We start from the raw sequence: 72,089 nt of genomic DNA on the forward strand, positions 1-72,089 counted from the left end.
CAAAACTTCCAAGGAATACGGGACTATGTAAAAAGACCAAAACTGTCATTGATTGGAGTATCTGAAAGAGATGGAGAGAATGGAACCAAGTTGAAAAACACACTTCAGGATATTATCTAGGAAAACTTTCCCAACCTAGCAAGACAGGCCAACATTCAAATTCAAGAAATGCAGAGAACACCACTAAGATACTCCATGAGAAGATCAACCCAAAAACACATAATCCTCAGATTCTCCAAGGCCAAAATGAAGGAAAAAATGTGTGTGTGTGTGTGTGTGTGTGTGTGTGTGTGTGTGTGTGTTTATTATACTTTAAGTTCTAGGGTACATGTACACAACATGCAGGTATGTTACATATGTATACATGTGCCATGTTGGTGTGCTGCACCCATTAACTCATCATTTACATTAGGTATATCTCCTAATGCTATCCCTCCCCCCTCCCCCTACCCCACTACAGGCCCTGGTGTGTGATGTTCCCCTTCCTGTGTCCAAGTGTTCTCATTGTTCAATTTCCACCTATGAGCGAGAACATGCAGTGTTTGTTTTTTTGTCCTTGTGATAGTTTGCTGAGAATGATGGTTTCCAGCTTCATCCATGTCCCTACAAAGGACATGAACTCATCCTTTTTTATGGCTGCATAGTATTCCATGGTGTATATGTGCCACATTTTCTTAATCCAGTCTATCATTGTTGGACATTTAGGTTGGTTCCAAGTCTTTGCTATTGTGAATAGTGCCACAATAAACATACATGTGCATGTGTCTTTATAGCAGCATGATTTATAATCCTTTGGGTGTATTCCCAGTAATGGGATGGCTGGGTCAAATGGTATTTCTAGTTCTAGATCCTTGAGGAATTGCCACACTGTCTTCCACAATGGTTGAACCAGTTTACAGTCCCACCAACAGTGTGAAAGTGTTCCTATTTCTCCACATCCTCTCCAGCACCTGTTGTTTCCTGACGTTTTAATGATCGCCATTCTAACTGGTGTGAGATGATATCTCATTATGGTTTTGATTTGCATTTCTCTGATGGCCAGTGATGATGAGCATTTTTTCATGTGTCTGTTGGCTGCATAAATGTCTTCTTTTGAGAAGTGTCTGTTCATATCCTTTGCCCACTTCTTGATGGGGTTGTTTGTTTTTTTCTTGTAAATTTGTTTGAGTTCTTTGTAGATTCTGGATATTAGCCCTTTGTCAGATGAGTAGATTGCAAAAATTTTCTTCCATTCTGTAGGCACTCTGATGGTAGTTTCTTTTGCTGTGCAGAAAATGTTAACAGCAGCCAGAGAGAAAGGTCAGGTCACCTACAAAGGAAAGCCCATCAGACTAATAGCCAATCTCTCAGCAGAAACCCTACAAACCAGAAGACACTGGGAGCCAATATTCAACATTCTTAAAGAAAAGAATTTTCAACCCAGAATTGCATATACAGCCAAACTAAGCTTCATAAGCAAAGGAGAAATAAAATCCTTTGCATTCAAGCAAACGCTAAGGGATTTTTGTCACCACCAGGCCTGCCTTGCAAGAGCTCCTGAAGGAAGAACTAAATATGGAAAGGAAAATCCAGTACCAGCCACTCCAAAAACACACCAAAATATAAAGACCAATGACACTATGAAGAAACCACATCAACTAGTGTGCAAAATAACAAGCTAACATCATGATGACAGGATTAAATTTACACATAACAATATTAACTTTAGATGTAAATGGGCTAAATGCCCCAATTAAAAGACACAGACTGGCAAATTGGATAAAGAGTCAAGACTCATTGGTGTGCTGTATTCAGGAGACCTATCTCATGTGCAAAGACACACATTGGCTCAAAATAAAGTGATAGAGGAAAATTTACAAATCAAATGGAAAGCAAAAAAAAAAAAAAAAAAAAGCAGGGGTTGCAATCCTAGTCTCTGTTAAAACAGACTTTAAACCAACAAAGATCAAAAAAAAAAAAAAAAAAAAAAGAAGGGCATTACATAATGGTAAAGGGATCAATGCAGTAAGAAAAGCTAACTATCCTAAATATATGTGCATCCAATACAGGAGCATTCAGATTAAGAAAATAAGTTTTTAGAGACCTACAATGAGACTTACATGCCCACACAATAATAGTGAGAAACTTTAACACCCCAATGTCAATATTAGATCAATGAGGCAGAAAATTAACAAGGATATTGAGGATTTGAACCCAGCTCTTCACCAAGTGGACCTAATAGACATCTACAGAACTCCCCACCCCAAATCAACAGAACATGCATCTTCTCAGTACCACACAGCATTTATTCTAAAATTGACCACATAACTGGAAGTAAAACACTCCTCAGCAAATGCAAAAGAACTGAAATCACAACAGTCTTTCAGACCACAGTGCAATCAAATTAGAACTCAGGATTAAGAAACTCACTCAAAACCACGTAACTACATGGAACTTGAACAACCTGCTCCTGAATGACTCCTGGGCAAATAACAAAATTAAGGCAGCAATAAATAAGTTCTTTGAAACCAATGAGAACAAAGAGACAATGTACCAGAATCTCTGGGGCACAGCTAAAGCAGTGTTAAGAGGGAAATTTATAGCACTAAATGCCCACATCAGAAAGTTGGAAGGATCTCAAATTGACACCCTAACATCACAATTAAAAGAACTAGGGAAGCAAGAGCAAACAAATCCAAAAGGTAGCATAAGACAAGAAATAACTAAGGACAGAGCAAAACTGAAGTAGACAGAGATACAAATAACCCTTCAAAAAAGCAATGAATACAGAAGCTGTGTTTCTGAAAAAGTTGACAAAATAGATTGACCGCTAGCTAGACTAATAAAGAAGAAAATGGAGAAGAATCAAATAGACACAATAAGAAATAATAAAGGGATATCACCACTGACCCTACAGAAATACAAACTACCATCAGAGAATATTATAAACACCTCTATGTGAATAAACTAGAAAATCTAGAAGAAATGGATAAATTCCTGGACACATACACCCTCCAAAGACTAAACCAGGAAGAAGTTGAATTACTGAATAGACCAATAACAAGTTCTGAATTTAAGGTGGTAATAAATAGCCTACCAATCAAAAAAAGCCCAGGACCAGATGAATTCACAGTGGAATTTTACTAGATGTACAAAGAGGATCTGGTACCAGTCCTTCTGAAACTATTCCAAACAATTGAAAAGAAGGGGCTCCTCCTTAACTTATTTTATGAGGCCAATATCATCCTGATACCAAAACTTGGCAGCAACACAACCAAAAAGGAAAATTTCAGGCCAATATCCCTGATGAACATCGATGTGAAAATCCTCAATGAAATACTGGCAAGCCAAATCCAGCAACACATCAAAAAGCTTACCCACCATGATCAAGTCTGCTTCATCCCTGGGATGCAAGGCTTGTTCATCATATGCAAATCAATAAACACAATCGATCACATAAACAGAACTAAGGAGAAAAACCACATGATTATCACAATAGATCCAGATAAGGCCTTCGATAAAATTCCACATCGCTTCATGTTATGTTGATGAAACATCTCAAAATAATAAGAGCTATTTATGACAAACTCATAGCCAATATCATGCTGAATGGGCAAAAGCTGGAAGCATTCCCTTTGAAAACCAGCAAAAGACAAGGATGCCCTCCCTTGCCACTCCTATTCAACATAGTATTGGAAGTTCTGGCTAGGACAGTTAGGCAAGAGAAAGAAATAAAGGGTATTCGGTTAGGAAAAGAGGAAGTCAAATTGTTCCTGTTTGCAGATGACATGATTATATATTTAGAAAATCCCCTCATCTCAGCCCAAAAACTCCTTTAGCTGATAAGCAACTTCAGAAAAGTCTCAGGATACAAAATCAATGTGCAAAAATCACAAGCATTCTTATAGACCAACTATAGACAAGCAGAGAGCCAAATCATGAATTAACTCCCATTCACAATTGCTACAAAGAGAATTTAATGCTTAGGAATACAGCTTACAAGGGACGTGAAGGACATCTTCAAGGAGAACTAGAAACCACTGCTTAAGGAAATGAGAGGACACAAACAAATGGAAAAACATTCCATCCTCATGGATACGAAAAATCAATATCGTGAAAATGGCCATACTGCCCAAAGTAATTTACAGATTCAATGCTATTACCATCAAACTACCATTGACATTCTTCACAGGATTAGAAAAAAACTATTTTAAATTTCATATGGAACCAGAAAAGATTCCGTATAGCCAAGACAATCCTAAGCAAAGAGAACAAAGCTGAAGGCATCATACTACCTGACTTCAAACTATACTGCAAGCCTACAGTAACAAAAACAGCAAGGTACTGGCACCAAAACAGATACCGATTTTCATTATGTTGATTTAGTATCCTGCAACTTTGCTGAATTTAAAAAAATTTGTTCTAACAGCTTTGACTTTTTAGGGTTTTTCACCTATTTTATCAGGTCATCTACAAACAGATATAATTTTACTTTTTCCTTTCTGATATGAATGTCTCATTTTTTTTTCTCTTGTCTAATTTCTCTCTCTGGAGCTTACTGTACTATGTTGAACAAAAGTGTGAGAGTGGGCATCTTTCATTGTACCAGATAGTAAAATAAAAGCTTCCATAATAATCACATTGATTTTTGTGTTAGCTGTGGGCTTTTCACATATGACCTTTATTGTGATAAGTTCCTTCTATACCTATTTTATTTAGAGTTTTTATGTGAATGAGTGTTAAATTTTTGTTAAGTGCTTTTTTTGAGTATATTGTGATGATCTTATACTTTTTATCTTTCATTCTGTTAATGTGGTATATTACATTGTTTGATTTTCATACGTTGAACTATTCCTGCATCCCAAAGATAAATCCCACATGGTCATGTTGTGTAATCCCTTTAATATGATGTTTAATGTGCTCCAGGTTTGGGGGATGGACACTCAAGGGGTTACCCGGGGTGAGACTGGTGGGGTACCTTAGCAGCTAGGCTATAAGCATTCTCCTGCTCTTCTTTTCCCCTGGGGACTGAGAAGTCACAGCTATGAAGATTTCTGTTTGTCCTGAGTTGTGACATCTTGGTGGATGAGGTGATACAGGTAATGCTTCTTATGTTTTTTGTGTGGCTACCTTCAGTTTTTATGCTCCACAGGGTTGCTGCAGTTTCTTAATTGTACTCCAGAGCTCCCCTAGTGCTGTTTTTGACCTTGAGTAGTTGTTACATCATTGATTTTGTGGAGATACTAGGGCTGATCTGGATCACGTCACTCTGGTTCAGATACTTGTGATGGGGTGGCAGAGGAGAAGGCATCTGTGAAGAGGCAATTTTCATGCTAAACTCTGAAGAGTGAGGCAGGTCTGGTGAGAGTGATAGTGAGAGTAAAGATAAGCAAAAGTGATAAAAGCCCTTAGTGGGATTATATAAAAGAGGACATTGAAATGAAAATGAGCCCTTATAAAGGTAATACAGGTAAATAAAATTTTGTAGTTCTGTATAGTAATGGATTCCATGTTTTAAAATTATTTTACATCATGTGAGAGTTGCATTAAAAAAACTTTAACAATAGGTCAGCATTGAACTTTTTCAAAAAATATTTTGTAGGTGGCTCTCATTTGTTTCTTTACTAAATTATGAGATTCGTTATATTAGAATTTTCTATGAAAGAGGTCTCCCCAACGTTTGAAAAGTCATTGAAATGAGTAAAAACTTTTGAGAATAATGTATTTTATAGCACCTTCTTTAAAAAATGTTAAAATATTGCTAATTGTTAATTTTAATATTTTGAGGTTGATGTGAGTGCTTTGATCAAGTTTTTCTTTGTAGTTAATTCCAATTATCCTACATATTGAGTAGAAATACAGCAATATGGCTTATGTTATCAATGAGTTTATATTTGAGAGATCCTAAATGATGGGTAGGATTTGGATGATTGCAGCATATAGAAAATGCTAAAATTATCAGAAAATTTTACACTTTTATAAAACAATTTTAACTTCAATGTGCAATAATAGTAATTAACAACTTTCAATTTTTAATCTTTACCATGTGCCAGCAATGTACTAAATACATCAAATATGTAACATTATTTAACCCTGATAATAATCTTTTAAACCAGGTATTATTACCTCCATTTTGCATATTTACAAAGAGGCAGGGATGTTAAGTAGCTCACCTGAAGTTACAAATAGTAAATGGAAGAGCTAGAATTCAGAGCCCTGTCTAACTGCAGGTCTCAAGTGTTGTTGTCCATCCCCTTTGCGTGTATCTAATATTACGAGAACAATGACCAAAATCAGGATATACATGACCAAAAAACATGAGTACATGTTACACTTGGGAGCATAGAACTGTATTTCTTGCTGAAAAATATTTTATTTAAATTGAATGAGGTTTGAAACATTGTTTGTATGGTAAGAGAATACTGCAGAGGAACTGGTATCAGATCTTATTTTGGTTGATTACATAATAATCATACCACTCATCTTATGTAACTGTATAGTCCAAGAAAAAATAATTTAATAACGGTAGAAGAAACAACATGTTTTTTAATTCTCAATCATATTCTTATTCGATTGTTAAAATAAAGAATATACTTTTTGCTTGCATAGAACGTGACTCCAATGTAAATGCAACAAAATATAAATTAGTGTGAATTACGGTTTTTTACAGAGCATAAAATTTAGACTGTAATGTCTGATGTCACTTACCTGGTGTATTAATTTTAGAAGAGAGTCACTAATGACTTGGGACTCCAGAATGCATTCACCACTGCACCAGAGCAAAGAGAAGTACAACTAACATCAGCAGAAGTGTCAGGGATATTAATGTGGCTTTTTAAAACCACTATAGTTGCTGACCTAGTTTTAATTGATGGTCTATGATGTTAAGAAGACAGGATTTGAGGCCTAGATAGTAGAAAATATTCTCTACAAAACTGTAAAGACAGAATCACTTACATCCAATGTTTCATTTTTGACTTGCTATGTAAGATAATAAAAAATATGAGTAAAGTGTAATGAAAAGCAATTTTGTATTGACCTTGTATAGTGTTCAGCACAGCAATATGTAGTAGGTACTACATATTCTTTTGGATGACTGCTTTTGTATGGAAATGCTTTTCCACATCTTTGTATATGCCTAAGGTCTTCTCAACTTTAGAAATTAGCCTAAACATTACTTAAGAAAGGCATTTCTCTGCCCTCTTATCTAAAGTCAGTAAGTCAATTCCTGTAATTCTTTCGAATGACTCCATATTGTTGGTCACCTAGTATTTCTCAAGTTTTTGTTTTAACTTGTTTCTTGTATTTTCCACTAGAATATCAGTTCTATTGCTAGTGTATAGGCATGCAATACATATTTGTCAAATAAGTGCTATTGGATAATTATTTACTTACAATATATATAGGGCACATGTGCCCTCAGACCCTCAGTGTCTCATGAATGAGGACAAACAAACTCTCTAATGTGAAGTCACAATTTTAAAGGGAGATTTTTCATTTGTTGTCTCTGATATAAATCTGGCATTTATAGATGGTTCTAGAAGATGCTAATATATGCTTCTTAATCACGCGAACAGTGAGTCATGTAAGCACAGTCGCCATGGGACTGTTTCCTAACAAAAGTTTGATTGATTGATTTTATTAATGAGCTCACTCATATTTCCGCTGTATTAACTGTCTCAATAAACACATTTAAAATTGATGTTCCAAGAATGTATCTTACAATATTAATAAATACTAAGGATACTAGAGGAAACTAAAATTCCCAGTAAAATCCACAGAGGACAAGAAAGAGTTCCACTTGGTTAAGATACTCCATAATCATTGTTAGTTTAGCATAAAACTACCAAACTTCAGTAATCTTAATTAAAAATATTTTCTCGATATTAATGTCAGGGTACATAGGTGAAATAGATTTTACCTATGACTCTTTTCTTTATGATCTTTGATACACAAATATGTGGATAAAAGATTTTACTTTTTTTTTGGAAGAGTGATTTTTTGGAAAAGTGATTTGTTTTGCCACGTTTGTCTTAAAAATAGTTGATTTACTTTGTTGCTCTTTACTGGAAAGAGCATTTTGTTACAGAATATTTTTGGTAGGAAAATGTGATGAATGCACTATTTGGCTTGTGCAGGCTTCTTCTCAATTATTTGGTGAAGTATTTCCTTTTCCAACCTTTCCTGCAAAGTTGTTGAGAAAGCTTCTCTAAGTACTTTTCTCTACTTTTGTATTTTCTTAAAAAGATTGCCAGGTATTTGAAGAATCATCTATGTATACAAGCTTAATTGCATTTACTGTTTTTAAATGCTAGAGCGTCCAAACCATTTACCAGCATTCTCCGATGTGATAGTAATACCAGTGCCATAGAAATTGCAAAATGAAAAAGAATGCTAAGTAAAGTGGCTTTACTATGCTATTACTTTGACTCAAGAGATTCTTAAATCAAATGTAATTTGTCCAAGCATCTTTTAATTATTTGAAAGGATTTATTTGAAAGTAGGCAGTTGAAGAAGTGCTTTTAGACAGAAAAAATAAAGTGCACAAACTCAAAAGATTAATACTTTTCAACCTTTCATAGAATTAATGGAATCTTCCAATTTTAAAATAATAACTGTCTTTAACTATTAGACCACTAGGAAAGTGAAGTGTTATGTTGTTGTACTTAAAAACATACTGGATAGAATTGAAATAACAAGGTTGTCAATTTATTATAGGTTCAATTGAAGACGTCTGATTTTCATTGCATAGTTCAAATGGAAAATTTACAGTTTTAAAAGTATAGTAATTCTAATGATTCTAAAAAGATTCATCAGCTTTTAAATAGTGTTTGTTAATTTTTTTTAATTGACTGGAACTGTAGCTCTTTTGTGTTCAATATAGTTATAAGCATTGTCTGAGGGACATACATTGAAATTATGCTGCAAAAAAATCTAGATTATTTAGGCAAAACCTCATTCAGGAATATAAATGAATTTTCTCTTCATTTGGGAACATAGGATGGCACTGTTGGAAAATATCCAATTTTCATCTTCTGATATCTTACAACACAATAGGCATCAGAAAAATCCAAAATGCGGCCTTAAAAAATACATTAGCTTTGATTGTCTAGATTGCTAATAAATATGAATCTAGAGAACACATTTGTGATTACTTTTTATCTGATTAGACAATTTTCAGGAAATAAACTGAAAGGCTCCAAGGAGGGAAGTGATAATAAATATCTTGAAGTAGATTTATATAGAATGGTAGTCTGCAGACAATTTTAAATCATTGGTCAATTCTTGTGCCTTCATTTTCTTTGCTTGTCAACACAATCTAATACATCTCCTTGAATGCCAGTGTGGCTATAGGGAAGACTGACAGAGAGGCTTTAATGTTCCTTTAAAGGAAGTATATATATCATTTGTTCATAAGCCTGTTCCTGGAAACTTAAAATGTACATCAGTTGTTATCAACTTGAATTCAGAGCATTTATGAACATTATGGACTCATCTGCCAAATAGTCCGATAAGAGTAAGAAGTTTTTCTGGGGAAAGAATCGATATTGTTATCAGATCCAAAAATGGCATCCATGATTCTCCAAAAAGAGTTGAGAAATGCTGGGAACTATGAATAAACGATTTTAAAAATGGGAAAAAGACACATTTGTTTCATGAATTTAAAAACAACTTGTGTTTACATTCTTGCATTCTTAAAGTTTCCTTTTTCAAAGAATCACGGAGAATCATGAATCTGGTAGACATCAAGAAAAATTTTCAATAAAATATTCCCAAAAGTGAATTATAGATTTTCCCTTCAAGCTCTGGAAATTAAATTTAATCATCTCTCTTTGTAAATTCCTCCAGTATCTCTTGGAATCTCGGAATTTTCCTTTCCAGTGACAGGCATACAGAATTTGTCATTTATTTTGAATAAAATTTAGCTCACATTTTCTGTGGCAGAGACTCATTTTTTTCTACTGGTAAAGAATCATTTATTCCCTGTAGAAAGTAAATGTATGTATTTTACCATTCTTTATAACAGTTTCAACTTACTTTTAATGATCCATATTGCACTCCTTTGGCAGTCGTTAAAGTACGAGATACTCTGGGTATTAGGTTCATTTATTGAAAAGTAGTTTCTGTACTCACTGCCAATTTTTAAAAAAGGCGAATTTATTTTTAACTTTTTAATAATAAATAACTTCAAATAATAATATATTAATAAAGATATACTTTAAATATTTCTTTGAAGGACCACAAAAATATACATTCACATTTCATATTCTAGAACTAAAATTATACAAAAGCATTTATGGTATTTTTATCTTAACTGGTCTCATCCTTACCTTTTTGCTGACGGGATCCATTTTGTCTCATGCTTTACGAATCCTTTTACTTAGCCAACTACCATCAGTTGCCTCCTTTTATAGTTCTGCTTAGTTCTGCCTTCTAGCCATCCCGAATTTATTATATCTCTAAGTTTCTTCTTTTGCTAATTGCAGCACGTCTAAATTTTATCATAATTGAATTCCTCAAAATCCATCTTTCATCATTTTAAATATAATGATCCATTATTCTATCAATTTTTATCCATTATGTTGTCCCAGACTCTTTGTACGTAGAATCACTAAATCTACAATGGCATGGTCACATCAGGCTGGTAGTATTTGCCAGCTAAAATACAGTTACATTAAGTTATCAGACAATATGGGTAGAGTGTTATTTGGGCATGTTGGCCTAAAAGTGGATAGAGCTTGAGATCTAGACTTGATGGTAACAACATATTTAATTTTAAAAGGTAAATGATTAACTATTTATTATATTTCCTATCTAAAAGGAATAATCATCTTACAAAATGATGTCTTTAATATATGATAGAACTTTCATGGAAAATAAATTGAGTATTATTAACAGGTTGTTTAAACAAAAATTTTCCTGATGGTCAGTCACATGTATATCAGCATAGCTGTAGAATCTATAATTTTATTTTAGCACACATAGAATAATGTATTTTTAAAATTCTTTCCTCCCTAATTTTCTTCTTTGTATTGCACTGCCACAGAGATACAGTACTGGAAATAGCCAGTTCATCCTTACTGTAGACCTGTCATTAAAAGTATAACTTGGTATTCCCAGCACTTTGGGAGGCCGAGGCGGGCAGATCACGAGGTCAGGAGATTAGACCATCCTGGCTAACATGGTGAAATCCCGTCTCTACTAAAAATACAAAAAATTAGCCAGGCGTGGTGGTGGGTGCCTGCAGTCCCAGCTACTCGGGAGGCTGAGGCAGGAGAATGGCATGAACCCGGGAGGCGGAACTTGCAGTGAGCCGAGATCGTGCCACGGCACTCCAGCCTGGGCGACAGAGCGAGACTCCGTCTCAAAAAAAAAAGTGGAACTTACTTTGGAAGGATTGATTATAATGGTCATTGAAAACTTTGCTAAAGACATACACTGAAAAATATGTAACTACCACAGACCCCAAATAAATAGATTATAATGAGTAGCACTAACACGAAGGAGTTTTATTAATTTGCAGGAGGTTTATTTGCATTTGATAATAGTCATGCAAATAAAATATTTTTCATTTAGTTTAAAATAAAATGTAAAGGGACATATGCAAACAAAAAAAGTTCATGAAATGGAATTATTATTAAAAATATCAAAGATGGTCATGAAAGCCATAAAATTCCTTTTATAGAAAGTGGGTTTTCCATTATCTCTGGCTTCACTGATCACTATACAGGTGAGGTTATTGCTTTTTCAGTTTTATTAATAAACCTATTAGTACACAAATAGCCTTCTAGCCCTTCCTAAACAAATGGAAAATGAAATAGTTTCATTACCCCCAGGGTTTCATGCACATCTGATAATAGAACTATCCCTGAAGAAATGGCTCTGTATACAGGAAAAAGTTTATCTTGAAGACTTTTCAAATTAAATTCTATTTTTTGTATTCTTTAGATTTTATAACCAGAAATGAAATATTATTTGAAGGCTGTTCTACTTTATGAAAAAATCTTTAAAAATATTACAATTCAAAAAAGGATATAGCATGAGTCTTGTCAAATTGAAAAATAAAAAATAAAGAAATATGAGAATAGGCATTTTGGTGTCAAAGAAGGGTATTTTATTATTATATAGTGATATTTCATGATAATGAAATGTTTTAATTTTCATATGCCCTTCAAAGTAAGAGAATAGGATAGCACCAACTGTAAGCGAGGCCCAGTGATGTGCACTGGGAAGTGAAAATAATGCATATCCCAATCATTCATTCATTCATATCCTGATGAGCCTAACTCTTCCCCACCAAGAAGGGGTGCCTGCCACTTGCCCAAAAACCCAAAGAAGTTCATTCAGCCTTGTACACAGATGACAATTCTTTATCACAACTGTGATAAAGACAATTCTTTATCGCAACTGTGACCCTTACACATTCACTGATGCTGTGCCAAATTACTTTGGTTTACATCACTAGTCAGAAAGCTATCAAAGATGATTTCAAAAGTAGTAATTCTTATCTTTCTGCTTTGTGTCCCATAACTCGTTAAAATATCAGGCTAGAGATAAATGAATATCCAACTGTAATACTGACTTGCAGAAGATTCAAATGGCTGCAAGGAAGCAGGCAAGTGACACAGCAGGGAAGTGAAAAAGCAGGGCCTAAAAGAAGTGGGTTGGTAGCTGATCTGCCATGAATAAGAAAAGTTGACTATTAGTTGGTTAGATAACAAGATATGATGGAATTAGAAATCAGGACCATTGCTATTAACTATTAAGTGTTTCTTCATTTAGAGCATTTCATGCTTTGGTATAGACAGTTTAAAATGATTAGAGACAAACTAATTTTGTGAATTCTTTGAGAGCAGTAGATAATCCTCATTTCTGCAACGCCAGTGTTGATTTCAGTGCTTGACAGATGAAGGGCACTAAAACTTATGTTGACTGAGGGAATTAATGTATTAATAGAAATTAATAAAACCTAGTATATATATAAGAAGAGTCGGTAAAATTTGTCATTAAAATACAATTCAATTCCAACATATTTATTGAGGAATCTTCATATTTGGAATATTATATTTCTCTATGTATGTTATGTAAAACCAACCAAATGCCTGAAACAGTCATTTAAGATTTTTGTATACTGCTTGAAAAGCTAAAACCTAAGTTTCTTATATCCAAAGTTACTTAAGATCTCATTCAATATATAATATGGAAATGGGAAGATGAAGATTTAGAAGTAAAACATACCCAGTGTGGCTTACCTAAGCATTCAGATGGATTTTGATAAACATATGTTTAAGGTTTTTTTTATAGTGTCAGAGATCACATAAATAACAATGTACACTGGGAAGAAATCACATAAATACGATTCTGTCTATGTAATTTCTACAAAACTGTAGGGAAGATGTCAAAGATTTTCCTTAGAAAACTTAGGAGCTGTACTTCCCAAGGTGAAGTACTGAATTATTTAAAAATTATTCCAGAACAATAATAAGCATTTTATAAAAGTTAATGAAAAATTGGGATAATAAAAATGAAAATACATGTCCATGAAAATTCATAAACCTTAAAAATAACTGCCTTTGGAAGTACATTGTTATTAAAAAGCACATACACACTTGATAAGAAAAATAATACATTTTCAGCACATGAAAATTCAATTTTAATGGAAAATATTCTGAATATATTCTATTCACTTTCTGGGATATGAGGCTTTGGGATCTTTATTTATATTGACATATATATTTACTTAAGGATCACAACGGGTTAGGCTCTTGGTTCTTTGACTACTTTGAACTATAGCATTGCATTTTTTTAATTTCCACATTTTATCAAGGAGAGTGCTGAGTAAGTGCTAGGTTTTCTGATGCCTATGCCAGCCTAGTAGGAATTATACAGTTGGCTGTATTTGAAGAAAAATATTCTATTTTATTTCTAAATGTAAGCTCTTAGTATTAAATGTCAATGTTTTCTTAATTCATTTTAGAATGCTTTCTTATCCATTTCCCAGTTTCTACAATTTCCTGAAAGGTGCTCCCTACTGAATTTAGGAAGAACATAATTCATCGAAATGGTAATTTACCAAATGTTCAGTTATTCTATTTACTTATCAATATTCCTTCTAGGATGGCCCTAGAGATGCAGTGTCTAATTTTCTAGTCCTAAGGGACAGCAGGCAATTTATGCATAATAACTATCTGTTACATTTTCCTAACACATTCACTTTGTTTATAAATAATCATTGTGTTTTAGATGTGAGAATGTTTACCAGGAGATTAACAATTTGTAAAAACCCTGACATAGCTGATGTAAAATAATATAATTCAATTTTAAAAGCTATAATTTCAGGTGATACCGTTTACACCACTCTTCTTAGTGAAGGTAGGATAAAGCAGCCTTCCTGTCAGGGATGATTGGATAATGTGATACATTACCTGATTACAAAATGATTCTGGGAAAACAACCCATTTCTCTATATTAATCTGACTTGTTTAATGTCCTCCCTCTCTCTGCATTCAGATGAGATGCTCTGCATCAACCTAATTCTTTTTTATGTGCATTGGCTGTTTTTTTTTTAAAAGCACAGTTTTCTCTAAACTGCTTAAATAATGACAGTTTTGCAAAGTTCTGAATAGTTTTTCAACTCTCTTGAATTTTAATTTGGTGCATTTTCCTTCATGGCAGTATTATGTGTGGATTGTAACAATAAATTGAAAAACATGCAACTTGGTTGGTATCAATAATATGTAAAAATAGTTTAATATAGTTAATATCACTTTTCATTTGTGTGACACTCTCATGTAGTTTCAAAATATTGTATGGTTATTTTGTAATTATTATTTTTTGGAAAAGGAAATTAGAGAGATGCATGAAATAGACAATTCAATTTTATACAAGTGCATAAATTCCTAATATTAAACAAATGTCTTTCTGAGATTTCTAAAGGTTTTATTGATTGAAAAAGGTAGAAATCATTTGTCCACTGTTGAATATTAGAACTTTCATATATTATGCTAAAAATGTCCCAATCTCTAGGGATCCATACTTTACATTTTATAAGATATAAGAGATTGTCCTTTAATCTATTGTACAAGTTAAACCCACTCACCACTATTCTCCATGCATTCGGTACCTGGTAATATATGCTTGCCAGTAGAATGCCAAATAAGGACTGTGATGTTCATTTTCCCTTATAGATTTTTGTTATCCTTTTAGTCATGATCCCAGCTGTTTGTTCTAAGGTTTGCTTAAATCGGTGAAAATTTGAATAGACTTTATTCACACCATACAAAATAGACAATTTTTTCTCAAAGAAAACTTTAATGAACATTTTATTTAACTCTCTCCATTCATGAATGTGGAAACTGAGGCCTAAAGAGATTGAGGGACTGTATTAGTCCGTTTTCACCCTGCTGATAAAGGCATACCTGAAACTGTGAACAAAAAAAATGTTTAATTGGACTTATAGTTCCACATGGCTGGGGAGACCTCAGAATCATGGCGGGTGGGCCAAAGGCTCTTCTTATAAGAGAAAATGAAGAAGCAGCAAAAGTGGAAACCCCTGATAAACCCGTCAGATCTTGTGAGACTTACTATCAGGAGAATAAGCACGGGAAGGATCGGCCCCCACGATTCAACTACCTCCCCCTGGGTGTCTCCCACAACACGTGGGGATTCTTGGAGATAAAATTCAAGTTGAGATTTCTGTGGGGACACGGCCAAACCATATCAGAGACTTTTGCTAAATCAAAGGGAATTAATGGCAAGATTGTAAATTCAAAGAATAGATCTTATGTTCTCTTTCTAGAATAAAACTGTCTTAATTCTTTTTTACTCTATGGCTATTTAATTAAACCTAGATCACTTACATCATACTACAAAAGAGTGTTTTTTTATTTGTTTTTCAGCCAGAGATGGCATAGACTATGCCTTATTTGCTTGTTATTTGATTGCCAAACTTGTGATTTTTTTCTTCCTTCTACATGGAAATTTAATTCGGTAGCTTGGTTTTCTAGTCTGCTATATTTTTCAAGCTCTACGTCTTTGGGCTCTCTTCTATGGCTTCTTTCCTTGGTATCTGTCTTGTTTTTTGTTTGTTTTTTTTTTTCTTTTTTTCTCAAGTTTCTCTACGCACAGGTCAGAATGGGTTTGAATACATTGGTTAGTTTTCTGGAACAACTGACCACACAACCAAAGGCTACTCATATGTGATCAAACACAAACAAGGAACCTCGCACCTGTAACACTTGCTTCATTGAGTAGGCATAGGGGATTGCATGAAGAGGATGTTACAGTCTGCCGCCTGTGGATCTCTTCTGGACATTCCTCTGTTTCTGGATGATTCATATCTCACTTTCACAGTCTGGATTTCCTATAAGTGTCTTCTCTAGACACCTATTTCTTTGCTAGAATCTCCAATTAGTTATAAGAAGAACAAATGCTTATACAACATTTATTATGTGTCAGGCAATTTTTGAGGCTGCTTACATGAAGTGGTTTAAGCATCTGATTTAATAAATAGTAGAAATATTTTTAGACCCAAAGGCATAGGGTCTGCCACTAGGTTATTCCTGTCTGCCCAATAGACATGATGACCAAGATTTCCTATTCTTCCAGCCTGTAAATGAGATTATTTGAACATATATATACACTAAATTATAGTGGGGTCTTTGTTCTAGCACAATATAGGTGGTAATAGATGTTTGCTCCAAAATTACAGCCTTTATTCTCTCCATTGCAGCCACACACCAATCTCTAACTATGATCATATATTTTAATATTTTAGTCAAGATCTAAAGGCACTTCTTTATCAACCCTTCATATTAAAATTATAGATCCCACCTGTTTTTTTTCTTTTCAGTATTTACTGTTATATCAACAGCCAGATAAAATTTAAGGATCTGTGGCTACCCAAGTGGCTTTTCAGAATATTCTGTGCGTAACAGGGGATTCCCATTGACCACAAGGCCCATTTCTGCATCTTATATACTGGGAAGGTCACAGAAGAGAAAAGTGGGCTTAGTAATCAATGGGCACATTCAGATCAGAGAAATATCAAATTTCATAAATTTGGACTGCTCTGAGAAGAGAAGGAGGTGTTATGGGATTGAGTGGGATAGCAGATATCCATGTGATCCTTGATGTGTCTGTGTGCATAATTACATATTATCCCCGAAAATACACCACAATACACACAAACACACACAAATCCACCAAATCTTATCCCAAAAGCCTGTGATCAGAATTATGTACATTTCTGAGGCTAAGATCTCTCAAAGGACGTCTTTGTTGTGTTTTATTTAGCATAAACAATCCAAGATGGCTAGGGAAGGTCTTCTTTTATCCTTTTTATAGTTAGGCTTTTTTGTTACTTAACTTTCATCACTCTTCATTGGATAAATTTTCAACATTCATTTTCAAACCTGGTAGTCACTTTTAGTAATCGCCCCAAGACTTGTTTGCTACATAGCAATGTAACAGGTATAGACTTTTAACAGTTGCTAAGTACAATATGAAAAGATAATACACATTGTTTGTAAAACAGTTGCTAAAATTAAAACAAGCTCATGAATAAAAGAAAACAGTTATATGACAGTCTAGATCTACAAATATTCCTGTTTTCAAAAATTGTCTTACAGAATTGGGCTTATATATGAAAAGGTATATTTTTCTTTCCGGTTAAAGCATATCCCATGTTGTTATTTTGTTTCTAAATGTGTGATTTTAGAAACCTCAAAAGACTGAAAATCCAAGCCACAATCTGGAGAAAATGACCAAAGTTTCCATTGTGAGAAGAATGTGGTGAACTGATACCCTTGTGTTGCTACAGGGACCCTTGCAGGGGTCTTGATGAGTTTTGTGACAGAGAACTGGCTCAGGTCTAGAAACTCGGCAAGGGATAAGTTTTCCATTGCAGTGACTGACATCAGCATTCAGCTTTTAATCCTCTTTGGTTGTATAAATCAAGTAATGTTTCTTGCCTATTCTCTGTTTCATCCTTAGGAATTCTGTGGTCTGTTTTCCACCGCCATAGGTACTTATGGGTCGAGGACGCTTTGTTATCCCTTCAATCTTGCTTTCCATTTAAATAATTATAAAAAAACTAGTTATGCAGGTTAATTACCACCATCTGGCCTCTCATATTTTGTAGTCCTTTCATCCCATTAGTAGTAGGGAGGCTTGTTTCAAGGCAGAATCTCTTATTATCAGTCCTGGATTTCAAAGGAAGACCACCAGGAAGCTTCTCATCATAGGATCTCTCACTAGTGATTTTCTTTTCTTTTCTTTTCTTTTTTTGAGACGAAGTCTCGCTCTGTCGCCCAGGCTGGAGTGCAGTGGTGCGATCTCGGCTCACTGCAAGCGCCGCCTCCCGGGTTCACGCCATTCTCCTGCCTCAGCCTCTCTGAGTAGCTGGGACTACAGGCGCCCGCCACCACGCCCGGCTAATTTTTTGTATTTTTAGTAGAGACGGGGTCTCACCATGTTAGCCAGGATGGTCTCAATCTCCTGACCTCGTGATCCGCCCACCTCGGCCTCCCAAAGTGCTGGGATTACAGGCTTGAGCCACCGCGCCTGGCCGTGATTTTCTTATAGTTTTAGCAAAGGGATTCTTTTTTTCTCAGCCCTCTTGGAGAACATAGTGAGCTAATGGACTTTGGTTTCCTCCAATAAATCCTTTCTGAAATGCCCAAACCTATCAGCCTAACAATCCATTCTACAATTTTGAAGGCAATTTTGGCATTTCTACAGCATTCAGTATAAGCTATTGTCATTATTAAGTGAAGGCAATTTTGCCATTTCTATAGCTATTGTCATTATTATGTTTCAAGGAGCCATCTCAGCAAGAGGTCAGAGTAAGCCCTTTGTCAGGACATCGTATTATGAATCCTAGGAGGGTGTCATAATACCAATAAACTCTTCCCTATCCAGTCATTTAATTCTATATCTCAATACTGGAGTCGACCACCCTCCTCTTCTCCCAAACATATTCTCCAAATTGCTAAACCTGTTGTTTCTATTGTCCAGGACCTGCAGTTATTTTTGGTAAATAAGCCAGTTCCTTCTACAACAAGGACCATATTTCCCTGCATGGTCCATGCTGAGTCTTGGCCCTAATTACTGGTGAAGAGGAAATTGACATAGGCAAGGACAGATTGTGAGGAGGGTAAGCATCACCATATGAGGCATGCAACTCAGGTGAAGCCTCTTCATATTCTCCAGCTAAACAGAGTTTTCTTCCAGCTGTTTTTTCAAGGCTCTCAAGATCATTAGCCCATATGCCCCCTCCTTCAAGTCTCAGTTTCCCATTTCTTCAGTATGTGAGACCTAATGTTAGTATGGAAGACCTGCTAGTCTTTGCATTCATTCTGTCTTGCAACTTAGTTATACTTATGATAAAATGCTATGCCTGAATTTCTTCCCAGCAGATGATGTATTTAAATGCTGCTATGTAGGACACCTGGCTTTCACAACATTCCCTGAGTTGATAATTATGATCTGAGCCTTTCGTTTTTCTTCAAAACCGCTAAGCCAGCTCCACAATCTTTATAATTACTTTTTGCCCTTATATCTTTCCAGTGCTAGAGGTACTTCACAAGCCAGTGCTCCCCATTTCACCTGCATCTCATCTCATTTGCTAAGGATGAGAGTTTTGGTAATTACGATGCTATATCATGACATAGGCTATCACCATCCCACTTATCACCAGCAGTGGGGTGCTTGTTGCCATCTGACTAGTGACTAATCTAGTTTCAGGATCCCATCTGGAGTGTCTGCTTTCAAGGATTACTTTTGAATTATACGAAATTGGGTTCATACAAAGTGGACCCTCAGAAAAAGCCTTAAGCTCAGGTGGTTCATTTGGAAAATGATGCCAAGAAGCACAAATGAGGGATCTTGGAAATATCAAGGAGGGAGTAACACCAATAAAGAATGTGCAGAAGAATGAATTACTGTTCTGGGATCCTGGCTACCCAAGTGGGACGTTCTAAGAAATGTGTTTTGGGAGTTTGTGGCATTGATTTACCTGCTGCCACCTCTGACGGTTGTTCTTGAAAGAATTAATTCCACACAATTCTGGGTTATCCATAAAAGGGCATCTTTTCTCTTGGATATATACCAAAGGGTGGAATTTCTGGGTCATGTGGTAACTCTCTGTTTTACCTTTTGAGAAACTTTCAGACTGAAGTGGCTGAACAGTTTTAACTTCCTACCAGCAGTATATGAGAGTTCTGATTTATCCACTTACTTTCCAATACTTGTTATTATCTAACTTTTTGGTTTCAGAAATATTTAGTGGGTGTGAAGTGGTATCTCACTGTGGTTTTGCTATACATTTTCCTGGAAGATGACTAAATTACCTGATAGTTGACTAGAAATGCAAAACATCTTATTATATGCTTATTGGTCGTTTGTATATTGTTTTGGAAAAATGTCTATACATATTTTTGCTCATTTTAATTGGGTTATCTTTTTATTATGAGTTGTAAGAGTTATTTGCATACTTTAGATTCAAGTTCCTATTAAGATATATGATTTTCCAATATATTCTCCCATTTTGTGGTTTGCTTTTTCATGTATTGAGAGTGTCCTTGGAAGCACAGATTTTATTTTTTATGAAGTCCAATTTATCTATATTTTCTTTTGTTGCTTGTGCTTTTGGTGGTATATATAAAAATTAATTGTCAAACCTGAGGTCATGCAGATTTACTCCTAAGTTTTTTTCTAAGAAATTATTCATGTTTAGCTATGAAATTTTGGTCTTTTGTGTTAATTTTTGTATCTTTTGTAAAGTAAGCATCCAGTTATTTTAAAGATTATTTTTCCTCCCATTGAATGGTCTTGGGACTCTTGTCAAAAATCAGTTGACTATAGACTCATGAGTTAATATCTGTGCCTTCAATTCTATGCTATTGATCTATATGTCTATCCATATGCCAGTACCATACTGACCTGATTATTTTGCTTTGTAGTTAAGTTTTGAAACTGGGAAATGTGAGCTCTCCTATTTTGCTTTACTTTTTAAAGATGTTTTGGCTATCCTGAGTTCATTGCAAACCTTAGAATCAACTTGTTAATTTCTACAGAGAACCCGGCAGAAATACTGATAAGGTTTGCATTGAATCTGTAGATCAATCTAGAGAGTATTTCCATCTTAACAATATTAAATCTTCTGATGGAGAAATATGGACTCTTCTGTTTATTTAGATCTTTTCTAATTTTCTTCAATAATATTTTCTCATTTTCAGAATATACATTTTGCATTTCTCTAGTTAAATTTACTCCTAAGTATTTCATTCTTTTTGTTGTTGTTCTAAATTATTTTCTTAATTTTACTTTTAGGTTTTTCGTACAAGTGTAGAGAAATACAATTGAATTTTGCATATCAATCTTATATCCTGCAAATTTGCTGAACTCATTCATTAATTATAAAAATTATATTGTATTCCTTAGGATTTTCTATAAAAAAGAACACACCATCTGCAAGTATAGTTTTACTTTCCAAATGTATGATTTATTTTTCTCTTTTTAAAATGTTTACTTCTGTATTTTTTGCCTAATTATGCTGGCTAGAACATTCACCATAATGATGCATAGAAACAAAGAGAGCAGACATCCTTTTATTGTTCCTGATCTTAAGGAGAAAGTTCAATATTTTACCATTAAGTACAATGTCAATTGTGGGTTTTTTTAGATACCTTTTATCTGATTGAGGAAGTTTCCCGCTATTCTGAGTGCTTTTATCATGAAAAAGCATAGAACTTTGTCAAATGCTTTCTTGTATGTCTAATGAGATAATCGTGGTTTTTTCAAAAAATATCCTATTGATATATTATTTAGATTAAATGATTTTGAGATGTTCTATCCATTTGACCAAGTTGTATAGTTATTTTTATGTGTTTTTGGATTTGCTTTGCTAGTAGTTTGTTGAGAAGTTTTGCATCTATATTGGTCAGTAATTTTCTTTCCTTGTGATACTTTATTTGGTTTTGGTATTATGGTAATAATGGCTCATATAATGAGATAGGATGTCCTGCTTCTCTTCTATATTTTGGAAAAGTTTATGAAATATTTGCGTTAATTTTTAAATGTCAGAATTCTCCAGTGAAGCCACCTAGATCTAAGATTTTCCCTGTGGGCATTTTTTTTTAAATAATTCATTTTTTAATGTTATAGGTTTATTCAGATTGTCTATTTCTTTTTCAGTAAGTTTCAGTAGCTTATATTTTCTTCTAAGAAATTGTCCGTTTTACCTAAGTTATCAAATGTATTGGTATACCATTGTTTGTAATACTCCTAAGTAATCCTTTTCACTTTTGTAAGGTCAGTATAATTTCATTTCTAATTCTAGTAATTGGAGTATTCACTTGTTTTTTATTTGTTAATCTAGCTAAATGTTTATAAATGTTGTTGATGTTTTCTCAATTGTTTTTCACTATTGTATTTATATTGTCAAGTTCAGTAATTTCCACTCTAATCTTTAACACTTCCTTCCTTCTGCTTGCTTTAGGTTTAATTTTTTTTTCCCCCGATGTCTTTTGGTGGAAGCTTAGGTTGTGGATTTTAGATTTTTCTTCCTTTAATACAAGCATTTATAGCTATAATTTTTTATTTAAACACTGCATTTGCAGCATCCCATAAGTTTTGGGGTGGTGTATTTTTATTTTTACTTATGTCAGGTATTTTCTAATTTTCTTTTTGACTTGTTATTTGACTCATGAGTTATTTATCAGTAGGTTGTTTAATTTTCACATATTTGTGGGTTTTTCAAATTCCTTTCTGTTACTTTCTTTTATTTTTTTGTAGTCAGATAAAATATGTTATACTGTTTCTATCCTTTTACATTTATTGATGTTTGTTTTATAGTTTAGTATATGATCTGTCTTGTAGAATGTTACATGTGCACATTAGAAAAGTGTGTATCCTGTTGTTGTTAGGTGGGTATTCTGTAGATATTTGAGTATCTGTTAGGTCTAGTACTTTTATGGTATTGTTTGTGTCGTATATTTTCTTGTTCATCTGCTTAGTTGTTTTATCTGTTATTGAGAGTGGGGTTTTAAGCCTCCAATTGTTATTGTTGAGTTGTGTATGTCTCCTTTCATATCTTTTTCTTCACATATTTTGGTGTTCTATTATTATGTGCATATATGTGTTCATCACTATTTTATCTTCCTAATAAATTGACCCTTTTATCATTATAAAATGTTCCTCTTTCTAGTCACATATCTCCCTCTCTCTTTTTGGTTTTAAAGACTATTTCTGATTTTAGCTTAGTCATTTCATCTTTATTGTGGTTGTTATTTTTTCATCCTTTTTCAAATTTTATGTTTTGAATCTAAAATGTGTCTCCTGTAGACACCATAGAGTGCATATTATTTTTTAAATCCATGTCTGCTCTCTTTTCTATTTCTAATTTTAGCTTCGTCATTTCGTCTTTATTGTGGTTATTTTTCATCCTTTTACTTTCATTCAAATTGTATATTTGAATCTAAAATGTGTCTCCTTTAGACAGCATAGAGTACATATTATTTTTAATCCATTCCTGCTATCTCTTCCTTTGATCCAATTTTTAAAAATTCTCTAATATTTAATGTTATTATTGATATAGTTGGACTTATGTCTACCATTTTTATTTTTGTTTTCTATGTCTCATGTCTTTTTGTCACTTGATTCTTCTTTTTCTCATCTCCTTTTTAATGCATTAAGTGAGTAGGGACTAAGGTATCATTTTAATTTTTGTAGTAATTTTTGGCTATATATTTTTGAATGGTTGCTTTAGGACATATTATATGTATTTTAATTTTTCAGAATAAGCTTCATATTTATATTAACTTAATTTCAGTACACCCAGGATAGATCCTTCATCCAGTGAATGTAGGCTGAGAAGAAAAAAGGAGCCTCCACCTCTTAGCCTCAGCAACAGGCTATGACCAGGATATGAAATGCTGACATCCTGCCCCTTCCAAGAAAGTAACACTCAGCTGGTTTCTGGTGGCCTGGAGAGCCCTGTTTTTGGCCGTATGAGTCTGGAGTGTTATTTTTGTCTTAATAAATTGGGAGAACATTCTCCCAACCACAATGATTTGGGAGGAGAGACAGGGTCACATATACCAAAGACTCAAATACCAAAGACTCACTGTTCTTATTGGGTTTTAGTATATTTTCTTGAATATATGTTTCTTGATTTTCTGTATGCCCTTAGAACAATTTTCAAAGACTTTAGATGCATTTTTATTTTGTTTAATTTAAAAAAAAATAATTCTCACCTGTTTCACAGGATAGTAGGTCTGTGGAGCCCCTCATGCCATTATGCCACAAGTAGAATTTTTGATGATTTTACCTCATATTCCATATTCAATATGTGAGCTAATCTTTGTCTACTTAAAATTATTAGGAATTTAGATAACATGTTCAATCTCTATTGCAGCCACCTTTGTCCAATCCACTGTCATTTTTTTTTGGCTGGATTTGTGAAAAACTTTCTAACTGATCTCTCTTATGGACTTTACTTTCTATTTTTCATTTTTAGAACAGAAAACAGAGTGATGTTTTTCAAGCATAAATCAGAGTATACCTATCTTTCATTCAGAACTCACCAATGCCTTCTCAACTCATGCTGAGAGAAAAATTACTCCTATTTAACGTATCTGTAGACCCTCTGTTAATGATACTATATGCCTCACAGACCATATTTCTACCCTTCTTGCCAATTATTCTTCATTTATACTAGTCTTCTTGCTGTTTTCCATACACACTTGGTATGTGCCCACCTCAGTACCCTTGTAATGGACTGTTCCCACTGCTTAGAATGGACTTTCCACAGATATCTGTATGGTCCACTCTCTTCCTATTTTTAAGTCTTTACTCAAATTTACCTTCTCCACAAAGTCCACCCTGATTATTCCATTTCAAATTAAAGTCCTCTCCCTGAAATTCCCTATTCTCCTTTGTTTCATTTTTATTCATAGTACTTATCATCTTCTAATAAGCGAAAGTACATAAATTATTTAGTGTATTATATGGTCACCCCTATGACAATGAAAACTTTATAGAATAAGAAATTTATGGTTTTTTCCATCACTATCATATAGCCAAAGCCTAGGAAACTTATTTAAGGATGTTAAGCACTCAATAAATCCTTATTGAACAAATGGATTATTGATGGTCCCCAAGAGTAGATCAATTTCATTAAAGCAAATACTGTGTCATATGCCCAGAGTTATGCCTTAAAGCTTGAACAATCTATGTCTTCAAAAAACTATTTTTTGAGTCAATATTAAGAAAGTCTTTTAAAAACTTGGCTCATATTTGCTATATATTATTATTCTCATGTATTTTTTGCAAATATTTTATTGCAGATGTTTTAATTTTTTTTTTTTTTTTTTTTTTTTTGAGACAGAGTCTCGCTCTGTCACCCAGGCTGGAGTGCAGTGGCACGCGATCTCGGCTCACTGCAAGCTCTGCCTCCCGGGTTCACACCATTCTCCTGCCTCAGCCTCTCTGAGTAGCTGGGACTACAGGCGCCCGCCACCACGCCCGGCTAATTTTTTGTATTTTTAGTAGAGACGGGGTTTCACCATGGTTTCGATCTCCTGACCTCGTGATCCGCCCGCCTCAGCCTCCCAAAGTGCTGGGATTACAAGCGTGAGCCACCGCGCCTGGCCCAGATGTTTTAATTTTTATGCTCTTAATTAGTGCTTTAAGATATAACTTAAGAAAATTTGCATGTACCTAGGTAAATGGACCACCCAATTCAGCCTATGAGGACTTTCCAGAGGACCAAAGTTCCAGATCATTTTAAATAAATGCCTAGACCAGTTGCTAAAAATTCCTATTTTACCACCTCCCCATATTTTCCAATGGTTGTGTCACTAGGGCTGGTTATTTTCTGTATTGTCCTCAGTGAGGCTGTATACACTCATGCTCTGTGGTGCAGCCACTGTGGCCCTGTGTGGATGTAGTCTCTTTAAAGGAGATCCTTGATTGTAGGAGATGGACTATTATTTTTTCCTAAATAGAAAAAGAAATTGCATACATTGTTGCTTCAGTTGACTCTGAAAGTAAAGTAATGTGAGTGAACACTGCAAATTTCAAACTCTTTTGTTTCCACCAAGCAAATTTGTCTATTGTCAAAGCAAATCCAGATTATTCTGTAGTTCAAATTATTCTATGCATGCAAGTTGTATGTCTGAGGTTATGTATTCTTTCATTCCTGTTTGTTAGCACTGGTAAAAGAAAGGATCAAACAGAATTTTATGCTTAAGAATTGTTCATTTTAAGGCCAAATTCCATTTCCATCTCATAATAGAGACCGATAACAGAATGATGGAAACCTAGTTGTAAGTGTGGTAGAAAAGAAAATCTGTACATTAAATGAGAGATGCCAGGACTTTTTTCCTCAGAGCTCCATGAATAAGTATCAAGTCCACTTTATTGTTGGTTGGGGGAAAATAAAAAAGCAACCTGAAGGTGAGTGATTTGGGTGTTGCAAGGAGTCGACACTGACAGCTGGCAAACTTTCTGTTTATTTTCTGTCAAACAAAATGTTTAATTTTGATGCCATGTGTTTCTGGGAGATATAAATATTTCTTTCATAAATATGTGACTGGCATAATTATTTTCTCTTTCCTCTAACTCAGCATTCTAGCAATTATTAACTCTAAGGTTTAGAAGTAACAGCAATTTAGGATTTTTTTATGCTTTGCTTTTTATGCAGACCACGTACTTGCCAAGTCAACTGTGTTAGTAGAGGTGATTTCTTGCTTAAGCTGTTCTTATGGATAGAATTTCACTGTGACAATATGTAAGCAATGCTTTGAGTATGCTGAGGGAATTCAATAATCAGATTATGATTCCCTGCCTAATAGTAGAAATGTAAAAGTTTCACAAACTTTTCTGTCAAAGGACATGCTGCCTAAAAGCAGCAAAGTGGCCTTAAATGTCTTATACATTAACAACTGTTTACCCCTATTTATGTAACTCATCGTCATGATTATTGAGAAATATGCACACCAGAAAAGGAAATAAATTATTTCAGATAAAAAGTATTTTTTAAGGATAGAAAAACAGTATTTTGAAAGCCTGGCAAAGTTTTTGAGGGATCATTGATGCTGTATGTACAGATGAGATATTAAGCATGTGTTTTTATAATTCAAGTGACATTTTACTCCTACCCCCAGCCCTGCTGGTTGTAGCAAAAGAAGTCTATTTTAGTTATCTAGGTGGGTCAATCTTTGGTTCAAATTATATGTGCAGACCTAGCCTTGGCCAGCCATGTTTACTACTCCCTTTGCTTTGCATGCCCAGGAATTTGATATGTGATATTCCCATTTGCCCTGGAGAGTTTTTTAGTCTGTTTCCAGGCCCTATGCAGATAAATGATTTCCTCACAAACCAGGCCATGAATAAGTTGAGTTCTTCATATTTAATATTGCTAAGATGTATGGTTCCACAAACCAAACATGTTATTTTCAAATGTCTCACTAAACTGAAAGTACTATACTAATAATCTGTTTCATCTAATGCTTATAATTCTAAAGAAAAAGGTTTATGGCTCTGCTTCATCTTTGTGGGATACATGTTTAATGGACAAATTTCTCTTTAAATCAACATTTTTACACAAAAGGATTGGGTTGTTGAAAAGAATGAGACTTAACTCTCTACACATACTCCATCTATAGTAAACCAAAGGAATTTTATTGCAGGGGAAGAGAACTAAGTATAAACTATGTTAGGGAACAGTCATCAAAACTAACTGCTGTGATAGAGATGTATATTCTTATTTTATATATAGTGTATTGGGTTGCTCTGGTAGCAATAAACATTGTTAAGCGGGAAAAAACCGTGAAATGTTTTGACTATTATGCTTAGCATTTATGGCCCAAAAGACACACTTTTTCTGCTATTTTTCCCCATAGAGCAAATGGTCCATTATGAAGGAATGGTGCCTCAGTTTAAAACCAAGCCAGACTTTAGGATTCAAATATTTCTTTGACTGTGGTTTAGTGTCCATGATTATTAGGTTAGTTTTTCTACTTTGCCAAAGCCTAAGAATCTGGAAGAGAAAAGCAACAAGAATTCATATTTAAGCATACTTTTTTCTTTTTAATTCATCTGTATTTATTACAACCTTTTTAAGCAGAATGTGACTTGGGTACTATGTTTCCGTTCACCAGCCTCACTGTGAGTTATTTTTGGAACTTAGTAGACCAAATCTTTTGTCAGTGATGTGTTCTTAGATTTATGTTGATGTTTAGGAGAAAAATAGTCACTCCAGGTACTAGGATATTTAAGCTTTTATGTTTTGTTATCATTAATATCATTCACAAGCTAGTCATTAATGTTCTTTTTTCCTACTTTAAGCATTTCAGAAATTGAAAGCATTAGGGTGAGTATATAATGTAATTGTGTATAGAATATATATATGAGTTTAGCATATTTTAATCCACTATAACAAAAATAATTGTATCTTTTCCCTTTATAGTCATCTCCCCTTATCTATGGTTTTGTTTTCCATGGTTTTAGTTAGTTGTGGTCATTGGTGGTTCAAAAATACTAAAAGAAAAATTTCAGAAATAAACAATTCTGAAACTTTAAATTGTGAGCCATTCTGAGACCCTCAGAAATTTCTTGCCTTCCCACTCCATCCTGTGAATGGAAGTGAATCATGTCTTCGTCCAGTACATTCACCCTGTGTGTATATGCTACGTGCCTGTTTTTTCACTTAGCTGTCTTGACTGTTGCAGTATCATAGTGCTTGTGTTCAAGTAACCCTTACTTTACTTAATAATGGCCCCAAAGTGCGAGAGCAGTGATTCTGGCATTTTGGAAAGAAACACTTTAGAATGCTTATTTTAAGTGAAAAGGTGAAAGTTCTTGACTTAAGAAGAAAAGAAATCTTATGCTGACTTTGCTAGATTTATGGTGAACAAATCTTCTATCCATGAAATTGTAAAAAGAAAAGATCACGCACAGTATCTGTACGGTTTAGTACAATCCATTGTTCCACGCATCTACTGGGGCTCTTAGAATGTATCCCCTGTGGATATGGGAGAAATTCTATATATCTCAATATTAAATATTTTCTTGTTTTATATTTAAAAATGTTTTTTCATAAATTATATTCATTATTCAAATGTATTTCATCAGCTTTAAAAATTCTGTATATCTCGGCCGGGTGCAGTGGCTCACACCTGTAATCCCAGCACTTTGGGGGACCGAGGCGGGGGGATCACGAGGTCAGGAGATCGAGACCATCCTGGTGAACACAGTGAAACCCCGTGTCTACTAAAAATACAAAAAAATTAGCCGGGCATGGTGGCAGGTGCCTGTAGTCCCAGCTACTCAGGAAGCTGAGGCAGGAGAATGGCATGAAGCCGGGGGGCGGAGCTTGCAGTGAGCAGAGATCCCGCCACTGCACTCCCAGCTGAGCAACAGAGCAAGACTCCAGACTCCGTCTCAAAAAAAAAAAAAAAAATTCTGTACATCTCATGGACTAATATGCTAAGGAAGTGTGCTGATCATGCATTGCTGTTTATGCTTTCTGGTGGGTAGATGGGCATGCAGGATACATGCTCTGATCTCACTTGGTATCAGTGTTCAATACATGGTAATGACACTGCTTTGGAAGATGTACTAAATAAATATATTTTTCAAATACTTACGTCTTAAGTAAGGAAAATCATTTATTTTAGGTATGAAACAAAATATCTAAAAAATAAGGCATATATAATGGAATACAAAGCTACAATTGTTGGCCGGGCGCGGTGGCTCACGCTTGTAATCCCAGCACTTTGGGAGGCCGAGGCGGGCGGATCACGAGGTCAGGAGATCGAGACCATGGTGAAACCCCGTTTCTACTAAAAATACAAAAAATTAGCCAGGCGTGGTGGCGGGCGCCTGTAGTCCCAGCTACTCGGAGAGGCTGAGGCAGGAGAATGGCGTGAACCCGGGAGGCGGAGCTTGCAGTGAGCCGAGGTCACGCCACTGTGCTCCAGCCTGGGTGACAGAGCGAGACCCTGTCTCAAAAAAAAAAAAAAAAAGCTACAATTGTTGCATGTTTAAGTCACTTCAGCCATTGACTATACTCCAAGGTTCAGTTGTGATAGAATTACTAGATATTATAATGTCCAAATGGGAAATTTTTTGAGTGTATGATCGGGATGTATCAGGGTAGCTAAGATAATGAGGTTTATAATCATGATATGGTTATACAATTGAGGGACAGTATAGAAACATTTTTGGCTTTTACTATTAAAAGTTGAAAGACAATACAGTTGGCTTTCGATATCCATGGATTTCACGTGCATGAATTCAACCAACCAGGGGTCAAAAATATTCAAAAATGAATGGATGATTGTATTTGTACTGAATATATACAAACTTTTTTCTTTTTCTCTAAATAATATAGTATAACAATTATTTGGATAGCATTTGCATTATATTATGTATTATAAGTAATCTAGAAATGATTTAAATTACATAGGAAGATGTGTTTAGATCATATGCAAATACTACACCATTGTATACATGGGACTTGAGCATCTGCAGATTTTGGTATTGGTGGAGGGAAGGGGTTCTGGAACAAATTCCCCACTTCCCCATAAATAACGAAGAATGACTAATTTGTACAAATGCACTTGTTCTTGAGTAGTAATTCTCAATCTCATTTACACTTGTACATGTGTGCGTATCTGTGCAATAGGCATTTTTTTTTTCCTATTGGCTTATCAGCTATATGAAAGGTGAAGCTGTACTGTCATCCTTTTTTCCTTTCTCCAGCTGTGTTTATTTGGTGGATCTTTGATAACATATTTTTTCCTGATTATTTATTTTTATTGAGGTTAGATGTGAAGCTGGGGTGGAATTCACTTTCATGGGCAGGGATTTACATGGTTTTGATCTACTGCTGGCAACAAAAGAGGGGGAGTACCCAGATTTTTTTTTCTTTAGATGTGGGGCCACAAGTAGAAGAAGGAGGGTTTATTTCACTTTATTCTTTAATTTTTTTAAATAATAGCAACTTTTATTTTAGATTCAGTGGGTACTTGTACAGGTTTGTTACATGGGTGTATTGCATGATGATGAGGTTTGAGGTACAAATGATCCTGTCAGTCAGGTAGTGTGTATAATACCCATTAGTTGGTTTTTCAAAAAGTGGCCCTCTCTGTCTTCCCCCTTTATTAGTCTCCAGTTTCTATCATTGCCGTTGTTATGTCCATGACTACCCAATGTTTAGCTCTCATTGAAAAGTGAAAACATGTAGTACTTGGTTTTATCTTCCTGAGTTAATTCACTCAGGATAATGGCTTCCAGTTACATCCATATTGCTGCAAAGGACATGATTTGCTTCTTTTTCATGACTGCATAGTAATTCCATGGTGCATTTATACCACATTTTCTTTATCCAACCTACCACTGATGGGCACCTGGGTTGATTCCATGTCTTTGCTATTGTGAATAGTACTGCAATGAACATAGAGTGCACATGTCTTTTTGGTATAATTGTTTATTTATATTTGATACACACCAGTAATGGGATGTCGGGATTGAATGTTATTTCTGTTTTAAATTATTTGAGAAATCGACAAACTGCTTTCCACAGTGGCTGAACTAATTTGCATTTGTACCAATATTATATAAATGTTTCATTTTTTTTCTGCAGCCTTAACAGCATCTGTTATTTTTTGACTTTACAATAATAGTCATTCTAACTGGTGTGAGATGGTATCTCATTGTGGTTTTGATGTGCATTTCTGTGATGATGAACATTTTTTAATACGATTGTTGGCTACTTGTATGTCTTCATTTGAGAAGTGTCTCTTTATGTATTTTGTCTCTTTTGTATTTTAATGGGTTGGTTTCTTTGCTTGTTGAATTGTTTAAGTTCCCTACAGACTGTGGATATTAGGTCTTTGTTGGGTGCAAAGTTTGTAAACATTTTCTCCCATTCTATCAGTTGTTTGTTTACTGTTGATATTTTCTTTTGCTCAAAAAATGTTATCTCTGTTGTCTACCAGTGGAGAGAAGAAAGAGAAACTATTTTCCTCTCAGTGTCTGCCTAAGACAGAAATGCATATTGAGAACATAAGATTTAGGCATATGTTTACTAAATATTTCAGATCCCAAATCCAAGCCATACAGAGTCATGGAATGCTGCAACATCACTTAATGATGGCATGAAAGGACAGGACCTCACTGTCACACACTCAACTTTTGACTGTACTTTATGATCACCCTTGCTCTTGCTCTTGTCCCTTCCTTGTCACTGTCTTCTGTCCTTTCAGATCACTCTCCCTCCTAGAGCTCTCCCTGCCCCATATTCTTGGTCGGCTATTCCTACATCCCCAAAGTAGCTAGTCTCTCATCTCCTTTTGAGTCTTGTGAACTTTATCATCTTTCACAGAATTATTAGTTAGAACTTCCCACCCACCCCTTTTATTAATATCTGTTTATGGATAAAGAGGAGAAGCCTTCAAGTAAAAATGAAAGGCTTTACAATTATTCCCAATTCTGTTTTTTTCAGGTTGTTACTTTTTTTGCTGTTGTTGTCACAGAAGTGTATTTACAAATGTATACATAGTTCTTCTCACCAGTGTTAATTTTTTTTACCTAAAGCTCTAACGTTTACTTATTTACCCAAATCATATCACCCATGCTAATATAACTGTGTTCTTCAGATATATGTATAATATATAATCATTCAGATATATATAAAATATGTATATAATCATTCATATATGTATCTGAAGAACACAGTTATATTAGCATGGGTGATATGATTTGTGTATATATATATATATATATATCTTTGTGTGTATATATGTGATTTGTGTATATATATATATCCCAATGTGGATAAGTTTTCAAAACCTTCATTCATTATTTTTATTGAAGGCCAGTTGCTCTTTCCCAATTCTTAGATTTCTTTCCCTGGGTTAAATATGAATGGAATACAGTAGAATAATCTTATCAATGCAAATAAAACAGATTGGACACTATCATATCTAAAACATCATGTTTGTACTGGAAAAGCCCTTCAGTGTACTTGACATATACACTGAAATTTTCTGAGAAGTCTAAGTTTTTGCTCTACCTAGATCCTCTTTCTGAGATGTTCCATATGATTCCACTGTGGACTCCATGACTGATTAGACCTGGAATCAGCACTTCACCTAACAGCAGCCATTTGCAAGACACCTGGCCCAGAAACTCCTTTTGACCTGATAAGATGTTTCTCTTGGGAAACTTGTCACCAAGAAAAATGAAGATAATAAATAGAAGTGATGTGTAATCAGAGGCATTAAAAAAGGAGAGAAGGAAGACTGTCAGCAAAAGCATGATGCAGTAGAAATCATAGCTAAAGCTACGTGGCAGACAGAAGGTAAAATTCTTTAGCTATAAAGTAGAAAAAACAAATTAAGAACCATAGAGCAGATTGCTATTCTGCAGTCAGGCTTCTCAGCCTATGGCTGTCTTCCTAAAATGTGAGTGATCAATTGTATCAAACCCTTAAGCTTGGCTCTCTGACTGCTGAACTTGTTCCCTATATTCCTTGTTTCTCTTTTATTTTGCAATCATTACCTATTAACCAGAGCAAGTTGAGTTGCTTTTTCTCTAAAAACCAAAATAAATCTTACTAAAACATTATTAAAGTGGAGAATTTTATGATGGTGATTTTTTTTATGTTCAAGGAATTGGTCTTTTAAACTAATTTAAATACAAGAATTGGCTGATCATAAAGATAATTTAAACAGTGCTGAAATAGGTTTTATTTGTAATATATTTCCCTAATGTTGTAATGCCATTTAGAAATAAATAATGCAAGTGTCTTAGGAATCTGCCAAGAGAAAAATATTATTTTAACATTATATTTTCACGATAAGGCTTATTATGGAATATTATTAACTTTTTAGGTGTATGCAACTTAGAATCACATTAATCCTGACCAAGAATAGTTTATACTCCAACATGAATTGACTGCAATTGAAAAAAAAAAAGTAGAAATAACATTTCAAAATAAAACCTACATATGTGATACCTTGCTTAACAGGCTATATATTTATTTTTAAGTCTTAATCATAGTGTTTGTTGAAACTAAAATTACTTAGCTCCAGAACATACTTATTTAAAAATTTAAAGTATTTCAATTTAAAATTCAAATTAAATTCAAATTAAAAATATTTACTTTTAATGCTCTTCCCTTAAATTGCATTTATTATTATGCATAAGTTAACTTGGAATGACACATTTTATATTGTAAGTGTATTAAATAAATGGTCATATAGGTAAGGTTATTTTTCTTTTTTTTTTTTTTGAGACGAAGTCTCGCTCTGTCACCCAGGTTGGAGTGCAGTGGCGCGATCTCGGCTCACTGCAAGCTCCGCCTCCCAGGTTCACGCCATTCTCCTGTTTCAGCCTTTCTGAGTAGCTGGGACTACAGGCGCCCGCCACCACGCCCGGCTAATTTTTTGTATTTTTAGTAGAGACGGGGTTTCACCGTGGTCTCGATCTCCTGACCTCGTGATCTGCCCGCCTCGGCCTCCCAAAGTGCTGGGATTACAAGCGTGAGCCACCGCGCCTGGCCTGGTTATTTTTCTATGAAACTATGAGTTGGTCTTTGAGTAATTTATTCTGGCATTGGCTGGTAATAATATAATGATTATCATATATCAAATCTGCCTGTCTGCAGCTTATTACATGCTGTCCTATATGTATGACATCCAAGTGACTTGTATTATCAAGTTGTTAACTATTTCATTGCAGATGATAAAGAATAAGGAAAACAAATAATTTTACCAATTTCATTTTAGGCATTAGGCAAAGAGAATCAAAAACAAAGATGTAGATAGAGCATACATCTTGAGTGCCTTTACCGTTGAATTGGCACAGCACTTGTAGTAAGGTTGCTTGGAAAACAAAAGTCACTTACTATTCTCAAAAATAAATCACATTTAGATAACTTCATATTTTTTATATCTTACTAGAATTTATTTCAAGTAAATGTGTATAGTGGAAATCAAATATTTTACATTTTTGCAGGTGGCTTCTTTCAACATAATTTATTTGAAAATTTAACTTTTGCAATTGATTTGTGGAGATTTTTCTTTCACATAAAGTAGTTTTCTATATTTTGTTATGTGTGTATGAGCTGTCTCATTTTTATGTCATTTAGATTGTCATATTTAATACCATTAACATAATTTGTATTATAATAGTTTTTATAACAATTTTATAAATTGTCAAGATAGGGTCAATTTATAGCTTATCAATTTAAAACATGTTCTTTGTATTCTTGTGGCTTTTTTTTTTTCTTTTGGATTACATTTAGAGTTTTTCATTGATTTCAGAAAAATTATATTTAACCAATTATCCAGGCACCTTGTGGCCCAGTCAAGTTGACAGGTAAAATTAACCATCACATTGTCTTAGCACATCTCCTTAAAAGATATTTCATCTCCAAAAAAAAAAAACAAGGTTACAATTTCACCTAATAATATAATTATCCTGTGCATAACCAAAAATGCAATAAGGCCTTCCTTACTGAGGAGTTAAAGTCTTTGAGTGATGTTTACTCTTCTCTTTGATAACCCATAACTTAAATACTGTAATGTAAAACTAACAACACTTAAATGTAATTACATAGTCAATACATGATAAGAGTTAGGAAAGGGAAGAAAAGAAAGATATTTGTATACACATGTATTTATAATAAAATGAGTAAGTATTCTGTAAATCCATAGATGATAGTATTTGCAGAAACATTGCTTGCAGGGAAGATAAATCTATATCCAAAGTGTCTATTCCAATAAGTACAAAAAATTGCCCTTTCCATGATGGAAGCAGTCCAGTGGAATCAACCTGGCATCAGATTCCTGAATGGTAATGTGGATCATAAGGTTATGGTGCCATATACGAGAAACTCAATGCTCGTCTTTGCTGCTGGCGGTTTGGGCACTCAGTGGTAGCTGTAGCCAGGTCAACCTTGATGAGTTGAAGTTCATGTTGCTGAGCCCGTGCCTAATCTCCAGCCTTGCCACCGTGGCCACTTTGTTTATAAGCCCACTGGGTGATCACAGGGGTGGCTGGGGAAAGAGGCTGACTGGAATTCACAGAACAGCTATCCAGTTGGTTATTTAAATCCTTTGCTACTGAGGTCAAACTTCTGTAAACATTTATATGGAACACAATTATCTTTCACATGTTTTACTAACTCAGAGAGGTTTATCGACCTACTTTTTTTTCTCAAATTTTCTTGTCACTAATTTTCCAATTATAGCTCCTTAAAGTTCCTGACTATCCAGCCAAACCATTGACCATGGAATATATATCAGTATATAATCATTCATCTGAACATTTCTTCTTTCAAGAAGAGTACACAACCAGGTGCACTGTCTGAAGTTCTGCCAACTGGGAGGATTTTCTTTCACCACTGCCTTCAGAGATTTCCCAGAAAGCAGGTGTAGTGCTGCAGCTGTCCACCTTTGAGTGGTTACCCCTTGTTAAGCAGAACCATCTGTAAAACAGGCCCCAGACTTCTCTTTCTCTGACAGTTCATCCTGGGGACCACCCCATGAGGTCATAGATACAGGCTGGGAGAGAAAAGGCAGTATAACAGGGGTGGGGAATACGGGCATTTAGGGCACATCGTCATGTAACTTACTTGTGCCTTCAGTGTTTATTCAGGCCCCATCACATATGTATCTCTTCCATTAGATGATAGAATTTTGCTGTGCACACTCAATTTTGTGGTTTGGTGGGTCAGATAACACTCAGTTGATGATGGGCAGCTCAGGTCACATGATCACTCAGTGGCCCATGGTTAAGCATTTAGTTTCTACCACGGCCCTGTAGCAGGCCAAAAGCTGTTGACTGAAAGGACGGTAATTATCTGCAGATGACACCAATGCTTTGCCCCGAAATCTTAACAGCCTGTGCTGCAAGTCACCCATAGTTGCCTGTGAAAGTCTGCGAACAGGATGCCTATCTTCCATTAACACTTCAAACACCATTAGATATGCTAGATCATATGACATGAGAGACAGAGCAGTTTGCATAGCACCTAGGCCAGCTGTAGAGCCTTCTCTTGTTCTGGGTCCCACTCAAAAGTAGCAGCTTCTTGGGTAACTCAGAAAATGGCTGGAGTAACACATCCAAATGACAAATTATGTGGCCTCTAAAATCTAAAAAGACCCAACAGAAATTGTGCTTCTTTTTTCATTGCAAAAGGGGCCAAATCCAATGACTTATTCTTCACCTTAGAAATGATATCTTGACATATCCTATATCACTGGACCCCTAGAAGTTTAGGTAGAAGGCCTCTGAATTTTAGTTGGATTTATTTCCCACCTGTTGACACGCTAATGTCTTACCAATAAGTCCACAGTAGTTGCCACTTCAGACTCACTAATCAGTTAATTATGTGTACCTAGTAATGTACATAATGATCCAGTCAGCATAATGGACCAGTATGACATCTTGTGAAAGAGAAATGAGATCAAGATCCCTGCAGACTAAATTATGATATTTAGTTGACATCTCTGAAGTAGGACAGTGGAGGTTTATTGCTGACCTTCCCAGCTGAAAATAAACAGTATCTGGCCATCTTTAGTAAAAGGTATAAAGAAAGGAGCATTTACCAGATTAACTGCAGCTTACTAGGTACCAGAGGGATGTGTTAAGTTATTTAAGCAATGAAACCACATCTGTTACAGCAGGTACAGTTGGATTCACCACCTGGTTAAGCTTATGATAATTCACTATCATTCTCTAAGATCCATTTGTCTTCTTCTCAGGCCAAATAGGCAAGTTGAATGGTGATGTGATGGGGATCAATACCTCTGCATCTTTCAAGTCCTTCACAGTGGCAGTAAGCCCTGCAGTCTCTTCAGGAATGCTGTACTGATTTTGGTTTACTACTTCATAAGTAGGCACAGTTCTAGTGGCTTCCACTTGGCCCTTCCCAACATAATAACTCTCACTCCACAGATCAGGAAACTGATCTGGGGATACTGCAAGTTTCCAAGTATATCTTTTCTAATTTGAAATTCTGTAACTCAGGAAATAACCACGGGATGGATTTCAGGACTCATTGGGTTCATTGTGAGACAGACCTGAGCTAAAACACTATTGATCCTCTTACCTTCATGAGCCCATACTCTGACGGGTAGACTGCAGTGACATTTTGGGTCTCTTGGAATTAGTGTCAGTTCAGAGTCAGTGTCTGGTAGGTCCTGAAAAGTCAACTTATTTCCTTTCCCCAATGTACAATTACCCTTGTAAAACACAGTAAGTCTCTTTGGGGAATTCTAGGAGACAGATTAACAGTATGAATTTCTGGCAGTGTTCTATGGTCCTTCTACAAGGGGACCTGGCCTCCCTTTTATTCAAGGGGTTCTCAGTCTGTAAACTGGCTCACGTTTTTATTTGAGGGCCTCAAACAAGCCTTTGATCCAAAGGTGTCTTAGTCCATTCTGTATTTCTAGAACAGAATTCCACTGGGTAATGTACAATTAACAGAAATTTACTGGCTCGCAGTTCTGGAGGCTGGTTAAATTTGGTATCAAGGTGTAAGCATCTGGCAAGGGCTTTCTTGCTTTGCCGTAACATGGCAGAAGTCATCAAATGGTGAAAGGGCAAAGAGTGATAGAGAGAGTGCAGGAGGGAACAAACTGACTTCTGCAATAAGCCACTCCCATAATAATGGCAATCGTCCATTCATGAAAGTGGAATCCTCATGACCTAAACACTTTTTAAAGGTGCCACCTCCCAATATTGTCACAACTGGTTATTAAATTTCAATATGAGTTTGAAGGGGACAAACATTCAAACCAAGGGTCATGACTCTAATTTTGTGATTCACTTAGACATTTGTTCATTTGTCCTAAAACTTTTCTGCTTTTATCTATTAAGTAAAATTCATTAGGCATCCTATCCATTTCACTTCTAGAAACACCATCATCAACTAGTCAATCTAGAGTTCTGTGCATATCATGTTGGACCTTCTGAATATTGCTTTGACTGTACTGTACTTTGTAGTAACTACACCCACCTTCCTTCTCAAAGTTGAGTGGCTCCGCTTAACCTCTGGCACCCTGGGATCCAAATACTCCCATTACCTTTAGGTTGTCCAATTCAGTGACTGAAGTTCCAACTCTGAAGTCTGGCTTGCAGAAAAGAGCAATCGCAGAGTTCTTCCAAGAGGCTGGGGGTCCTTTCACAAATTTATTTCTTTCAGTAGTGGTGAAAGTATGTTTTCTGGGTCCTACCACTAAACATAGTAAAGATGAGAAGGTCTTAAATGACAAATTTACTCAAATATTCTCTAAGCCTTTGAATACTTAACATTAAAGCAAAGCAGATTTGGCATTCCTAATTCACTGGCTGTGGGCCACCTTTTGGTCCATGTTTCGGCCTACCAAACAAACTGTTAGAGCCTGCTCTAACTCCCTGAGGTGCAACATTAAATGGAGAATCTCTCCTTGGTGAGCCTATATTTAAAAAATTTAGCCTTATTCAACTTTCTGTTTCTTTCACTATTATCTCGTTGCCTTAATGCTCATTTTCATATATGTTCCCTCCTTTTATGCCTGTATACACTAGAAAACTGAAGGAGTTCTTTCAGAGTGTAGGAGTGTAGTGCACTTCCTCATGAGTCATGCTTTGTACCTCAGCTTTAGAAGCTTGCTGGGACTTGAGTTCAGCTACTTATCAAGCAATGAGGGGAGGTGGGGTTGGATCCTGATAAGAATCATCATTGTCTTACATAGTAACTGCCTCAGGGGAAGCCTTTACAGTTTCCTCAGACAATGCAGTTAGTCACTTCAAATGCCAGTGGAAAGGCCCATAGGACTGGCAGCAGGGAAGGCATGTCTATTGGCAGAGAAGATTCAGCAGGATTTAGGGACTCAATGTCCCCAACTTCATCCCAATCAATGCCCTCACTTTAGCAGTAGACACCTTGTAAAGTGGGAGTTCAGCTTGTGCTATAATCCAGCCAGTTACTGAATGAGGCTCTAGATTTGACTTTTACCAGTTTCAGCTCTGTTGTTCACTGGGATAAGAGTTTCCTTCAGGAAACACACAGAAGCTTTCAGGTCACTTGTGTAGCCTACGAGCTTGGAATTCTGGTCACTGAGTTCATCCTTGTTTTTCATCATCTTTTCTAGCAGCATAATTACATCCGTTAGTTTTCCGAAAAGGTTTGAAAGTATCATATCCACAGTCACCTGACTTCTAGAATATAATAGGTGGTTGATTAAAAGTGTCCAATAGAGATATTTTGCATATGTCCATTGCCGGATCATGCCATGGGACTATCAGTCCATCAGTACTCTTACTACTAGAAATGGGCCCATTTATACTGGGGAGGGCAATCGCTTTATTCAGTCTACCAAGTTCCAAGGTTAATTTCATTGAGAAATATCCTTACAAACACACCCAGAATGATGTTTAACCAAATATCTTGCACGGCACCGGGTGAATCAGTCAAACTGACTCATAAAAAAAATAGCCATCATGTTGTTTCTAAATGTAATTTAATTTTTTCCTAAGTTTGTGTTAGTATTTTTTTCTGAAGTTTTCTTATCTGTATATTTTTATGAAGAATATTTTGGTTTCTTTTTACAGCAAAATATGGATCCTCCTTTTTATTTTCTGCAGTTATATACTTGGCAAGTTAACTAAATACCTTGGAAAATATTTACAAAGTTAACACTATCTAAATATATCTCTTGTAGCTAACATTTCTGAAATTATTATGAAACTGTTTTTAAAGATTTTCTTTGTCCTTTATATTCTGTAGATGTACTATAACTAGGTTATATTTTTAAACATACTGCCTCATAATCTGTGTGTATTTTTATTTTGAAGTTTCACTTTTTTTAGCTGTGAAATATTCTTAGCTAGTAATCCTCCTATATTATTTGCTCTAATCTTTCCTTCTGAAAATTCTATGTATTAATAGTTTGGAGCCTCTTAAGCAAATTTTCATGTATTTCAAATTTTCCATATTTAGTCTCATTCTCTTTTGCTTATTCTGAATGAATTCTCTAACACTGTCTTCAAAATCATTTATTTTTTTTCTTTGTGCTTATTCTAGAATATTCTACATCTATGGAATATTTTTAATAGGATAATTATATTTCTAGTACTTCCAATTGATTCTTTTGGATGTTTTCTGATTTTGATTCAAATATCCTATTTTGTCTTATGATTTCTTGTTTGTACAGATATTTTCCTTCCTCCATTTCTCTGGGAGTCTACATTCTACTTATTTTTAATTTTTTTAGAATGTGTTGTAATTTACATATTATTAGTGATGTAATCTGATTATTCAGTTGTCTGGCTGTTGTTCTGTAATACTAATTTTTTTAATGGGCTTTTAATTTTAATATCCATGTTCTTTAATGCGTTTTACTTTTTTTATGTCTATGCTTATCCTTTTTTGTCTGGTAGTTTTGCAGTTATGTCAACTTTTTCCTTCTAGATTCCATTTATGAATAACCAGTTTATACTGGCAGGTGAGGTCAGAATTTCTTTCCTTTGGAGATACCAGGGATTTAGGGAACAGTGTCTCAGTTATGTACACTTAAACTTTTTTACTCTCATCCACTAGCAAATGTGCTGCTCTATAAGCCATAGACCTAGGAAAATGCTCAATTTTCTTTAACTTCATTTCCTGAGTAAAGCCCACTTCAAGACCTTCCCTGACACTTTTCTGCTCTATTCTCCACTGTACAAGTAGGTTATTTTGGATTCACAACTGCCGTCCATTGCTGCCTGTTTCAAAACAGAAGCCCAACCGGCCAAGGCTTCAGACTATTATTATCTATCACTGTGGCCTCAGACTCCCATTAATTAGTTTATTTTTATTTTAATGTATTTTCTTTCAATGCCACCTTTAAGAAACACTTATGGAAATCATAGAACTGTATTTCTTGAAATCCCCAAACAGTTAAGAATACTTTTACATCACAGTTCTTTAAGTCCAGATTTTTTTTCTCATTTTAATTATTCTCATCACATCATTGCTAATTCTTGTGACTGTAACTACTGCCATTTTAACATTGCATATATTTCAAATGCAGGAACAATATGTATCATAAATGAAGAAAGTCAGAAGTAAAATAGTGACATGGAGACTGAGAAAACAGAAATAACATAATGAAAATTTGTGGCTTCTGCCAATTTTAGCCAGTGATGCAAAACTGCTGCTTCTGGGACTTTGATATTTAGAATTTAATAGAAAATGAGAAAAAACACATAGGTCAGTGTTGAAATAGCTTAAGCATTTTAAAGAAGTAGGCAGACACACTTCACCAAGTTTACTTTTCATTGATGATAGCAAAAGCGGGCTCATGTTTTATATGAATGCACATATTTGGTTAATGCCAGTTAAGTCTAAATTAACTATAGGTCAAACTACACTCTAAAATGCCTTTTGTAATTTGTAAGTAAGCATTACTTGATTTTCTAGGTGACAAAAATAATCATTGACATGAATAAAGTCCGATTAAGAGTTTGGTTAGAAGGTTTCAAAAATTTTAACAGAGCAAGTTAATTTCAATGAAATCTCACAAGAAATTGCTAAATTAAACAACAGGGACGACACAGGTACAAGTTGACCAGCTATGCCTAAAGCCTGGATTAAGTAGGTGACTCAGTGGAAATTTTCTCCTTTCATTTGTTCCCTCTTATCAGTCAACAGTTAAAAAATAAAAATAAAAAATAAAAACATTAATTTGGAGGTAGAAGTCACAATGAATGTGGAGATAACAAAAGTACTTTCAGTCTGAACTTGAATTATTCTGAAGAAATGACTACTCTTTTTGACTGGAAAGGGGAAATTGCCTGTGGATTGCAGAGACTTTATATCTGGAAAGCTCTTCCAGTGCCTTCCTCAAAAATTTATTTTTCACTTATTGAAGGCCCAATCTTTCCTATAAATAAAAGGGAATGATTAAATTTGAATTGTATAGAATGCACTTCTATTTACTCATTGATATATTAATTTATTAAATTGCTTCATATTTTCCTGCAGTTATTTTTTAAAACATTTTAAGTGTATTATAGAATGTTTATTTTCATTTTCATGGTTTTAATAAGTGGTAAATAGACAGAAATGTTCCCCTTTCTCTGCTTATTTCTGGGGTGAGAGTAAAAGCAGGACAACTCTGACCAAGTGCCCTATTGACATCTGACATCTGACAGATGGCTCAAGTGCAGTAAGAGACAGAGTCCAGGTAGTTTGGCAAGTTCTAAAGCCTGGATGGAAGAAAAGCAGCATTATAGAACAGTTGATCCTAAAACAGAGGTTGATTGCTCTTTTCGATGTTTTATTCTTTTTGCAATGTCTGAAAACCTTGACTGACAAGAGTGGACTGTAGGCAGCATGAGGTCAAAGGTATACATGAAAGTCTTGCCGTTGATTGAGTAATGTTTTCAGTTAGAATTGGCTTACACTACTGTCTAGTCGGTGTTATTATTGCAGTCTATTAATTCTGACGTGCCTTTCTAAATTTTCTTTATTCTCAATATGAGGAAAAATATGAAAAGAAATAAAAAAGAGAATAAGGTTACAGAGACAGTGGAACTACTGGTGAAGGGCAATAAAGAGCAATTGAATGCAAGGTACAGTCCTTTGTTGTCTACTTGGAATGAAAGATTTTTCCTCTCAAAAGAATGAAGTGGTAAAAAGGAAACAGAATAAAATGACATAGATATTATTCTTCAAGTTATGGTGGGTCTTTGAAATTGTCATTTTATATTTCTTTTCATTCTAATTCTGAATTAACACAGTAAAACCAGGAAGAATATCTTTGTTTCTAACTTTCTTTACTTCATATCCTATACATTGAAATAGTAGGTGAAGGGTTACATGTAGATATATTTTTAATAAAATATATGTTTCTTTTAATAAGGTTTATTAATTTTTTTATCCCATGGAATAAGCAGTGGTCTGAATATTTATATTTCCCCACAATGCATATGTTGAAAGCTCATCACCACTGTGATAGTATTAAGAGTTGGGACCTCAGGGAGGTGATTAGTCTCCTTATAAAAAAGGTTCCAGAAAGCTGCTTTGCCCTTTCCAACATGTGAAGACCCAGCTAGAAGATGCCATCTATGACAGAAATTGGGACTTCTCCAGACACTGAATCTGCTGGCATCTTGATTATGGAATTCACAGCTTCCAGAACTGTCAGAAATAAGTTTATGTTGTTTATTAGAGACCCTGTGTATGGTATTTGTTACCGAATCCCAAACGACTGACAGGGTGCCCTCCCATTTATTGAGAAAGTAGGATGCACTCAAGTAATTAAAAAAAATATGGGAATCAGCATTTTAGTTTGATCAACCAATTCATTAGATACCTTGGACACGTTAATCAAATTAAAAGATTTATTAAAGTTACCATATTTGTGTTTTTACAAATGGACAGATAATTATGATCATCAAAGAGAAATAAAAACAGTAACTCACAGTGTTTGCTTATTTCATTATTATTTATTTAATAAATGTGGACTATTGAGCAATATGTCCACTTTTATTTATAAATATTATTTACTTCCAATACTCCTACAAAGCTATAAAGATAATACTAATGACTTTCTAAGTCAACTTTTTTAAAAATAAAGTCCAAACTTCCCCAGGAGTACTTGGAAGACTTTTTACAAATTCAGATTACTAGGCTAATTCCAGACATATTAAACCAGTATTTCTGAAGTAGAATTTGATAATCTGCGTTTTGATGAAATTCTTAGGTAATTTTTATGTACAAAAAGGTTGAGAACCATTATATTAGTTGATTAGTTAGTTACATATGGCTAATACCAGTATTGTATGCCTAACTTAAATTCAAAGGCATATTTCCTATAGATTTTTTAGTAATAGAAGAAAACTATAAGAGTATCAAATTTAAAGAGACTGAGGAATTCCTGTGTATTTTTTGTAGCCAAAATACTTTTTAAAGTACATTTAATTTGCATTCATAGAAAGAAGAAAATATGTTCCCCAAATCTAATTTTGTCTCAACTGTTTTTCCCCAATGTTTGTCTCCCATTTTAAGAATTACATTTAAAAGCAAAATAACCAAGAATTATATTATTAAAATGGAGTCTGAATTGCTTAAAAAAATTGCAAGTAAATGAAAATTCCATTGGAAAAGAACAGAATTTCACATGAATAAAATGTAAGGAAGCATAATACATACACTGAAACAGAGTTTAATGATCTAAAATTGACAGTGAAGTTGATACAGGCAATTCCATGTATGCCAATGTTGAGCTGTAAACTATTTTCTTTGTAAATAGTTCTACTCGAAGAATGCTTCAGTTCCCAAATTTCTCTAAAAGCAGAAAAAGGTAACACTTGTCAGTCTATAAGGAGGGTTGTATTTTTAGTGTTCTCATATTTTTAGCATTCGATATTAATGTGTATCAAACTAATTTTCAAATATGAAAGGAAACGCCTAATAGTTTACAAGTGTATTTTGTTCTTGTTGCTCTTGTTTGAGATATATTTATTGCTAGTTTAAAATCTATATTAGAAAGTTATTTTTACTAATAACGTTCTGAATATTTTGACAATATAAAATGCATAATAATGCTTAACATGCGGTAATAGTTAAGCTAAATATTTTGAGATATGTTCTTCTAGTCTTACTTCTATAAAAGCATATGTATATGTGTATTAGTGAGGGTTCTCTAGAGGGACAGAACTAATATGATATACATATATATTTCTTATAAATACACACACACACTCCCCTTTATGTAAAGGGGAGTTTATTAAGTATTAACTTACAGGATCACAAGGTCCCACAATAGTGTCTGCAGGCTGAGGAGCAAGGAGAGCCAGTCTGAGTTCCAAACTGAAGAACTTGGAGTCCGAGGTTCAAGGGCAGGAAGCATCCAGCACAGAAGAAAGATGTAGGCTGGGAGGCTAGACCCATCTTGCCTTTTTACGTTTTTCTGCCTGCTTTATATTTGCTGCAAGCTGATTAGATGAAGCCCACCAAATTAAGGGTGGGTCTGCTTTCTCCAGTCCACTGAGGCAAATGTTAACCTCCTTTGGCAACACCCTCACAGACACACCCAGGATAAATACTTTGAATCCTTCAATTCAATCAAGTTGAACTCAGTATTAACTATCACAATATATCTAAATGTTTTTTGAATGAATAATACATTTTCTTTTCTAAACTGTTATTATAAGTTCAAGTTTCCATGTGCAGTTTTGTTATATAGGTAAACTCATGTCGTGGGGTTTGGTGTACAGATTATGTCATCACTTTGGTACTAAGCTTAGTATCCAATAGTTACTTTTTTTTTGCACCTCTCCCTCCTCCCACTCTCCAGCCTCAAGTAGGTCCCAGTGTCTGCTGCTCCTCTTTGTGTCAATGTGTTTTCATCCTTTAGTTCCAACTTATAAGTGAGAACATGCAGTATTTGGTTTTCTGTTCCTGCTAAGGATAATGGCCTCCTGATACATCCACTTTGCTGCAAACGACATGCTCTCTTTATCTTTTACGGCTGCATGGTGTTCCATGGTATATATGTAACACATTTTCTTTATCCACTTTACCATTGAAGGGCATTTAAATTGATTTCATGTCTTTGCTATTGTGAATAATGCTACAGTGAACATATACATGGATGTGTCCTTATGACAGAATGATTTATATTCCTTTGGGTATATATCCAATAATGGGATTGCTGAGTAGAATGTCATTTCTGTTTTTAGCTCTTTGAGGAATCCTCACACTGCTTTTTACGATGGCTTAACTAATTTACACTCCTATCAACAGTGTATAAGTGTTCCCTTTTCTCCACAATCTTACCAGCATCTGTTGTTTTTTGAGTTTTTAAATAAGTGCCATTCTATTTGGTGTGGGATGGTTTCTCATTGTGGTTTTGATTTGCATTTCTCTAAAGATTAGTGATGTTGAGCTTTTTTATATATGCTTGTTGGCTGTATGTGTGTCTTCTTTTCAAATTGTCTGTTCATGTCCTTTGCCTAATTTCAATGGGGTTATTTGTTTTCTTTTCCAGTAAATTTAAGTTCCTTACACATGCTGGATATTAGACCTTTGTCAATGCATAGTTTGCAAAAAAAATTCTCTAATTTTGTAGATTGTCTTTTTATTCTGTTGATAGTTTCTTTTACTCTGCAGAAGCTGTTTATGATAATTAGATCCCATTTGTCAATTTTTGCTTTTGTTGCAATTGCTTTTGGCATCTTTGTCACGAGATCCTTGTCTGTTCCTGTGTCCCAAAAGGATATTACCTGAGTTATCTTCCAAAGTTTTTATACTTTTGGGTTTTAGATTTAAGTCTTTAATTCATCTTGAGTTGATTTTTGTATATGGTATAAGGAAGCGGCCTAGTTTCAATCTTTGCATGTGGCTAGCCAGTTATACCAGCACCATTTATTGAATAGGGTGCCCTTTTCCCATCCACTTGTTTTTGTCAGCTTTGTCAAATATCAGATTGTCGTAGGTGTGTGGCCTAATGTCTGGGCTCTCTGTTATGTTCCATTGGTGTATATGTCTTTGTACCAATATCATATTGTATCTATTTGGTTACTCTATCCCTGTAGTTTAGTTTGAAGTCAGGTAATGTGATGCTTCCTGCTTTTTTAGTTTTACTTGGGATTGCCTTAGCTATTCAGCTCCTTTTCTGGTCCATATGCATTTTAAAATAGGATTTTTTGTCTATTTTTGTTTGTTTGTTTTTTAGTTCTGTGAAGAATGTTATTGCTAGTTTAATAGGAATAGCATTGAATCTGTAAATTGCCTTGAGCAGTAAGGCCATTTTAATGATATTGATTCTTCCTATCCATGAGCATGGAATGTTTTTCCATTTGTTTGTATCATCCTGGATTTCTTCGAGTAGTGTTTTATAATCCTTATTGTACAGATCTATCACCTTTCTGGCTAGCTGTATTCCTTAGTATTTTCTTCTTTTTGTGACAATGGTGAAGGTGATTGAATTCTTGATTTGGTGGTCTACTTGATTGTTGGTGTATAGGAATGCTACTAATTTTTGTATGTTGATTTTGTAACCTGAAGCTTTGCTGAAGTTATCAACTCAAGGAGCTTTTGGGCTGAGACTATGAAGTGTTCTAGATATAGAAATAATTATGTTGTCTGCATACAGGGATACTTTGACTTCCTCTCTTCTTTGGATACCCTTTATTTCTTTCTCTCTCCTGGTTGCTCTGATGGGGACTTCTAATATTACATTTAACAGGAATAGTGAGAGAGGGCATCTTTGTCCTGTGCCAGTTTTCAAGGGGACTGCTTTCATCTTTTGCCAATTCAGTATGATGTTGCCTATGGCTTTGCCATAGGTATGTTTCTTCAATTTCTAGTTTATTGAGAGTTTTTAACATGAAGGGGTGTTGAATTTTAACTGAAGCTTTTTTCTGCATCTATTGAGATAGTCATGTGGTTTTTCTCTTTAGTCATGTTTATGTGATGAACATGAACACATTTACTGGTTTGTATATGTTGAGTCAACCTTCTATCCCAAGGATAAAGCCTATTTGATTGTAGTGGATTAGCTTTTTGACATGCTACTGGATCTGGTTTACCAGTATTTTGTTGAGGATTTTTGCATTGATGTTCATCAGGGATGTTGGCCTGAACTTTTCCTTTTTTTGTTGTGTCTCTTCTGGGTTTTGGCATAAGAAAGATGCCGGTCTCAGAATGCGTTAGGATGGAGTCCTCCTCCTCAATTTTTTGGAATAGTTTCAGTAGCAATAATACTATATTTTCTTTGTACATCTGGTGGAATTTGGCCATGAATCTGTCTGCTTCTAGGCTTCTTTTCTTTTTTTTTTTTTTTTTGTTAATAGATTATTTATTACTGATTCAATTTCCAAGCTCATTATTGGTCTTTTCAGAGAATCCATTTCTATGTTGTCCAATAAAGCCACCTATTCTTTTTACCTTTTTTTACTTAGTACTTTAAAAGCCTTTCTCTACCTCCTCATGAGAGTCATTTTTGAGAAAATTACCTAGTGGCTGCAATAATAATAAGCTATAAGGACATATACTGTTTTTACTTAAACATGTATTTCCATTACTACTACATATTATGTACTCTTGTTAGTATGTTCATATTGGGTATATTGGCCTTTGCTTATTTCATACCTTAATGGGAAGTTTTCTGCATAGAGGTGCATAGAAATGAAATTAGACGTGGAAGTAGTATCCTGCTTTATTTACTCTGCTTGATGTATATCAGTAATACAATTTCAAAAGGTAAGAAAGAATATGTGACTTTGGATTGAAATCTATGACACCCATTTGTTTCGTGTCCAAAAATATACATTTATTTACATAATTTTTTTGTAAATTCTTGGAAGTGGACACATGTAAGACAGCTCTTAATCTCACAGATTTTTGAAAGTATGATAATATCCAGAGTTGGCAAAAATTTTGAGGAGAAGACTACATATATATACTGCTGATAGGAATATACAATTTCAAAACTTCCTTAAAAGTAATTTGGAAAATATTTTAAAACCATTGCTAGAATACTATTATCATAATATTTAAGCTAATGCAGAAAAGACAGAGGCTGGTATGACTTTCTGACATTTTCATAAGAAATTAAAAGATATTTTATAATGAAAGAATCAGAGGAAAACTACAGAAGTTTCCTATCGAGATGAAAATCCATTTTCAGATTACACTATCTCATCATCTTTGTATCCTTTCAACACTGTCCTTAGCCCAATATCAGAGATGTTTGGCCCCAGATATTTTATATTCTATAAATTTCCATTTTCACAGGCACTCTTTCTTAAAACCTGAAAGTTTTCGATATGATTCTGGATTTTATTTATAATTTGGCACCAAAGACATGACAAGAAGTACTAGATCTTCTTGCAGTAGCCCAGCCTAATAAAACACATTTAATACTACAGATTACCTTAGGAAAATGTGAAATTGAGCATTTCTAAGACAATTCTTAGGAGTAGAATTTTAAAGTATGATTTTTAAGAATATAAAGAGTTTTTCATAATTCACAAATGTAATTTTATCATATTAGTGGAACTTAGTTAAATGTATCATAAAACCTGAAGAAATTTGTCTACTTTAATGATAGATAAGCTACTAGCAATAATAATATCTTTAAGACTCTTTAAATGAAAACACTATTGCCTGTTTCTCAAAGAAATAGAGAATATAGTCATTAACTCTGAAACTTAGAACAAAATTTCAAGATCATCTCATGAGTGTTTTATTAGCTAAATTAGCCATTAGAGATGTCTAAATGTTTTTTAAATATTTGAAGACTTCATAACTGACTGTTTCAATTTGATTTTAAAAGTTATGTGAAGATGATAATAGTAATAGTGCTACTGCCTTAACGTTGCGTATATTTTAAATATACTTAACCTTATGTGGACACTAAGTCATGTTATGGGTATTTATGAATGTTTAAAATAGTTTAATTTTATTATTTAATTTATAGTGCATTAAAATCAGCTATATTCCTAATTTTAAAATTTATACAATTTTTGGAGCCCAAGCATAATGCTAATGGCATTTCATTATTAATTCCATTAATCCACATCAAAAATCCTATGGAAGGCAAAATTATTTTTTGTTTTTGCCAATGAGAAACTTGAGGCAAAAAAAGCCTAAACAACATGCTGAAAGTCAAACTTAGAGCTAAATGGCCATGCTATAAATAATCTCAACTATATCAGAAAAATAAGTGTGTATGTGTGTGTGTGCACGTGTGTGTGCACGTAGACAGAGAAAGCGCACATACACAAATGATAAAGCAAACGGAATATTAGGAGGTTGAGCTGGGCAAAGAGTATGTAAGTGTTCTTTATATTATTATCACTATTTAATTTTTCTGTTTGAAATTATTTCTAAATAAAAATCTTTAAAAAACCTGACCAATTCTGAAATATCTATTTCTTTCCATATACATATTTAGAAATGAAAGCTGCATTGATACAAAGAAAATCTTATATTTAAAATTTTATGGAAAGAATAAATGCCATATTTTAGATGTCATAAATAATAATTTTAAGAAATGAGAACTCGAGAGAATGAGAAGATAAAACAGAGACTTGGAGAAAATATTTGCAAAAGACTTATGCAATAAAGGACTGTTATCCAAAACATACAAGTAACTCTTAAAGCTCATCAACACACACAGACAACCCAATTTAAAAATTGGTGAAATATCTGAAAATACATATCACAAAAAAGATACACAGATGACAAATAAGCATATCAAAAGATGCACAACATTGTATGTCACTCGTCTCTACTAAAAATACAAAAAGTAGCCGGGCTTGGTGGTGGGCGCCTGTGGTCCCAGCTATCTGGGAGGCTGAGGCAGGAGAATGGCGTGAACCCGGGAGGCGGAGCTTGCAGTGAGCCGAGATTGCGCCACTGCACTCCAGCCTGGGCGACAGAGCGAGACTCCATCTCAAAAAAAAAAAAAAAAAATCCAATCTGAAAATGTTATATACTCTATATACTGTATGGTTCTAACTGTATGACATTCTGGAAAAAGCAAATCTGAGAAGACAGTAGGAAGATCTGTGGATACCAGGTGTTGGGGCAAGGGAAGGATGAATAGGCAGAGCACAGAGGATTTTTAGACAATGAAACTATGTTAATATAATGGTGGATGCAAGTCATCGTACATTGTAGTCTTTACTATAAAATCCATAATATGCACAATACCAAGGGTGAATCCTAATGTAGACTATAAACTTCAAGTAATAATGATGTACCAATATGCTTTCATGGATTATAACAAATGGATTACTCTGGTATGGGATGTCGATAGTGGAAGAGGGTATATGTGCGTGTGGAGGCAGGAGGTATGTGGTATCTCTCAGTACATTCTACTCAATTATGCTGTGAACCTATAACTGCTCCCAAATTAAAGTTTACTTTAAAAACATTTTTATTTCCTGTGCTTGATTTGTTATATTATCACTGGTTATAATGCTTAGCAAATATGTATTTGTTTAATTAATAATGTATTAAACACAATAAAAACAATCATTTGATAATTTAATGATTACTGCTTTATTAGTTGCATAAAAAATAGAAGCTTAAATACGGATCAGGATATATCTATGGGTTTTCTTGGTAATTTTATGGGAAGAATTAGTTCAATGTGACCATTCTGGTTAAAGTGATGAAATCCTACATTTCTCTATAGCTAAATGAAGAAGGTAGAATTTTCTGTGGATATATAATAGTTGAATATATTTATGAGGTACATGTGATACTTTGATATATATATATACAATGTGTAATGATCAATTACAGTATTTATGATATCCATCACCTCAAACATTTATCATTTGTTTTGGAACATTTCAAATATTCTCTTCTAGCTATTCTGAAATATACTATATATTGTTGTTAACAGTAGTCACCCTACTGTGCTATCAAACATTACAACTTATTCCTTCAATCTACCCATATGTTTGTACTCATTAACCAACTTCTCTTCACCCCCACCTCCCTGCCCGGGCAACCCTTCCGAGTCTCTGGTACCCATCATTCTACTCTCTACCTCCAAAAAATCAACTTTTTTAGCTACCACATATGAATGTTATTTCACTTAACATAATGACCTCCAATCACATCTATGTTGCTGCAAACAACAGCATTTTATTTTTTATAGCTGAATAGTATTCCATTGTGTGTATATACCACAGTTTCTTTATCCATTTATCCATTGATGAACAATTAGGTTGATTGTACATCTTGTCTACTGTGAATAACGCCCCATATTTTAAACACATTTTTAAAACTGATAGGCATTGAAAAAAATTCTTTTTCTGATAAATGTCTCTTAGATATAAATAGTTATATAAAACATTCCAATGGGTAAAAATGTAAACTATTTGGGAGAAGTAAATTAATGTTTGGAATCCAAATTTTATTTTTTTTCAAATTTTATGTTTCAAACTCCAGTCAGATCTTTTGTTTTAAATATAACAGTGTGGCTTAATAGCTAATCAATTTAAATTTGAACAGTCCTCCTGTCTGTATTAAAAGAGTGTTCTCAATTACATACTGAATTAAATAAGAGATAAGAAGATTCTGAGAACTCAAAATTTATAGTTTCATTACTCTGAAAAATTAAATCTAAAAATGTGTAAAAATCCACATTAATCATTCAGTTTCAGCACATAAATGTAAATGGCTTGGAACTAAAATTCACTTCAGACTGTAAGTAATAATTACCCAGAAACACTGCATAAGCCTCATTAGATCCTACATTTAATACAAGTGAGGAGCACAAGGGACCTGCACAAATCTGCACAAATAAGTGGATTATAGTATTTAATCAGCATAAAATGGTCACTATAAAGCTTCATTAAGAAGCATTTTCAAAAAAGAAATCAGAGAAGATGATCTTGAAAATAAAATTTGATGTTGAAGTTGACAGTTGCTTTAACAAAATGCAGCTAATTTTTATGCAGCGGTCTTTTCATGTTGTTTTTCTCTATGTAAGAAATTAGTAAGAAGAAAAAAATAAGGAAGCTGTTGAAAACACCAATGGTATTCAGTATCTTTGTTTGATACACAGGCATTTACAAGTGCCATTAACTTTTTTTCAATTTCTAATTTTATATGATTCATGCCAGAAAATAGTATCTTTCAAGAAGTCACTTTGGTAAACATCTCTAATTCTTACGGAATTGGGGCGCAAATTTTGTTATTAATCTTGTAAGCTATATTTCTGATTTTCTACCCAGAGTAAATCAGACAACGTGATACATTTAAAACCGACAAATTGGAAGGCCTGAATTTTAAATTTGGTTGGGAATTTTCAGTATATTATTAGGAAGATATATTAACCTTGAAGTTTTATTTTTTTAATTTAGAAAACCATCTAAGTAACATATGGTTTATATTCTTATTAATATCTAAAGAACGCATTTGTTTATATAACACAATAATAATGGATATGTCAGGTTTTAAATTTTATTTTCTATTTTCATACTAGAATATATATATAACTTTTTAAAAAGCATAGCATTTAAATGAAATTATTAATTGCCTAGTACATACTTCTGCAAGTGCATAAACAAAAACTGTACAATTTTATTTTTAAAGTGGTGTTCACCACAACCGAAGTAATCATTTTTGGGGAATATAAGGGTTCTTTATTATATAGTCCATTAAAAGTCAAAAATGTTATGGCTTTCCAGCAACATACTTAACAGTACTATCCATTTAAATTTAGGTAATTCAAATAGCTAGAATAGTTTATGAAATCCTGCAAGAAATAAGAACATATTAGAAAGGTAATCAATTGGCAAAGTGCATAAGCTTTGGCCATTTTTTAAAAACATACTCAAAGTTTGGAAGGAAAAAACATTGCATAGTTACATGAAACAAATACACAAACCTTTATTTAGAAGGGATATTAAATAATATCCCTTATTACATATCCCTTCTAAATAAAAGGATAAATATTAAATAATATCCCTTATTACATATCCCTTCTAAATAAAAGGATATGTAAATGAATGACTTAATAAATATAAATAAATGACTGAGACTTGGATCATTGGTTTGTTCTATACTTTCTGATATCTCTTAGGTAATTCACATGAGATTCCAATTATCAAAGTGTCGCACTCATGTATTCTTTTTCAACACAAGCGGGATTTTAGTAGGATTAAATTTGGTGAAATTTCAATTTATACACTTCTAAAAGTTAAATATGCACTCATGTATACACACATATATAAATATAGATATATGTGAATATACCCCTATATTTATATAGGTGTGTATATATACCTATATATATATTCCTTTCTCTATATATACCTATATATAGGTATATATTCATATATTCATATTTATATATGGATTCAGATATATTCATATATTCACATATCTCTACATAAATATATGTGTGTATATACATCTATATAATACGTTAGCAAACATTATCTTGTGATGTTTCAGCCATTAGAAAAAAGTGAAATAAATTATGTCAGCGTAATTACAGGAAAAATCAGTTATATATTTTAATAAAAATGTCTTCTTAAGCCAGTTCCCATACCATTTTGTTCCTGCTAACTTGCTCCGAATCACTATAATTTCTCCTCAATGTTTATATTTTAGCTTTTGAATAAGAAGTAATATGTGTGTGCATGAATGTATGTGTGCTGGTGTGTTTTAGATTCAAATCCCAGTTATGAGACTTGTCCAAGTTCTGTCCACAACTAACATACTAAAAATGAGGTTAGTGGGACAAAAGGTAAGTGTCTAAAACAGAGGTCACCCACCACTTGCACCAGGATCACCTGGGAAGCTAAAATGTGCAGATGTCTTAGTCCCACCCAGGGCTGAACTAACATCTTTTGGAGAGGGATCTATAATCTGGTTTTCAAGAAAGCTATTCTCATTTTCTTAAGCACATTAAAGACTGTAAATCACTCTTCTAAATAAAGGGATATGTACAAGAATGACTTAATACATATAAATAAATGACTGAAAACCACATTAAGGTTACTTTTTTAAAAGATGTCTTCAGAAAGATTAGAATCACCGTAGGGAAGAAAGAAATATCTGGAACAAAGAGTTCAAAGAGCTTCATGGGAGGACTCAACCTCCTAGTGAAGGGCAGCCTTTTAAATTATTCAGAGTAAACTAATAGTAATATGTTAAAAGTTCAGCATAACTTGATTTTGGACTTTATTTCCTATTACTAGAAGATTTTACATTGGTATGCTGTACTGATGGGAGGAAAGTGGACCCTTCAGACTTTGATGGATCAGACACATAATAAAGCACTGGAAACTGGAAGATTTCATGTGTTGCAAGTAACTGAGTGAATATTGTTGGCTCTTTGAGAACTGACAAAAACCCTAGTGGGATTCTGATAAAACATACCGATTTACGTTTTTAAAAAGTCATGACACTTAGATGATAGGGATTGCTCTGGCTCAAAGTAAATTATATGAAAATTTAATCATATATACAAGCCAATGTTGAAAGCAGTTCCAAGAGTATAAATGACAGAGAGGGATGATGGTAAAATGATGAAGGGAGCGAGAAAAGACAGCAAGTCTCAAGGATTTCTTAAAATCTTAAGAAAATTTGTGTTGATGATATAAAGAAAATGAAAAAAAAATCGTGATAGTGATCAGGCTATTAGAAACATTTCTTAAGCATTAGTATTAACAATGCACTAATTTGTGTAAAACAATTGCAAAGGAATGCCAGGTAAATTATTTCTGTAATTCAAATAATGTGAACTATTTTAAGCTTTATGATTTTTTATATATACTTTAAATTCTGGGATACATATGCTGAACATGTAAGTTTGTTACATGGGTATACACGTGCCATGGTGGCTTGCTGCACCTATCAACCTGTCATCTACATTAGGTATTTTTCCTAATGCTATCCCTCCCCTAGTTCCCCACCCCCCAACAGGCCCCACTGTGTGATGTTCCCCTCCTTGTGACCATGTGTTCTCATTTCTAACTCTCACTTATGAGTCAGAACATGAGGTGTTTGGTTTTCTGTTCCTGAGTTAGTTTGCTGAGAATGATGGTTTCCAGCTTCATCCATGTCCCTGCAAAGGACATGAACTCATCGTTTTTTTATGGCTGCATAGTATTCCATGGTTTATTTGTGCCACATTTGCTTTATCCAGCCTACAATTGATGGGCATTTGGGTTGGTTCTAAGTCTTTGTTATTGTGAATAGTGCTGCAATAAACATATGTGTGCATGTGTCTTTATAGTAGAATGATTTATAATCTTTTGGGTATATACCCAGTAATGGGATTGCTGGATCAAATGGTATTTCTGGTTCTAGATCCTTGAGGAATCACTGCACTGTCTTTCACAATGGTTAAACTAATTTACACTCCCACCAATAGTGTAAAAGCATTCCTATTTCTCCATATCCTCTCCAGCACCTGTTGTTTCCTGACTTTTTAATGATTGCCGTTCTAACTGGTGCAAAATGGTATCTCATTGTGGTTTTGATTTGCATCTCTCTAATGACCAGTGATAATGAGTTTTTTTTTCCATATATTTTTTGGCCACATAAATGTCTTATTTTGAGAAATTTCTGTTCCTATCCTTTGCCCAGTTTTTGATGAGGTTGTTTTTTCTTGTAAATTTGTTTAAGTTCCTTGTAGATTCTGGATATAAACCCTTTGTCAGATGGATAGATTGCAAAAATTTTCTCTCATTCTGTAGGTTGCCTGTTTATGCTGATGATAAAATCCTGAGTTCTAATTTGATTGCACTGTGGTCTGAGAGACTGTTTGTTATGATTTCTGTTCTTTTGCATTTGCTGAGGAGTGTTTTACTCCCAATTATATGGTCAATTTTAAAAAAAGTGCGATGTGGTGCTAAGAAGAATGTATATTCTGTTGATTTGGGGTGGAGGGTTCTGTAGATGTCTATTAGGTCCCCTTGGTCCAGAGCTGAGTTCAAGTCCTGAATATCCTTGTTAATTTTCTGTCTTGTTGATCTGTCTAATATTGACAGTGGGGTGTTAAAGTCTCCCACTATTATTGTGTGGGAGTCTAAGTCTCCTTGTAGGTCTCTAAGAACTTGCTTTATGAATCTGGGTGCTCCAGTATTGGTTGCATATATATTTAGGATAGTTAGCTCCTCTTGTTGTGTTGATCCCTTTACCATTATGTAATGCCTTTCTTTGTCTTTTTTGATCTTTGTTGGTTTAAAGTCTGTTTTATCTGAGACTAGGATTGCAACCCCTGCTTTTTTGTTGCTTTCCATTTGTTTGGTAAATATTCCTCTATCCCTTTATTTTGAGCCTATGTGTGTCTTTGCATGTGAGATGGGTCTCCTGAATACAGCACACCAATGGGTCTTGACCCTTTATCCAATTTGCCAGTCTGTGCCTTTTAATAGGTACATTTAGTCCACTTACATTTAAGGTTAATATTGTTATGTGTGAATTTGATCCTGTTCTCATAATGCTAGCTGTTTATTTTGCCCATTAGTTGATGCAGGTTCTTTATAGTGTCGATGGTCTTTACAATTTGGTATGTTGTTACAGTGGCTGGTACCGGTGTTTCCTTACCATATTTAGTGCCTCCTTCAGGAGCTCTTGTAAGACATGCTTGGTAGTGACAAAAATCTCTCAGCATTTTCTTGTCTGTAAAGGATTTTATTTCTCCTTTGCTTATGAAGCTTAGTTTGGCTGGATATAAAACTCTGGGTTGAAATTTATTTTCTTTAACAATGTTGAATATTGGCCCCCTGACTCTCTTCTGGCTTGTACAGTTTCTGCAGAGAGATCCACTGTTAGTCTGATGGGCTTCCCTTTGTGGGTGACCCGACCTTTCTCTCTGGCTGCCCTTAACATTTTCTTTCCTTCATTTCAACCTTGATAAATCTGAGGATTATGTGTCTTGGGATTGCTTTTCTCAAGGAGTATATTTGCAGTGTTCTCTGTATTTCATGAATTTGAATATTGTCCTGTCTTTCTAGGTTGGAGACGTTCTCCTGGATAATATCCTGAAGAGTGTTTTCCAACTTGGTTCTATTCTCCCCATCACTTTCAGGTACACCAATCAAATGTAAGTTTGGTCTTTTCATATAGTCCCATATTTCTTTGAGGCTTTATTCATTCCTTTTCATTCTTTTTTCTCTAATCTTGTCTTCACACTTTATTTCATTAAGTTAATCTTCAACCTCTGAAATTATTTCTTCTGCTTGATTGATTTGGTGAGTGATACTTGTGTATGCTTCATGGAGTTCTCATGCTGTGTTTTTCAGGTCCATCAGGTCATTTATGTTCTTCTCTAAATTGGTTATTCTAGTTAGCAATTCCTCTAACCTTTTTTCAAATTTCTTAGCTTCCTTGCATTGGGTTAGAACATGCTCCTTTAGCTCAGAAGAGTTTGTTATTATCCACCTTCTGAAGCCTGTTCCTGTCAATTCATCAAACTCATTCTCTGTCCAGTTTTGTTCCCTTGCTGGCAAGTAGTTGTGATCCTTTGGAGGAGAAGAGGTGTTCTGGTGTTTGGAATTTTCAGCCTTTTGCACTGGTTTTTCCTCATCTTTGCAGATTTATCTACCTTTGGTCTTTGATGTTGGTGACCTTTGGAAGGGGTTTTTGTGTGGATGTCCTTTTTTTGATCTTGGTGCTATTCCTTTCTGTTTGTTAGTTTTCCTTCTCACAGTCAGGCCCCTCCACTACAGGTCTGCTAGACTTTGCTGGAGATCCACTCCAGACCCTGTTTGCCTGGGTATTACCAGCAGAGGCTGCTGAACAGCAAAGATTGTTGCCTGTTCTTCCTCTGGAAGCTTCGTCCCAGAGGGGCACCCACCAGATACCAGTCGGAGCTCTCCTGTATGAGGTGTCTGTCAACCCCTGCTGGTAGAGTCTCTCAGTCAGGAGGCATGGAGGCAGAGACCCACTTGAGGAGGCAGTCTGTCCCTTAGCAGAGCTCTAGCGCTGTGCTGGGAGATCCACTGCTGTCTTCAGAGACAGCAGGTGGGAACATTTAAGTCTGCTGAAGCAGCGCCCACAGCCAGCCCTTCCCCCAGGTGCTCTGTCCCAGGGAGATAGGAGTTTTATCTATAAGCCCCTGATTGGGGCTGCTGCCTTTCTTTAAGAGATGCCCTGCCCTGAGAGTAGGAATCTAGAGAGGTAGTCTGGCTGCAATGGCTTTGCAGAGCTATGGTGGGTCCCGCCCCATTTGAACTTCCAGGTGGCTTTGTTTACATTGTGAGGGGAAAACTGCCTAATCAAGCCTCAGTAATGGTGGATGCCCCTCCTCTCACCAAACCCCGGCATCCCAGGTCGACTTCCAACTGCTGTGCTGGCAGCAAGAATTTCAAGCCAGTGGATCTTAGCTTGCTGGGCTCTGTGGGGGTGGGATCCACTGAGCAAGACCACTTGGCTCCGTGGCTTCAGCCCCTTTTCCATGGGAGTGAACAATTCTGTCTTGCTGGTGTTCCAGGCGCCACTGGTGTATGAAAAAAAAACTCCTGCAGCTAGCTTGGTTTCTGCCTAAACAGCTGCCCAGTTTTGTGCTTGAACCACAGGGCCCTGGTGGTGTAGGCACCCAAGGGAATCTCCTGGTCTGAAGGTTGCAAAGACTGCGGGAAAAGCCTAATATCTGTGCCAGAGTGCACCGTTCCTTATGGCACAGTCCCCCGTGGCTTCCCTTGGCTAGGGGAGGGAGTTCCCTGACCCCTTGTGCTTCCCAGGTGAGGCAACGCCCCACCCTGCTTCAGCTCACCTTCTGTGAGTGAGATGAGCCAGGTACCTCAGTTGGAAATGCAGAAATCACCTGCCTTCTGTGTTGATCTTGCTGGGAGCTGCAGACCGGAGCTGTTCCTATTTGGCCATCTTGCCAGCCACCTATGATGGTTTTTAGGTAAACTATTCTGTTACAAGTTTCTTTAAATTAGAATATTGATTGTTATTTAACAGTATTAGTGTGACCAACAGTCTCAATTAGGTGATACTGACCCAATTATAGTAAATTCATTGATTTCTAATTCAATAGCTTTAAAAGGAGTGTGAGCCTTGTCTTTATATTTATTTGGAGATAAATATAGAACTAGATATTGTAAAAGTTTAAGCTTAAAGAAAAAACACTATTTCACTTGTGTACAATGTAGAAAAGACAGATGTGGTATTTTCAGCTATATATCCAGAGGTAGGTTTTGAAAAAGAGTGGCCAAAGATCTGAATAGACATTTCTCAAAAAAGACATACAAATGGCCAACAGGTATATGAAAAGCGCTTAACATCGTTAATCATCAGAAAAATGCAAATCAAAACCACAATGAGATATCATCTTACCCCAGTTAAAGTGGCTATTTTCAAAAAGACAAAAAATAGCAAATGCTGGCAAGGATGTGGAGAAAAGGGAATTCTTCTATACTGTTGGTGGGAATGTAAATTAGTACACCCATTTTGGAAAACAGTGTGGAGGTTTCTCAAAAAACTAAAAATGAAACTACCATATGATCCAGCAACCTCACTACTGTATATTTATCCAAAGGAAAGGAAATCAGTATATCAAAGTGATAACTTCACTCCCATGTTTATTGCAACACAATTCATAATAGGTATGATATGAAATCACAATAGCATCAACAGATGAATGGATAAAGAAAATGTGATATATACACACAATGAAACACTATTCAGCTATTAAAAAGGAATGAAATCCTGTCATTTGTGACCACATGGATGGAACTGGAAATCATTATGTTAAATAGTATAAGCCAGGCACAAAAAGGAAATACCTCATACTCTCACTCATATGTGAAAGCTAAAAAGTTGACCTCATGGAGGTAGTGTAGAATGATGGCTACAAGAGACTGGGAAGGATTGCCCCAGGGAGGGGAGAAAGAGATGAAGACAAGTTGGTTTGTAATGTACGTACAAAATACAGTTAGATAAAAGAAAAAATTTCTAATGATGGATGGCAGAGTAGGGTGACTATAGTTAATAACAATATATTGTATATTTTAGAATAGCTAGAAGATTTGAAATGTTCGAACAAATAGATATGATAAATGTTTGAGGTGATGGATATCCTAAATATTGAATTTTTAGGATATCCTAAATGCTGTAAAATTTAGTATATCCTAAATACTGTAATTGATTATTACACATTGTCTGTTTGTATCAAAAGATCACATGCAACCCATAAATTGGTATAAATATTATGCATCAATAAAAATTTTAAAAAAGAGATTAATAACCCTACTATGATAGCAAAGTATATAAAATACAGAAAAATCAGAAAGTGTGAAAAATATTTCTTGATAATAAAGTATAATTGTGTTAATATTAACTACATCACTCAATTTTTAATACTTATTTGTGCTTCATTAAATCTCTGAAAAATCAATATCTTAATTTATCAAGTATTTATTGCTCTAATACTATGTAACAAACTCTGATAGGTAATATAACTAGAAAGATAATTTTAAAAATTATTCTCTTGAGAAGCTTATAGTCTAAAAGGTAAAGAAATAGATTATTGTAACCTAATGTCATAATTCTATTATATGTTCTTATGTAGCATGCCTTATGAAAATATAAGAAAAGTGAATCTTCCACTCAGGAGTTAGGAAATTCAATGTTATTATATAAATTAAAATTGGAACAAGTGAATTATATTTCAGAATCTATACACAGGGTATATATAAGTCACATTTAGAGAGTGTGAGAGAAACATTAAAATTCAGTGAGACAATATTTTTTCCTTTGAGATACATTTTAATCCAACTTCTAAAGTGTTGAAGAAAATAGGTCTCTATTAATAGGGAAGTGGCAAAACCAAAACTTCCTGATAGAGTCACCTTCATCCCTACAATCATCACCGTTTCTCCATCTTCAGGCTAAGACATCTATAAAAAGCATTTAGAAAAGGCATTAGCTCCTTCGTGTTCAACTGCTACTGCAATGCGTGACTCTACATAGCAACAAATGGTACCAGAAATAGTGCACTCAGAATATGAAACATAAAGTTGGTCCAGTTGGGACCAAAAGTATTTATAATCCAATGATTAGGGAAAGAGTATGTTCTGTAGTAGACCACAGGTAAAGAATCATATGTAGTCTAACATAGGAGCCAATAAATAGATATTAGAAAAATTCATTAAGTTTGATTATCTCACAGAAAAATGACCTTTATTTTCTTATTATTTCCTAAATCACAGATAATTCTATGCTCTTTGATTTTTGTTTGTTTGTTTGTCTGCCAGGCCTCTATTTTCAAAGTCCTAGTGAAGAAAAAAATTATTAGGTTGGTATTCTGTTTGATACTCTTAAATCTATCTATGAACTTTAATTTATGCTTAAAATTCACAAGTTGGGTTTAATTTACAAGGCTTTTAATACAAAATATATCCTCATGATCAAACTTTAGAATGCTAATTTCAACAAATAATTATACTTCCATATGAGGAAAAACATTTCTCAACACATCTGAGTATCTAATGACAAAATAAATGCCTGTTTATACATAAAATATTTATTTTGAAGAAAAATTTCTAAGGGCATTTTTATTCAGGAAACTAAAATGTTACAAATTAACTTATCAAATAATGGGCCTCATATATAAGATGAGAAACAAGCCCCCCAGTTGTCTTGTGGAGCAGCATTTTGAATGTTCACTAAGAATATTTATTTTATTATGTTTTACAGTCTTTATAACCAAAGCTAATGCTTTTTTCATTTAGCTACTCCAGCAGTTCCATTTCTAGTTTGAAATTTGAAATTACATAAAAGCATAGTTTTGGAATTTTAAAAAATCCTGTTAAAATCCAGAACAGTATTTTAGTGTGCATTCTTGGGAAAATATTCAAATATTTGTATTGCCACATGGCAGTTCTGAACACAGAAGCATAGAGTAATTACTCACCTTCCTCCCCCACCCCCCCGAAATTATCTTATTTGTTTGCTAAAACAGATGAGTTCTAGCTCTATTTTTTGTTTTGGGGAAACACTCCAAGTAGTCTGTAGAACATGTTTCATAGGCTTTAGCACACCTGAACCAGGTCTTCAAACATGGGAATACAGCCAGGAACAAGCCTCAGAGGAAAACTGACGAGAGACTCTGCTATTGGTTTATGGAAAATGGAGCTTAGTGCCAGAAGTTGATGTTTCCTTTTTATATGTATACACTAGAAACCTAAATTTATGAAAGAAAATGCTGGCTTACAGAGAGAAGAGAGATCACGTTTATTCCAATATTTAGGTCTCACTGTTTCTTCTTCAGTGCTGCTGTTTTCTTATTTAAAATTGTGCTCTTTGAAAATCTGCAGCAGATCAGAGCTGCTTCTTTTAATAAATGGCAAATACATCAATTATCATTCACTCTTCTTAACTGCTTGCTTTAAAAACACACACTAATATAGAGAATATGAATATGACGTATTCTGATGTTAGAAAAGCACCAATTCGGACTTAAAGATACAAAATTTTGATAAATTGTTATTGTAGTGTCTACCAGTAATAGGATAAGTAAAAATTCAGAAAACTGAATGAATATGTGCTTATTTTTGTTTTCATTTTGCATAATAGCACTCTCTTGTTTATCATAACATTTGTAAATGTACACACATATTCATTGTGGAAATACTGAAAATGTAAAACGTATATAAATAAAAATTAAACTGACATGGCATTTCATCATATGGAATTAATCACCATTATCCATTCATTGTATTCATTTTTAGAACTTTTCCTATGTTTCTATGTGGAACTCTTAGGCTATATGTGTATATTTTGTGTGACTGTAAGAGTTCTCTATGCCTTATCAGGTTATAGATACAAACAAAATTTACCAATGGCAATAACCATAATTTGATGATATTTTTTCTCACCTGCTACTGCTGTAACTCCAAGTCTTCTCAGTTATTTCTTTTCATGTTATCTAACAACATCTTCGGAAGTATTTCTCATGTGGTTGACAATATGTCTAGAGAAATTCTCTTTTCATACACTACTGGGTATATCTGTGTATTAGGTTTTCTTCACCTACTCACATTGCTATTATTCATTATTATAGCCCAATGAGTTCCAATTATTCATGTTAAATTTTCTTTACAGGCATTGGCTGCATGCTGTTGTCAGTGTTTCCATTTTCCATTCGACTTTCCATGGGCATGGCTTCTGTTTTGACTGAGTCTTGAATTTCTTTCACGTCATTCTGTCTTTGATATAAAAGTGAGATGAGTGGCCTTCTCACATTGCGTCACACATTTCATCTGGCACCAAAGAAGTGTTATTTTTTTTTTCCAGTCTCATGGAATGTCTTCCAAAAAGCAGGTTTTTCTGATTTCCTGTGTTGTCAGTATAATCTGGTCTTGGATGTCAGTGGCTTGCCAATATCTGCATTAATTTTGCACAGCATACATGGATATGCATACCTTTGCCTTCACCGAAACCCCCAATGCATTTCCGCCATGCAAGTGGAATTGGGGTATTCATATATATGCCTAATACGTCAAGAAATGTCTGCATTCCAGTGGTGGGCGCAGATTATGCCTATCTTGATATCTACCAGATTGTACCATGTAAGTCTACACAATCCTAGGAAAAAATAAACCCTTTCATCAAAATGTTTTGAAAGAACCTATTGCAAGATTCTTCTTATCACTGCAATATTTTAACAATTTGAGATTTGTTTTTTAGTTTACCTCAGAATGATGTTTGCCTCTTACTTATTTTAACTTTATAAGAATTAAAATTTATTGATATGTGTTCATAACTTTTTAAAATTTTATTTTATAGTAATGCACTCTTATATTGAGGTTTATTAAATACTTATTTTTTGATCGCATATTTTGTATTTCTCCCTCTTATCCATCTGCCCATCTGTACTTTTATTTGCTGTCTGTTGTAAGGTGGAAATACAGCTTGGTATTCCTTCTCTACATTAAAATTGAAATGGAGAATTCTTCTAAAGATACTGTGATAGATATTAGGAACTCAGAAGTCAATTTCAAAAGATTTTCTTCAATGAACTTGAAGATTCTTGAGAAAAACACAGGTAAAATGTAAATTTACATGAATAGTTAATGATTGCCATATGTGATAATTTCTGTTATTACTATTTTAAATAGTTAATATTTACTGAGGGCTTCCCGTGAAGATTTATTATATCTTTTATTAATCAGACTTAAAGGCTAGAAGAAGGATGCAAGTATGCCATGCAGTTTTCCAGCTTGAGAAACTGGCTATATGATATAGCACAATTAGGGAATTCTATAGGATGGACTGGTGTACGGAGAAAAAAATTATGAGTTCAATTTTGGACAGATTGGTTAATATGTCTGTAAGACTTCTAAGAAGAGGTGTCCTGGAGAAGTGTCTTGGAGACCTTAGCAAAAGCAGTGCCACTGGAATGACAAGTCACAAGTCAGATTAAATTGAATTGAGCAGTGAGTGAAAAATTAGGAATAAGGGCAGCAAGTACAAACAAAGGTTCATATAAAATGAAAATGTGAAATAAATGAAAGCTAGGATATGACCTGGATAAAAACAGAGAGTCAAAGGAGTGTCTTTTTTGTGTGTATGAGAAAGAATTTAATATATAACAGCAATGAAAGGAAGAGTACAGTGCAAAAGGATGCATGTGTATCCAGGGCCTCTGAAGGAATATATAACCAGGAAGCTGAGAGGAAGAAGAGGATGTGATAAAGGCAGAAGATAAGAGTCATTCATCCATTGAAATAATGAAGAAAGAGGTCCAGATAAATACACATTTGTTAATTTGATGGTGCAAAATTGAAGACCTTTTAATAAGATGACTTACTCTCTTTAATGTGGCTCTGAGGTTATCTGCTAAGGAGCTTGAAGAAAAGTCGAGAAGGTTGAAAATAGTGATTGAGAAGAATTAGAGAGTAAATTCACAAGGGAAATGGTAATATTTCTGATCAAACCCTAGAAGGCACTGTGCTTAGTGAGTAGAAATTTACATTGGTGCTACTTTTCTAGGCCATGTGATTACTTCCGGCATGACAGCTAGCTTGGATAGGCAGGAGAAGGACACTTGATTTCAATCAAAGTTGAAGTCTTTAGGGCAGGTGAAATGTAATAGCTGGGGGTTTAAACCTTTGTCAAAAGAATATCAAAAATGATGTCAAGGGGTGTGGGTGGTAGATAGGAGAGCTTAGCCTGGCCCCCCAAATGGCTTTTAACATTTATTTTTTTAAAATACACAAATTACAGTTTATGAGGAAAAGATTTTTAAAAAGACTTGGCAAATTGAAATAGTGAAAAAACACAAGAGAATTGCAAAGATAATCTTGTTAGGGTTACCTACAGATGAACAAATTCAGCCAAAATGTCCAGACTCCTCTTAGGAGAAACTGAAAGGGTGTTTCCCTTTTCTTTAAGAAGGCTTGTGGGTAGTTAACTTTGGTGTGATTACTGCTCATCTTTTATAAAATGCTTTAACCTTTCTTTGAGAGAATCTTAAAATAGGGAGCAGTGAAAATAGTGCTTTAATTACACTATCTCTTCTTTGCATCTCTTATCTCATGTTTGAATATATTCTGTGGGAAATCAGCTGCAGTAAAAAGTATTTGGAATCTTCCCTTACCATACTTCTCTTAAATATATATGTTTAAAATACATATATATTTAAAAAAATATATATGTGTATATATATATACACACATATATACATATATATACATATATAGTATATATACTATATATATACTGTCGATTATACTTAGTCTGCTACTGGAATTGTACATTGCTAAAGTAAGGACACCCACTCTTGTCATCTGTGTGAATTTACGTAAGTAATCTCACCCCCATACATACACACACTTCACCATATGAGTTATTGGTACTTTGTTAATAATGCCAACATTATTTTTATGGTGGTTGATACAAATTTGATAAGCATTAAAGTCAGAATTTTCTGCTATAATGTGGAGATAAATTATTGTTCCACTGTATATACATATATACTATGTATACTATATATATAGTGTCTATATAGTATATAAAGTATAGTATATATAGAGTACATATAGTATATATACACTATAGTGTGTATATAGTATATATACTATATACTATACATATATACACATATACTATATGTACACATATAGTATATGTGTATATATACTATAATACATATAGTATATGTGTATATATACTATATGTATATATAGTATATATACTATATATGTATATATAGTATATATACACATATACTATATGTATATATACTATATATGTATATGTATATATGTATATAGTATATATATACACATATACTATATGTATATATACTATATATGTATATATAGTATATATGTATAGTATATAGTATATACTATAGTGTATATATACCATATGTGAGTACATATAGTATATATGTAGTATATATACTGTATACTATACATATATACTATATATACACATATAGTATATGTGTATATATAGTATATATGTATAGTATATATACATATATATACTATATGTGTATATATATGTGTATATATACTCTATGTATATAGAGTATATATGTATATGTAGTATATATACTATATATACATGTAGTATATATACTATATATACTATAGTATATATGTACATATAGTATATATACTACATGTATATAGAGTATATATGTATATGTAGTATATACTATAGTGTATATATACTATAGTGTGTATATACTATAGTGTATATATACTATAGTGTATATATACTATATGTACTCTATATATACTATATATACTTTATATACTATATAGACACTATATATACATATATGTATATAGTATATATGTATATATGTGTGTATATGTATATATGTGTGTGTAGATAGTATATATATGTATATATGTGTGTATATATATAGTATATATATGTATATGTGGTGGAACAATAATTTATCTCCACCTTATAGCAGAAAATTCTGACTTTAATGCTTATCAAATTTGTATCAACCACCATAAAAATAATGTTGGCATTATTAACAAAGTACCATTTGCAAAGTCCCATTGCAAACATTTAGCAATGTACAATTCCAGTAGCAGACTAAGTATGATGGTTGTGAGTTAAATAGCTGGAGACACCCAAAATGTGAATTTTGAGAGAGCAATAGCAGATGATTGACATGTGAATAAAGAAGTGACTAAATACTTTAAACTTTCAAGCCCTGCAAGAATGTTACACACTGTGATTTTTTTCTGACCCTGGCACTGTAGGAAGAAATGTTACTCTTGCCTTGTCAGATGTAGTGTGAATAGTTGTGAGGCGGAGCATCCGTCTTGGTTAAGTGCTGTCCAATTACTGTCATGATTCCCACTGCTCGCCAGAAAGTGTTGCCTTAATTGTGTTCATTTCAGCAATGCTAAAAATACATTTCTTGTGCTATAAAAATGCAGATTTTTTTTCTGTCAGTGATTTTGGATAATAATGTTTATTGCAAATGCAAGATGAGGGTAGAAAATTTGCTAAAAGCCAGGATTCTATAACAAAATTTTGCCTGCCTAATACCCCATATAAATAAACATATAACAAGTTGCAAAATAGTGACAAAATTGTTTTAATTGAATTAAGACATTTTATTTTATAGTGTTTCAAAAAATAAATAACTGACAACATAATGATTATTGCGGGAGGGCAATGTCTTATTTAAAAAAAATAGCAGCAAATATATTTTTGCCTGATGCCTGTGGGGGAAAACATCAAGTTCTCATATCCTAGTAAACAAGAAAATAATTCAAGGTAAAGCAAAAAGTAGTGCAAATGAAAACCAAAACAAGAATGTATTGTGAGATGAGAACTTTGTAGGGTTTTGTGAGATATAAAACAGACTGAATAAAACAAATGAAACATCACACCCGTCTGGTACACTGTCTAAAGAAACAAAAAACAGTAGAGAAAATGTCACCAAATGTCAAAACTAGAACTCCTACAAAATAAAGCAGAACATTTTCCTAGAGATAAAGACTGCTACACAAACCTACCAGAACTCTATAAATCAAATTCACGAAAAAGGGAGACCTCAATAGGCTAGAATGTCAACATTAATAAAAAGAGTCAAATAGAACTACCACATTAGAGTAGTAATGTAAAAAGGAAGAGAAGTGAAACTATTATTTCCAGTTGTCAGGCTTTGCAGCAATATGTTTGTGGGAGTTCTAGAAGGTGATGGTGGTGAAGAATAGTATAAGGAGGAAAAGGGGAGATATTAGGAAAATAAGTGGGTGCACCAAGAAGAATAGAAAAGGCATCATTGATCTGCAGGTGTTGCAATTTTGTTTTTAGCATGAGCATAATGTTAACAGCTACTAGAGATGGAGCCTGATGATATGCTAGCAACTCTGCTTGCTGCTTATAAGATTATTTTATCCTAACAATAACTATTGTAGGAATGTATTCTATGTTCTTTTAGAGATGAGAATAGTGGATCAAAAGGCATATATTAATTGATCAGCATCACATGGTAACTGAGTACCTGGAGTATGATTCAAGCCAATACACATTATTTTGAAATATAATGTGTTCATTCATTCTCTTGTATCGTACCTATTCTGCTTTCCATGTTAAATGCTTAGCAGATAAATCTGCATTGCAATTGTGAAAATATGAGTGTGATGCTGGGATTCTTATCAGATGATTAACTATATAAGGTTAAAGGTTTCCAACTAGACGATTTTACCCCAATTGGAACTTATTTGGGTCCCTGAAGAATAATTGACAATTTAGTCATAAATAATTTGACCTCTGGGTGAGGCTATATATTAGCTACTGAAACTTTAGAAAATATTTACAAAACATTAGGGCTTTTTTCAGCTCAGCTGCTGCTAAGCTATTATCCTGACAATAATTAGTGAAAGGTTCAATAGCTTAAGGCTGCTTCATAATGAAACCATGTCATCTGCACAGAGAGGGATGATTATCTCCTAATTTGTGGAGTTAGAAAGGACTGCATCCAAATTATCTAAATCAGTAGCTAAGTTGTCCAACTTATTTTCTGCCTCACACGGATCATATTGACAACATAGTCTCATGGGTGACATCACTCATTACATGAAATAATTCTAAAATGATAGAGAAGTAGAAGGGCATATCTCCCTAAGATAATAGTTCTCAGTTCAAGCTGTTCATCATAGTTGCTTGCAAACTTAATAAAAATACAGTTTCAGATTTAAGTCCCTACAAGTTTGATTCTGCACAGCTGAGAAGGACCTGGGCATGTCATTGTTTGCAAAGCGGCTTGATTTTGAGGTATAGACAAGATGGAAAACTATTATTAAAGGGGGATATAGAATCTTCTGTGTGTTAGATTCAAAGAGGCTGTTGAATTAAACAAATGTTCAACAAAAACAAAACTCCAAACAGAATCCTGATATACTACCTGAACTGTGTTTCTAGAATAGAATCAATCAAAATGCTGGTTGATGAGCACATTTATAGACTGAATTCAAGATTTGTGCACGAGTGTGCACATTTTTACCTGCATCTTTTTGAAATAGCAGAAAAATATAAAATGTAAATAATTTCACAAAAGTCTTGAAATACAAACTTGAAATCCTGCTAAGCAAGAGAAGACCTTTGAGTGAATTTCCCCAGAAGAAATCTGGCGAGTGGCGGAAAGGACTACAATCTCAGAAATTGGGAGCAGAAGATGGTGATTCAGAAAAGCATTTAGTGAGTGATATGTATGGAACAATTGTACCAGGCCCTCTCAGAAAGAGGCTGATTGCAGCTTATGTTCCCTCACTAAAGCCAAGACTATTTTTACACTGTGAAAGCCCATAACTATTCTAATGAAGTGGAACATCTGTAATGGTTGTGGTTCGCCATGCAAGTGTTTGAGAGGCAATGCCTGGAAAGTGCCCAGATAATCTTCCGGTTGATACAAAGAACAAAGGAGCTCGAATAGTCAAAATGCAAGCTGCTCACATTCACAGCTTCTCAGGCCAAAAATCTGGATATCAGATTTGATCGTGTTTTTTACCCCCTTACTCAATATATCTGACAATTTTGTTAGCTCCAAATACAAACTTTACATCACATGTATATACTTCTTTCAATTTCCACAGCTACCATTCCATTCTGTACCAGCATCATCTTCACTTGCCTTACTGTAGTACCTTCCTAGCTGGCCTCACCATTTGCACTCTTCTTTCATCCCAATCTAATCTCCATACAGCTCCTATAATGACATTTTCAAAACATAAATCAGGCCATACTCTTCATTAGCTTAAAGCCCTGCCATAGTTCCTGAATCTTAAAATAAAACCAAATTTCTTGCAGTGGGTTGAGACATTGCCTTTTATTTCTTCCCATTTCTCTTAGCTCCTGTCCTCCCTCATGGGGAAGCATTCTTGATTTTTGTCCTTTTCTGTTGTTCCTAGGTATATGACTCAGGATAGGACATGTCCTCTTTTAGTATAAATGTGAATAAATGTAAATTGGTATTAAAATATATACACCTGTAAGTAAATATAATAATGTACATAATACTGTTGATGTACTATTGCTTGAGAGAAAAGGGTTATCTTTTTAAAAAATTATGGATAAATATTGCAAGATCTTAGACCACAGAAAGTTATTGTGGAATGAAACACTTTATTTTTTTCCT

This window comes from Nomascus leucogenys, chromosome 7b (assembly GCF_006542625.1).
Source record: "Nomascus leucogenys isolate Asia chromosome 7b, Asia_NLE_v1, whole genome shotgun sequence".
In the NCBI taxonomy this organism is placed as follows: domain Eukaryota; kingdom Metazoa; phylum Chordata; class Mammalia; order Primates; family Hylobatidae; genus Nomascus; species Nomascus leucogenys.